General features: G+C 58.3%; 1 protein-coding gene across 1 annotated transcript; it reads right to left on the bottom strand.

Annotated features, from left to right (window-relative positions):
* Window positions 1–26845: 26845 nt before the first annotated feature.
* Window positions 26846–40310, bottom strand: LOC308632096 (obscurin-like; the record flags this gene model as incomplete). The annotated part of the gene is made up of 13 exons (XM_081263769.1): window positions 40257–40310; window positions 39697–39870; window positions 38683–38839; window positions 38180–38296; window positions 37925–38089; window positions 37631–37789; window positions 37266–37443; window positions 36714–36803; window positions 31915–32082; window positions 31549–31651; window positions 31123–31252; window positions 30237–30348; window positions 26846–26925 (listed from the first exon to the last, which is right to left on the bottom strand). The coding sequence occupies exons 3-13, from the start codon at window positions 38791–38793 to the stop codon at window positions 26846–26848; spliced, it is 1413 nt and encodes a 470-aa protein (XP_081119895.1). The 5' UTR covers window positions 38794–38839; window positions 39697–39870; window positions 40257–40310.
* Window positions 40311–69409: the final 29099 nt, after the last annotated feature.

Below are 69409 nucleotides of genomic sequence, written 5' to 3'. Positions count from 1 at the left end.
AAACAGCCCAAGGAGGGCACCAAAGTGCCCTCTGGCTCAGAGGCTGCGCTCTACCTTCTGGAGGAAAAGCGTGTGCTGGAGAAGCTTCGGTCAGACGTGAATCTCGCAGTGAGTTCAAAGAAGGAACCGACGCACACGCGAGGCCAGGTGAATTTAGATAGGAAGACTGAGCAGACGTTGAGCTTTGATTAATGTCATGCCAGGGCTCGCAGGCACCTATTTTTCTGGAGAACGATGGTTCAGGGCTCACCCCTGTGGGGCGTGCATCACCTTATAACATAACTGCTGCAGATCACGGGAATCGACCGTGTGTGTGCTGCACGTTTTTCTCTCAGAGATGGCCTGCCTGTTTTTTGAGGGGTGGTTCTGGGAACCATGGAGGTGGTGCTTCACCACGGAGTCACATCCCCAGCCCTTTTGTATATTTTATTTAGAGACGGGGGTTTCTTTGCTAAATTGCTTAGCTCCTCGCTAAGTTGCTGAGGCTGGCTTTGAACTCGTGATCCTCCTGCCTCAGCCTCCCTAGTCGACGGGATTGCAGGTGTGTGTCACCGCCCCTGGACTGATCATTTTCTTAATGGTGCATTTTGGTGGACAGTAGTTTAGATTTTGATGAAAGCTAACTTACCTTTATTTCATTTATTTATTTTTATGTGGTGCTGAGGATCGAACCCAGGGTCTTGCACATGCAAGGCAAGCGCTCCACCGCTGAGCCACAACCCCAGCCCCTTTAACTTTTATTTTGGGTCCACAATCCCTCTCCCATTCTTCTCCACATGGAGGTGAGGCGGGGGTCAAAGTTCTTTTTGTCCTATGGATAAACCCACATTGAAACGATTTTACCATTTCACCTGAGTGTAGTCCAGTGTGTATCTGCCTTCGTTCCAGCTACCATAAAAAATGTCACAGACTGAGTGGTTTAGACAATAGAAATTTACTTATCACAGTTCTTGAGCCTAGAAGTCCGAGATCAAGGTGTCTGGTGTGAACCCGTTTCCTGGTTTACAGATGGTGCCTCTTGCTGTGTCCTCACTTGGCAAAGGGTAGAGAACTGGTGATATCTCTCTCTCTCTCTCTCTTTCTCTCTCTCTCTCTCTCTCTCTCTCTCTCTCTCTCTCTCTCTCTTAATAAAGGGCATTAATCTCACTAAAAAGGCTCCACCTGTGTGACCTAGTCGCCTCACAATGTGTCCACCTCCTAATACCATAGGGTTTTGACACCTGATCTTCATTGCACTTCATTGCACTAACATGCATAATATAACACTCTGCAGATGCAGCGCCTATTCAAAGCCTTCTGTGACCACTGCCTCCCCTCAGCAGAGACTTGCTCGGGCCTCCGCTATGAACCAACTTCATAGACCACCCAGGCTGAGGGGGAAAGAGTCAGGCTGGACACATCCTTCAAACCACAGGCAGCTGCCCGGCAGTTTTTCTCTGTGTTGGCTCTTCTGACCCTTCCCTGGTTTTGGGAGTAAATTCCATGAGAAGTAAGTGTCAGTCAAAGCATTATTTAACTCACAGCGTCAGCTCTTCGGAGTTTAGAGTTAGGAGGTAGCCCTTTTTCTAGATATTAACACTCTTCTAATACTTACGTTGTTGGAATCATCTTGTGAACACATCCACTGATTGTTGTTTATCTTCTGTTGTTTGCTGGGCCACCAATTCTCCTGCTAATACAGGTGAGGCACCTGTCATCCTAGCTCCTAATCTTGTGGGCTGAGACACACGAAGCAACTCATTATTTCATTATTTAAGTGACCGTGATGCTATCATCCAAAAAGAGCTTTGAAAGGGAGGTCCAGGGAGCCATCAGGTTGTTCTGCAAGGGGACTTGACCTGATCTGAAAGGTAGGGAAATTTCTGTGCCTGTAAATTCTGAATTCCAAAGGAAGGGAGGGATTACCCAGATGAGGTGTACATCCGGTTAGGAGGCACAGAGGGGACTTGAGGTGGAGGGAATGGTATGTGCAAAGTTCCTGAGGTGGAAGGAACTCTGGAAAACTGGGATTGGAGCTATGGAAGGATGAGGGATGGGGGAAGACCTCATGGGTAGGTGAGGCTGGAAGGCAGCTAGGCATGGAGGCTTAGTCACAGTCTTGCTTTGCCTTTAAATGCAGCAGGATCTAACAGAACATTCTGCATTGGGACAAAATTATCTGTCTTTAGTGTTTCTCAAGGTGGCATCAGCCCCACACAGTACGGAGCCCATCATCTGTGGCTCCTGTGATGGAGGAACTCAAGTTTAAATTTCAACAAAGTGAAATGTAAATAGCACCTAGAACTTGTGGCCACCAAACTGAACAATGTAACCGGAGCAATGACAAACCATCGAGAGCTCAGAGCAGGGAGATGGTGCCGTCAGAACCGCACTGGGCTTCGCTATTTGCTGCCCACTCTGGCTCCAGTGTGGACCTTGCAGTGGACACATCTCCAGGGTTAGTTGAGGTATCCATGATGGTGTACTGACCTCAGGTGCACGGTGCAGTGAGAAGTCATGGCTGGTTTAGCAGGTGTTTGGCAGTTAGAGTAGCTGTGGTCTCTGTGGTGCACAGGAGGGGGACAGGCTAGGAGAGTCCCTGTCCCCTTTCAGAGAGGACGCTCAGGTGCCCAGCGGAGTAGACTTCCCAAGTGCACAGCTTCTGGGCTCCAAGGAAAGGACTGAGCTGCTGGAATTTCTAAGAAAGTCAAGAGGAAGCTCAGTTACATGAGGTATCAATAGAAAAATGCACCAGACATTATTTAAAAAGTTTCTAGTGGAACCCTGACTTTCTCTCTCTCCTCTGACTCCTGTTCAGCACTGGCAGTGTGCTCACGTAGCTGGAATAACGTGAATGGTCTTGCTTGATACTCTTAGACATCAGCCAAAAACTCTTGGCTTGCTGATGGACGTGTTTCCGTGTATTGAATGGTGCACAGAAGTGTAACCTCAGGACTTTCCGGTTCCTGGGTGTGACGCTCTCTGTGTGTCTGCCCACCTCTCTGCTGTGGCTGCAGCTTCACATTCTCACGCTCAGCCAGGCCACAGTCCAGAGTCAGCTCGCAGACCTGGGACCTAGAACCATGGAAACCACAGCTTTCCACGGAGGGATGTGGGGCCTGGGAAGTTCAACCAAAGAAATAACTGAAAGAAGAAAAATAGGCGCAGGAAAATACTTATTGTGGCATTATCAGGAACAGGGGAAGCCAGGTCACATGGCTGGCATGTCCCACAATGGGCAAGAGCAGGCAAAGGGGTCATGTTGAAGGCCACACAGTCACACAGCAAAACGCCCTGATATTTCAAATGAATTTCACACTCAGATGAAATACACACATTTTTTCATGCTTATAATCACAGTGTGCAATCTGTGTGTGTGTGTGTGTGTGTGTGTGTGTGTGAGCGTGTACCAAAACATAAAGTGAGTGCATACCACTAATTCCGAGATGGGAATATAAGCAGGATATATTTTCTCTGAAAAACGTCATTTGACTAATATCTGGTTGGCTCTCACCACATACAGAATTCAGGAAAAGGATAGTTAAGAGCATTATGCAAATTGCTTAATTTGGGGGACAGTTAATTGTCTGGGATACATTCGCTTGACTCCAGCTTCCTAATAAAAGTTAGTTTGAGTTGTTTTCTGTTCAGTTTTGCGTATGTGATTGCATTTGTCTTGCAAGTAGGTTAAGTTGTATCAAAATCGTAGCATCACCATTTTTGAAATGGATAGAGTTAAATGAGAAAAAATATTTAGCAAAAAAAAAAAAAAAGAAGAAAGAAAGAAAAGTGGCTATGGCGTTGTGTCATTTCCTATGAGATACGCAGCCGACACAGGCTTTGCTGACTTAAAACCAGGCAGAGTTCTATTCTGGCCACCTCACAGGCGGAGCTCAGGTGCAGAGGGGGATTGTCTGTCCTGATCATCAGGAAGTGGGGAGGGAAGCAGGCGGGCCTCACTGGGGACTGGCACTCAGGGCTGGCACCTGTCCCCCAACCATGTGACTGCTTCCTTGTCTCCTGGCTGCTCAGTTCCCTGCTTATTGCATTGGGGAGGCTTCTCTGGGCTTCTGGAACACTGCCTGCAGCTGCTCTGGACTCCCAGTGACCCCCTTCCAGGGGAGACCTTCCCTTCCCAAGGGAAAGGTCAGGATAGAAGAGCTGTCCTGCACGGGGGCCATCTGGCCAGGTGGTAGGGGACAGGTGTTCACCAGAGGAAGGGGAGATGCTAGCTGCATAGCCTAGCAGCAACCCCTCGGTTGTAGAATAGGTCCTGTCTTTTATTGAGGAGTGGACCACAGAGGGCAGGGGTGGACAAGTGCGTCCCGGGGACCCTCTGAGAGACTGTGGACCTAGCTCCCAGCTGCCATTGGGTGAGGGTGCTCTGGGAACTGCTGTTGGCTGCCCCCGGGGAAGGATCCCCAGGCCAGAGACAGCCCCTGGGAGCCAGGAGCTGCAGGCCAGGCCTGGGCTGTGCACCTGACCCCCAGAGCCTGGACCAGGACAGTCTTTAGAAAGGCAACCTGGCTACCCGGAGTGCACCGCTTTGCTTGGTTGTTCATTCACTCACTTTAATAACCAGGCACTGTTTACTTTTAAAAATCAATATAATAATTAGTAATTAATTATGGTATAATATTAATACAGTCAGTGGCACATCCAGGTTAAATATCCCTTAACGGCAACGCTTAAGACCCGCAGTGTTTGGAAGCTCTGATTTATTTTTATTTTTGGATTTTGGAATATTTGCATGCACATGATGGGAGATCTTGGGGGGTGGATCCAAGTCTAAACATGGAATTCATTCATGTTTCATGCACACCTTATACATATAGTCTGAAGGTAATCCAATACAGTATTTCAAATAATTTTGTGCACAAAGCCAAGTTTCATGGTTTGGAGTTTCCCACTCATAGAGTCAGATCAGTGCTCACAAAAGTTGTGGATTTTGGAGCTGTTATGGTTTGGATCTGGAATATTCCCCCAGCAGCTCGTGTATTGAAAGCCTGACTCCCAAAGCAGGTTCACAGGTGACCTGTTAGGCAGTAATTAAGGCTCTGACCTCATCAGTGGATTAATCCATCAAGTGGATCAATCCATTGATAGCTGGATGACTAGGTGGTAACTGCATGCAGGTAGGGCATGGTCAGAGGAAATAGGTGACTGGGGATGTGGTCTTGTGCTAGATCTGTGTCCGGCTGCTTCCCCTCCCCTCCCCTCTCTTCTTCTCTCCTCCTCCTCTTCTTCTTTCTCTCCCTCTCTGTCTCCTTCCTGGCTGCCATAAGCTGAGTAGGTTTTCCCTGCCACATTCTTTTTCCCTGATGCTTTTGCCTCGAAGCCAGCCAACCAGGGTCTGAACCTCTGAACCCACAAGCCAAAATACATCTTTCCTTCTTCAAGTTGTTCCTTTCAGGTATTTTGGTGACAGCAACGATGAGTTGACTAACACAGGAGCATTCTGAATTTCAGATTTTCAGATTAAGGATGCTCAATCTGTATTTAATGTATTCAGTTTGATGGTTTCTGACAGATGAATAACCACCCGCACAGTTCAGATACAGAACAGTCCCCTGAACTCACAGTCTCCTTGTATCTCTCTAGAGTTCCCCCAGCCCGTCCCTGACGCATGGAATAAGACAGCGCATACTCCTCGGTGCCTGGCTTTTTTGCTTGGTGTCATGTTTCTGGAATCCGCATCCTGTGTGCGGGTGTTGGTCACCTGTCCATTTTTATTGCTGAGTGGCCTTTTCTTGTAGGGATGTATCACAATCTCTTATTCACTTATGGTGCATGGCCATATTGTAAATTGAGCTGCTATAAACATCGACGTGGCTGCATCTCTGTAGTATACTGATTTTAAGTTCTTTGGGTACAAACCAAGGAGTGGGATGGCTGGGTCAAATGGTGGTTCTATTCCAAGTTTTCTGAGGAATCTCCATACTGCTTTGCTTTCCAGAATGGTTACACCAATTTGCAGTTCTACCAGCAATGCATGTGTGTACCTGTCCTCCTACATCCTCCCTAACATTTTTTAAAAATATTTTATTTACATTTTAGTTTTCAGCAGACACAACATCTTTGCTTGTATGTGGTGCTGAGGATTGAACCCGGGCCGCACGCATGCCAGGCGAGCGCGCTACCGCTTGAGCCACATCCCCAGTCCCTCCCTAACATTTATTGCTACTTGTATTCTTTATAATTGCCATTCCACTGGAGTGAGATGGAATCTCAGTATAGTTTTAATTTGCATTTCTCTAATTGCTAGAGAAGTTAAACATTTTTTCATGTATTTGTGGACTGATCATCCTATTTCTTCTGTGAAGTGCCTGTTCAAGTTCCTTTGCCCATTCATTGGTTGGGTTATTTATTTATTTATTTTCTGGTGTTAAGTTTATTAAGTTCTTTATATATCCTGAAGATTAATGCTTCATCTGAGGGGCAGGTGGCGGAGATTTTTCTCCCATTCTGTAGGCTCTCTGTTTATGTTCTTGATTGTTTTCTTTGCTGTGAAGAAGCTTTTTAGTTTGATTCTTGATTTTACTTCTTGTGCTTTAGGAGTCTGGTTCAGGAATTCAGTTCCTAAATTGATATGATGGAGAGTTGGGCCTACATCTTCCTCTAGGGTCTCTGATCTAATGCTAAGAAGGTCCTTGATCCACTTTGAGTTGAGTTTTGTGCAGGATGAGAGATAGAGGTTTGATTTTATTTTGTTGCTTATGGATTTCCAGTTTTCCCAGCTCCATTTGTTAAAGACTCTCTCTTATCTCCAACGTGTATGCTTTTGGCACCTTCATCTAGTATGAGATAACTGTATTTATGTGGGTCTGTCTCTGTGTCTTCTATTCTGTTCCATTGGCCCTCATGTCTGTTTTGGTGCCGATACCATGCTGTTTTTGTAACTATAGCTCTGTAGTATAGTTTAAGGTCTGGTATTGTGATGTCTCCTGTTTTGCCTTCCTCACTCAGGATTGCTTTGTCTATTTTGGGCTTCTTATTTAACCAAATGGATTTCATAACTGCCTTTTCTATTTCAATGAAGACCATCATGAGAATTTCAATAGGAATTGCGTTAAATCTGTAGAGCACTTTTGGTAGCACAGCCATTTTGACAATATTAATTCTGCCTCTCCAGGAACATGGGAGATCTTTCCCTGGAAGTATTTTGAGTGGTCACTTTTTTAACCAACATTTCTCAGTGCTGTTGTTCGTGGAGGCCCCCCTGATCAGGGGACACACAGCTGGATTCAGGAAGCCCATCTCCAATGTGGGGACATGGTTGGCCTGGTTCAGTGTAGTGCCTTCTCCTCCCAGGGTGCCCACCACGCCCTGGGCATAAGGAAGTCCACTCCATTAACCCGCTCCCTGGAGCCTTCTCTGCCTCAGCTCTCGGCCATCTCCCTTCCTGATGGGATTGCGTGTTTCCAAGATCCCGAGGTGGTTCATCTCAAATGCTGATGCCCAGTAATACCTCCAGTCCCTTACCACCTTATGGGGCTCTGGAGAACTAACGGGGCATTTGTGGAGGGCCTCAAGAGTCGGATTGAGGTTTGGAAAAAGACGGGGATGACTTGGGATTCGGAATTCCTGAATTCCTTAAAGCCACCATGAGCAGTTCATAAATTGTCTTCACCACTTCACTAAATTCTGGTTTGTCCCCTGGAAAGGAGGCCAGGCTAAGGACAACCCCACTGTGGTCTGTCTACAATATTTAAATTCCAGATGTTCTTACTCATATTTTCAGGGCCTCTTCTGGGACAATTCTTTTCCTCTGTAGCTGCTTGCTTAGAAGTCGTACACTGAACTTTTAAGAAAACATTAAAATATCGATCACAACACTAAATAGAACAGTCAGGGAACCTGCCACTTTTTCAAGAAATCATGTCCTCTATTACTTACTGTTTTACATTATTCTTTGACCTGATTGCCTTTCTTCTAATATTTGTAATTAGGTTATTTCTCTAAATAGTGAATATTGCTGTTAAATTATTAGAAATATTATGTATTGCTATCTTTTTTTCTGACATTGTACAGTACTGATTTAATGTCAACCACATCTTTTTAAAAAAATCTTTTTAGTCATGGATTGTGAACAATATCTTTATTTTATTTGCTGATTTATTTCTACGTGGTGTTGAGGACGGAACCCAGGGCCTCACACGTGGGAGGCAAGTGCTCTACCACTGAGCCACACCCCCAGCTCCTGTCAATCACATCCTGATGACAGAAAGGGAGACTAGGGACCAGCATTGAGGAGGACAAGATGTGGCAATTGGCGCATCGGTGGGATGGGATGACCGTGTCCCACCCCTTTAACACACCGCAGCTCTCTCTGTTCTCTCTGCCCCTCTCCTTCCGTCTCTTCTCTCCCTCTCTCACGTGCGCACACACACACACACACACACACACACACACACACACACACACACGAGCCCGATGGGCTGCTCTTGGGACACTCCCCGGGCTTTTGCACTGTCAGCAAAGTGTCTTGGCGTCAGGCCCTGCATGCGCCAGGGGCTGGGCTTCCTCACCACCACTGGGGAGGGGGAGGGGTCCCCAGATAACATTAGACAGAAAGAAACTCAAAAGCAGCCGGAATCGAAATGGTCTTCCCTGTGTCCACATGAATACAAAAGTTAATGAAGCCGGTGGTCATCAAGGAAGGGCTGTGGGACACCATCACCTGACAGGGACTGTCACAGAAGTCGCAGCCGGGACCCCAGGCGTGCTCAGAGACAACCTTCTCCCAGGACACCTGCCCAGCAACTGTCCCACTTGGGGCTGACGCCACTCCTGTCATTAGTCACTGTGGCCAAGGATGGTCCTTTCAAAAGATCTGACGTGGCCTCCTCACGTTTCTCTTTGAAAATTTCCCTTGGCCTCAGCCTCTGTCCACGGTTTTATCATGGCACATGACTTGCATGGCAGTCCTCCGCTGTTCCCACACGGATATCAGTGCTCTCTGGGGCACCTCTCCTGATCATTATTATTTTTAATTTAGATGGACTCAAGAAAATTGCCAATATCTGACGTTTCTATTTCCCCTACCGAATGGTCCATTTGGATCATCCTGAAATTTGGGGGACAGGGCATGGAGAAGCGAGTCCTGCGTCCCGAAGGAGAGGACCAGCCCCAGAGGCACAGGGAGAGGTCTTCGGCAAGCAGCCTTAGAGACGGCCGGGGGCACGGCCTTCTGTGTGCTGTGTCCCCACAGGACGCTTGTCCTCAACAGGGACCAGGACACTGCTTCACACAGCACCTGCTGGGGGATCCGCCACGTGGGAATGGGGACACCTGGAAGTGGGGGACAGAGGAAAAGACTTCCCCGGGTCATCTTGGATGCTACGATGACAAGGACAAGCCATCAGTCAGCTGCTGGGGAGTGACACCCGTGAGGGAGGCTGATCCAGGGCAGTGACATCTTTGGGTTGTCATTTTTTGCCCTATCATGTCAGCCCACGGCTACCAGGCTCAGGGCCAGCCGAGCTGGCTTTGTTTGGAGGCCAGGGCAGGGCCATTGGAGCCCAAGAGGGACAACAAGCCCTTCCCTCCTGAGGCCAGAGCCTGGCAACGTGGCACTGAATTCCGCCATCAGCCCTGTGCTCCACGCGCTGGAGAGAGGACGTGCCAGGTTCCTGGGGGCACCCCCCCCCAGAAGTCCCAGGGCTTCCTTCTCCTGCTGGTGGCTGCTGACCCTTTAGAGAGGCCCACATGTCCTATGGCAGGGTGCACCAAGTGATTTTTTTATAATATAATAAATGATTATATTTATTTGATACCAAAATTGCATCCCTATAGTAATATTTAATGTTATATAAATATGATATGATGTGATTGTTATAATGGTATCATTATATTATGTTTATTATAATAGAAGATTATATTATTATAAATGATCTTATTGCAGAAAACAGTAAATAACATGCAAATCCCCTGTAATAAATTTGAAATCATGGACTTCAAGGCATTTGATAAAATTGCTAACTAAACATGTTTATAGCAGCACAATTCATGATAACCATTTTTAAATAGTCATAAAGAATGCAAGTTCTAACACACAGTACTTTAGAGCATTGGACCCTCATCATTATCTTTTTTAGAGTCCAGGGGCTGGGGCACACGCCTGTAATCCCAGTGGGTTGGGAGGCTGAGACAGGAGTTCCAAGCCAGCCTCAATAATGGCGAGGTGCTAGGCAACTCAGTGAGACCCTGTCTCTAAATAAAATACAAAATAGGGCTGGGGAGGTGGCTCAGTGGTCGAGTGCCCCAATCCCCAGTACCAAAAAGAATGTAACATAAAGCTCATATTCAGAAATTTACATTATTCATATTTTCCTTGAACTCATATCTCTATATCAATTTCCTCACAAAATATGTCCCGATTTTTTTAATGTTCAGGGACTGTATTGAGCTGGATTGTGTCCTCACAAAACATATGTCCAAGTCACCACCACGTGACCCAGCTATCCTACTCCTTGGTATTTATCGGAAAGAAGTCAAGTCAGCCTACGATAGCAATCCACGCACACCCAGGTTTATACAGCGCAATGCACAACAGCCAAGCCACGGAATCAGCCTAGGTGTCTCTCATGGCATGCATGAAGAAGATGCGATAATCACACACACACATACACACATATATGATAACATATATGTTTTATTCAGCCATCAATAAAACATGAAACTATGTCATTTGCAGGAAAATGAGTTGAACTTGAGAACATAATGTTCTGTGAAATAACACAAACTCAGAAAATCCAGAGTCATATTTTTTCTCTCCTATATGAAAATGAGGGAGGAAAAAGGAAAATAAATATGGGGGGGGGATCTCTTGAATATCAAAGGGAGCAGGGAAAGGAAAGGAGAAATATTGGGGAATGATGCTGGCCAAATTATTATTATATCATGTGCGTATACAAATATGTAGCATCAAACCTCACCATTGCATGTAATCATAATGCACCAATCACAATTATGAGAAAAAAGAAAGAAAAAAATCATAGTTTATCAATGTAATAAAATATGACACATCTGAAAAAAAGAGATCTGTCCAAGCCCTATTCCCCGGTACCTGTGAAGACATCTTCTTTGTAATAGGGTCTTTGCACATGTAATTCAGGTAAGGGTCTCAGATGAGGTCCTACTGGATTGGGGTGGGCTGGTAGTCCAATTATTAGAGAAAGGCAATAAAAATGTGTTACGAATTTGGATAAATATTTTAAACACAGACGTAAAGTTTTGTTGGAAATTGATTTATTTTGAGGTGGATGACGTTTGCTTGGTCCCATGAATCCAGATGTCTACAGTAGAATAGGACGTACTGCCGGAGGGTGGCACGGTTCTCCATGTTCCTCACCTCATTTCTCTCTTTCTCCATCTCTATCCCTTTCTAGGTCTCTATCTCTATATTTCTTGGAGAAACTTGTTCACATCCATAAGTACATGTGGATAAGAGAGGGCCATTAGAACTCAAGCTTCCCCAGGGTGGTGAGATCAACATCCCTTTACCTTTCCTTGGACAAGAGAAGGAGCCTGTCTCCAGTGCAGGGTCAGAGTACACTCCGATGATGAGAGAGTACGGGATCCCAGGTAGCCAGTCAGATTCTGCCTCAAACTTTTCAGTTTTCAGCCAAGATATGCAAAACTGGAGAGGGTCAGAGCTGAGCTATGCCAAAGAAAGTTCCAAAGAGCTGGTTTAGGTCACCCTTCTTCTGAGGATCCCTAAGTTTTTTTTTTTTTTTTTGTATCAGGGATTGAACCTAGGGGTACTTAACCTCTGAGCCACATCCCAGCCCTTTAAAATATTTATTTAGAAGCAGGGTCTTTCTGAGTTGCTTTAGGGCCTTGATAAGTTGCTGAGGCCAGCTTTGAACTTGTGATCCTCCTGCCTCAGCCTCCCAAGCCGCTGGGGTTACAGGCATGTGCCACCGTGCCCAGAGGGTCCCAAGCTTCTTAATGCCCAGCTGGCCAGCTTTTCCATGACTATGATCTACCAAATAGTCTTTCCATACTTTTTGTCTGTTGGAAGTACACCAGAGTCAGGGTCTCTAGCTTGCAACCAAAGACCCCCGCTGATGCGCTCTTCCTAGACGGTAGCACTTTCTCCTGGAGGAGTAAGGGGGCGGTGATGCGCGAGGTGGGTTTTGGAAGGTGCCGTCATTGGATATTATTACGGTTTGGATCTTTAATGCCTCCCCAAATGCTCATGTGTCAGGCAATGCAGAAAGTTTCAGCCATGAAAATGATTAGATTATGAGAGCAGGGACCTCATTAGTCGGTTAATCCATTTGATGGACCCGTCACTTCCATGACTACTAGATGGTCACTGTAGGCAAGTGGGCGCGGCGGGAGGAGGTGGGTCACTGGGACCGCGCTGGACTGTGTCTGTCCAAGCCTCCTTTCTCTCTCTCTTCTTCCTGACCACCATAAACTGAGCGGATCTCCTCCGTCTGGGCCAAGAGCCATGGAGTTGGCCAACCGTGGAGTGAACCTTGCAAACCATGAACCCACATTAACTTTCCCTCCTTTAAGTGGCTCTTGTTGGGTGCTTTGGTGAAGGCCATGGAAAGCCGACCAGAGCAGACCAGGGTTGTCTGAGTCAGGTTCCTGTGCTGAAGCTGGGTCCCCACTTCACAGTGTTGGAGGTGGTGGAAACTTTAGCAGTGGGGCTGGGGCAGGGTCATGGGGCTCCAGCCTCATGAATGGGTGAACGTTGTCACGTGGGAGTGGGTGACGCGTTGGGTGAGTGCGTCCGTTCTCACCAGAGCAGGTAGTTGGTGCCTTCTGTGCCGGGTCAGCTCCCTTTCACTTCTCTGCCCCTCTCTGGGGCTCTAGCACTGTGCTGGTATAATGTATAAAACAGACACTTATTGGACTTCCTGTTCTGGTGGTTGGCCAGACTTATATAGAAGTAAATCTCTATTTTATATTTCACCCAGTCTCAGGTATTTTGTTATAGCAACATAAAATGGAATAAGACAGGGAATAGTTAGGTACATGGGAGTGGAGCTGAGAATTCTTTTTTTTTTTTTTTGCTTGTAAAGATCTTTAATATTTTTCTTAACACTTTATTATTAAAAGTTTTCTCTTCACCTTAACGTTCAGAGTTAAAGTTGTCATATGTAAATTAAAAAATAGTTTCCTGAGTGAGGTGACATGGATTAGAGATAATCTAGTGGCTCCTTTGAATAAATATTGTTTTTGGTTGGTGGCATGTGCCACTGTAGCTGTATGACCTAAAAAGTGAGAGGGTTAGTTTATCATGTATTAAAAGAACTGAGTTGGACAGAAGTTTTGGGAGGCCATGCCATATATAACCTATCCTATAATCTAAGAAGTATAATCGTGCTTATAAAGTAGAATAAAAGAGGTCTCTAAAGTCAAAGTATAGCTAATAAAATAAACTGTGGGAAGGGTAAATGTCATTTTAAACGTGTTTCAGGCTTTATTTTCTCGTGGGATGTTCAAGACTATATAGGTAGTCTTGTATGGGGCTATTTTTCTAAATTTTTGGAGGTCAGTCAAGTTTCTTCAGGGGTTACTCTTGGGGGTTCGTGGGAAATGCTTGGCTGCCTCCCTCCTTTTTCGTGACTTGCCGAGAGCCAGGATGGGCGGGTGTCCTGTTGACCTTCCCTGAAAGCTCTGAGAACACCTCTCTTTTCAACGACTCCCTCCAAGAGAATGTGCACTGCGACTTCTAGTCTCCTGAGTGTTTATAACACCCCTGGTTTGGAGACTTTACGTCTTTCCAGAGTTGTACAGGCTTTCATTCCATAAGTTAAAATGTTAAAATTCATAATTCAAGGCTGGGGATGTGGCTCAAGCAGTAGCGCACTCGCCTGGCATGCGCCGGGCGCTGGGTTCGATCCTCAGCACCACATAAAATAGAATAAAGATGTTGTGTCCACCGAAAACCAAAAAATAAATATTAAAAAATTCTCTCTCTCTCTCTCTCTCTCTTTAAAAAAAATTATAATTCAAGATGTGAAAATCTGGGGCTATTTTTCTATCTCTATGTCCTTCTTATAACTCTTTTAATTTCACCATAAATACAAACAGAACAAAAAATTATAATGATCTGATTTATGCAAATTATATTTCCCATTAAGTTTGATTAAAATGTGTAAAAGTATTCAGAGATGCTAGAGTATTATTTACTCAATAGTATGTTTCACTGTTACATAGAACATTTAGTCAAGTGGAACACTGTGATGTCTGACATTTAATGACAAGATTCAATACATGAGTGTTAACATATAAGCAAATATTCAGTTATAAGGACATATTGCATACATAAGGTAAATATAGGTAAAAAAAAATGCACTGTAAACTGGGCATGATGGTCCATGCTTGTAATCCAAGCAAATTGGGAAGTTGAGAAGTTTCAGAAGTTTAAATTCAGCCTCAGCAACTTAATGTGGTTTCAAGCAACGTAGCAAGACCAGTCTCAAAATTTGAAAAAGGGGGAAGAGGGCTTAGGAATGTGGCTCAGTGTTTAAAAATCCCTAAATTTAACTTCAGTACCAAAAAAAAAAAAGTTTAAAACATTACAATTCAGTGTAAAATATCAAAAAAATCGATTTCTTATAATTTCACTTTTGAAAGTGAAAATAGTAATCTTTGATTTAAAAAAATTATATGCTTTCAAAGATGATGTTTCTGCACCATGCATATATGATATTTATGATTGATATTTCTACCAAATAACTGGATAATGTTTAATGAATTTAAGCAAAAGTTAAAGACAACTACTCATTTTCTATATGTAAATGAGTTCTGTCTTTTACTGATCCTCATATTCATCAAGGTGTAATGTATAGGCAATGACTTTACACTCACATTTGTCAAGGTGTTTATTGTAAATGTGTTGTTGTTATATAAGGCAAACATTTTGGACAAAATCTGTTCAATGTTCACTATTGGTATGAATTTTCAGATGTTCAATGAATTTAAAATTTGAATAAGTTTTGGAAATATTATTTTTTTAGGGTCTCTGGGCACAATGAATTCTCTAGAAATCAGTAATGTTTAAGAAACATTTTTTTTTATTTGTCTTCTCTCTAACCAGTATGTATCCTCTGGTGCTGAGTAGTGGTGAATACATTTTGGAGGCATTGTCACATTGTAGCTTTCACATTTCAAACATTTCTCTCGGCTGTGATGATTGTGGTGAGGATTAAATGTTGACCCATCCTTAAAGGGATGGTACCAAGGTCTCATTTGTCAGCTTCTCTCCAGCGTGTTTTCTCGGATGTCCAGTCATGTATGATAGATAATTAAAAATGTTTCTACATTCTCTACATTCGTAGGTCTTCTTTCCAGAATAAACAGCCTAGGGGTGAAAAGGTGATTTCTTATTAAAAGCTTTGCTACATTTTTTCCATTTGTAGGGGTTCTTTTCTGTATAAAATTTGGTTGCTAATAAGCTTTGATTTTTCTTTAAAAGTATTATTATCACTTTCTTCACATTTTGAGGGTTTCTCACCAGGGTGACTTCTGCTGTGGTGAGTAAAATTTTATTTTTGATTAAAAGCTTTACCACTGGGCTGGGGATGTGGCTCAGGCGGTAGCGCGCTCGCCTGGCATGCGTGCGGCCCGGGTTCGATCCTCAGCACCACATACCAACAAAGATGTTGTGTCCGCCGAGAACTAAAAAATAAATATTAAAAATTCTCTCTCTCTTTAAAAAAATAAAATAAAAATAAAAGCTTTGCCACATTATTCACACTTGTAGGACTTCTCTCCAGTGGAAATTCTGCTTTGCTTAATAAAGATTGATTTTCCTTTAAAAACTTTATCACATTCTGCCCATTGGTAGAGCATCTCTCCAGTGTGGATTCTTCTGTGGTAAATAAGACCTTTCGTTTTTTTTTTGACTAAATTCTTTGCCACGTTGTTTATATTTGTGGCTTCTCTTCAGTATAAATTCTCTGGTGGTGAACAGGGACTGATTTTTGATATGATTTCTGGTGTTCTCTCTCACTTGTAGTTTTCCATATTTTCTTTTGTTGTAAACAGTCAAGATCACAACTTCTATATTCCCCACTTATCACTTGGTGAAATCTATGTTTTATGCCCTTTTCTGGTGAATGTTCTTGGGTATGATGAGGAGTCCTGGCCCGGAAGGCCAAGTTCCTGTAGTTCTCTAGCATCACATCTCTGTACAAGTTTTTCTGAGCAGGCTGAAGGCCTTCCCTTCCTCTTCAGGGAAATCAATGGCCACACCCTGAGTGTTAACAGGTCCATGGCCTGGTGCTCAGGAGTCTGTCCTGCTTGGGATCTTCAGCTCCTGCCCAGCAGAGCAACCTGCGACTCTGAAGCATGAGAACTAATGTCCAGCCAAATGGAGTTGGGAATTCTGGACAGCAAGAAAAGCAGCTGTATCAACCAGAACTGATGGTGCACACCTGTCATGTCAGCGGCTTGGGAGGCTGAGGCAGGAGGATGGCAAGTTCAAGGCCAGCCTCAACAATTCAGCAAGGTGCTAAGCAATTCAGTGAGACCCTGTCTCTAAATAAAATACAAAATAGGATTGGGGCTGTGGCTCGGTGGCTGAGTGCTCCTGAGTTCCATCCCCAGGGCTCCCCCTGTCCCCCTCAAAGAGCACAGGTATCTTCAGGGGATGTCAAATATTCTACAAAGCTCTCATGAAACTAGGAGAGTGGTTGGTATAGGCCAAGGTCAGCCAGGGGTGTAAAACCCTAGGACAGTTGTGGGGCAGTGGACATGGCAGGCCGACGGCTAGATGTGGGGGAGCAGATGAGTACAGGTAGGAGGGCAGAGAATTCCAGAGTGGAGTCAAGGAGGAGGAGCTGGGGGGACCCACAAATCTGCTGCCTCTGTTGGGCTCCTGATGGGAATTTGCCCCCAAGTGTCTGATGGCAGCAGAGGACAGTGAAGGGCAGCTGGAAGCTTCTGGAATCCCTTCATCTGTGTGTCAGTTTATCTGATCACCAAGACCTTCAGGGGTCTCACCCTTCTCCTGGAGAAAGCAGGAGAAGGGAGCGGTGGGGGGCAGGAAGGTGGGGTCCTCGAGGTGATGAGGCCTGGGGGCTCCGCCCTGGGAGTGGATGGAAGTCATTATGGTGGGGACAGGATCCAGGCAGGAGGGCCAGTGTGGGCCCTCCTCCCGCCCCTCTTGTGTGTCTCCCTGGGGGCTGCCTTCTGACGGGTTAGGAGGCAGAAGGAAGGCCCCGGCTGGCCGTGGCGCCTTGATCTGGCACTTCCAGCCTCCAGAACTGTGAGCCACATACCTGTCGGTCCATTGTAAGTCACCCTGGGTCTGTGCCCCTCTTACAGCAGCACAAATAGAACGAGACAGCTGGGGAATGTCACTTCTAGACCCACCTGGTTGACAGGACAACCAGGCACTCACCTTGTCCAGACAAATGTGCAGGTTTTCAGGATGACTCAGGCCACAGAATGAACACGGCGGTGAGCAGTTGGGCACAGAGCATCAGGGGACTCTCCCTCGTCTGAGTGACGCAGGAGGGACAGCTGGGAGCAGGAGTCAGAAATCTGTACCGGGCTAGGACAGCCACCAAGTCGGGTAGGTGAGGAAGACAGAGCCCGTGGAAGGATTCCCAACTCTCAGGCGTGGGACGAAGGCTTCCGAGAAGGCAGCCTCTCTGTGCTCTGAGGACGGGAGCTGGCTTGGAGGGGCCTTGGAACTACCTGCGAATTCCCAATGGGGAAGCTGGCTCAGGCTGTGGTGGAGGGGAAGGGAAGAGGCCCTTGAAGGGGCACCCAGAGGTTCAGTGGGAATTGGCAGCACCGTGAGGAGTGGCCAAGGAGCGCTGGGGAGGGCAGGTGGCACACCAGGGCTGTAGAGTGCGTTAGCTGGCCAGACCCCAGCGCAAGAGGGCTGTTCACAGGTCTGCCAACCCATGGCAATGCAAGTGGGTGGGTGGAGCACCCTGCACGCTCAAGATTAAAACTGACTTTTATTTTCTCAATAGACTCAACTCTCTATTAAAAATCGCATTTGGGCCGGGGAGGTAGCTCAGGAGTAGAGCGCTTGCCTAGCATGTGTGAGATCCTGGATTCTACCCCCAGCACCCAAAAACAAAACAAAATAAAGTTGTCTGTCAAAGGGTGAAATCAGTCGCACAGACACGGAGCCAAACATTCTAAGAAGATTCGAGTCATCTGCTGAAGATTTGATTTTACCGATACCATCCTTGGTCTGGTCCAGGTCCTCAATGGGGCCCATTTCTGACTCTTGACTGGACGTAGGAGGCTGCACAAAATACCTCTTGACCTCCATCTTAGCTGGTGGACCTCCCCCTTAACTGAGGGCCCTCTCACAGAGACCCGACCTCCACTGCTTTCCTCCTGGAAGGAACCTGGCTCAGCCTGTGCTGAACCAACCTGGTGAATTCACCCAGCTGTGGCTCCCGACGACACGGTTCCCAGATGGCCAAGATCACTGAACATGGCTTATGGAATGAATGAAGGGTTTGCTCGGTGGTCTTCATCCGATGCCTTCTTGCTCACCTTCCACCCACAGATGGCCATGCGGTCAACTTTTATGATTCAGCAGTTGGAAAGAACGTTGAGTTCCCTGTGTGTTTGCCAGTCTCCTGACCACACAGCACGTGTGTTTTTGCAAAGCACATTCAGACCACCCAACGGGTTTTCTCCTGGACTAGATATTTGATTTTGCTTGCTTCATTTGCAGTCTCACATCTTTCAGGACTTGATAGATTCTGCTATATGTCTATGCATATATTTATTCTGATTTATATGTTTAATTGCGTTTACTGTTCCTCAGCTTAATCTGTTAGCTCTAATAATGGAGACTTTCTTTAAGTCAAGCTAAGTCTCTAAAATAGCTTTCATTTGCCAATGTTTATCTTCTCCCACGTCACAATCTTCCCTAGGGTGAATCTGCATGGTCCCATAATGCCTTGCAGCATAACCCTGTGAGTCAAATAGTTCTCCAGTTTTCATTATTTTAATTCCATTTCTCAACATGAATTATTTGATCCTCTTTACTTGATAGGTGGTTGAAAAAATAAAGCATATTGTGATGAGGTATAAAGGGAGTTAGCTGACTTATAGTTTTTACTGCATTTTTCAGAGATAAATAAATCCAGCTTTGTGGCTAGTAGTAAATTAAACCAACCTAATTTTTTCCCCTACCATCTAGCTGGACTGAAATGTTACATTGTGCCATCAAGACAACACCAAATAAGATACCATGTGAATCAGGTTTCTGTTGCTGTAACAAATTCCTGAGATAAATCAACTTATAAGGAAGGGAGGTATATTTTGGCTCATGGTGTCAGAGGTTTCAGCCCATGGCTGCTTGGCCCTGTTGCTTTGGACCTGTGGTCAAGCAGAGCATCATGGCAGTGGCACGTGGCAGAGGAGACGGCTTACCTCATGGTACCTGGGAAAGTGGAGGAAGAGAGGAAGGGCCAGAGCCCTAACGTTTCCTTTAAGAGCACCCTCTTTATGACCTAACCTCCTCCCACTAGGCCCCGCCCCCTAAAGCTTCTACCACCCCCGGTAGCATCACAAGCTGGCCCCAAAGCCTTCAACCAGGGGCCTTAGGGGACACTCGAGGGCCAAACTACAGCAGGTGTGTGTTTAACTATTTCTCACTGGAACCATGTTTTATGAGCACTGACAGTAAAGTGAGATACATAGTTTTTTAAAAAATTTATTTGAGATATACATAGTTTTAACATCACAAACCCAGGAAGTTATCTTTAAAATATTAGATTTTACAATTTAAGTAAATCATAAAAATTTTTTTAGCCAAAGATTGGAATCTTCCCAAGTTAGGATTGAAAATTTACTGTCTTAATGTAGTAGCTTCCCCATTGTTTCCTTATTTCAGTCAAATATATATTTTGTAACAAACTTTGCAAAAATTGAGACTGCAATGATACTGCCCACAATTCAAACTTATTGTTTTTAAAATTTGAATAAGTGTGTGATGCCTGAAATGGCCAAGTTATTTTTTAATGACGCCATAAAGCTTTTAAGTTGTGATGATGCCTTCCAAATGTTAATTTGTTACTATTATTTGATAAGCTTATTTCCAAATGATTTCTCTCATGCTACACGTTTCTCATTGATGATTATGGGTTTTCTGTATTTGGACCATCAACTTTGGCACTGCCTCTTCTGATAAAATAAGTGTTTACCACTTTCAATCCTTAATGATCCAACTTTTAATTTATTTTGTGCTGGGGATTGAACTCAGGGTTGCTTTACCACTCAGCTACACCCCCCTATCTTCTTATTTTGATTTTGAGATAGAATCTCTCTAAGTTGCTTAGGGCTTTGCTAAATTGGCGAGGCTGGCCTCAAACTTGTGATCCTCCTGCCTCAGCCTCCTCAACTGCTGGGAGTACAGGCATGTGTCATTGTCCCCAGGATGGCTCAATTTTCAAGTAACAATTGCCTCCAATATTCGACTACGAACACAAGTAAGCCCACCACTTTTCTTTGAAATTAATAATATATATATCTGTTCATTTTAGGAAAGACAAATGGTCTCAATGCAAGGTATCATGAGCTATCCAAATTATGAAAACAAAGGACTGGACTAACTTTGACTTTGATTTTCTTCCCAAAGTTACTGAAGATGGAGAAGGCCTGAAAGGAAGGCACAGATCCACAAGGGCAGAGAGAAAGGCAGAGGTCACTGCATCTTGGGTGCTGGAGATGAGAGGAATAAAGGATTCAGTGTCACAGAGAGAGCAGGACCACCAGCACCTGGTATCCTGGAAGTCAGGGATGTAGTTGCTGCTGCACACGGGACTGTTAGGGAGCTCCTATGGGAAGCCTGCAAACCCGAGTCCCAGGGCCTTGCAGCACACTGTGCTGCCCTTGGCCTGCACACGCCTGCCTGTCCACTCCCTGCTGAGGGCAGCTGAGTCATGGAGCAGCAGGGTCCTGGGGAAGGGATCCTCCTAGGAGCTGACCTGCGCTGCCCCTCTTCCCCAGGAACATTGGCATCCATGCACCCACCTCCAGGTCAGGGACCCAGTGACCCCAGAGAAACTCCAGCCCAAGACGAAAGAAAGTCCTGGGTGAAATGGCCCAGGTGACTCGTAGCCACTTTCTGGAACCCCCAGCCACCTGCCTGTCCCCCTGCCCACCCCGGGTGTTCCTGTCAGCTCTTCAGTACATTCTTTTAAGAACATGCCACCAACCATCAGAGACTTGAAGAAAGAGAGCTCCTGACAGGAGGAGAAGAGATCAAGTTCAAGTGCAAAACAGAGGGGGGACTAAAAGGGAGAAAAGAGGAAAAGTATCTAAAGATGAAAATTAGGGGCTGGGGATGTGGCTCAAGTGGTAGCGCGCTCGCCTGGCATGCGTGCGGCCCAGGTTCGATCCTCAGCACCACATACCAACAAAGATGTTGTGTCCGCCGAGAACTAAAAAATATTAAAAATTCTCTCTCTCTCTCTCTCTCTCTCTCTCTCTCTCTCTCTCTCCCCTCTCTCACTCTCTCTTAAAAAAAAAAAGATGAAAATTAAAATTCCCCAAACCTGCTTTAATCCTCAAAAAATAAAGGGAAATATTACCCCTAAGAAATTTAAAAAAAAAGGAAAAACAAAAAGAGATATTCTTGCAATGAAAACAGGTCTTAAATCCTAAAAAATATGAACATAGAAATAAAAATCTTAGTGGAGATGATGGAAGAAGAATAGAGACCATCTCCCAGATAACAAACAGAAAATGAAGGGAAGTGGGGTAGAAAAGCAAACAGCATGAGAGGATTACCCCGGGGGGTCGGCACCTGAACAGAGGAATCCATCCCGTGGGGATCAGGGAAACCAAGAAGCACATTGCCAAACCTGAGTTTCCAGGTGGAGGGAACTTGCTGAGTTCCCTGCAGAGTGAAAAAAGACCCTCCCCAAAGCACAGATCCTAAAATGTCAAAATGCACAGATGGAGGAAGAGCCCAATGTCTTACAGTGAGGAAAAAGGAACTTAAGCTAAGAGCCACGAACCTCAGACATTCCACAAGAAATCAGAGGTGATTTGGGTCCCGAGACTGGGAATCCATGTCTCACTTAGACCCTGGCTAGTCCCAGGAGGCTGAGCTCTCAAGGGAAGGGTGAACAGATTGTGCTTTTAGTCATGCAAGTTCCTGAGGAGCTCACTTAGCAAATACCTTTTCTCAGAAAGCTACTGTGGAATGTACTCCAGCAAAACAAAGGAATATATCAAGAGGATACTAGATCAAGGTCAAAAGGATGTCCCTAAAGACATGGTATCTTGAGACTACAGGGGACAGTAGCCTTGGGAACAGAAAAGGGAATAACTGGCAAAAGGTTCCAGAAGGCTATATTTCAAGGGGAAAAAATGAAACTGAAAGAATATTTGGTGCTTTTTAAAAGTATTAACGAAAGGTTTATATTTCTGGTGAAGGGTTTGGGAATGAATTTGTAAAATGTACCCCCCCAAAAAATCTAAAAATTGCAATAACTTACAATGAAGCAGATAATGTCTATTTCTAGAATGAAATAACTTTCTGTTTTCAGAAAAAAATTAGTGTATTTTTGTTGTTAATTATGTAAATGTTGAATGCAAATCTTACTTCAAAGTCATTAAAAGGTGAAAGTACTGAACATTTTTTATCAGAATGGGCAACTATATCCTGGTAAATTCATAATTCGAATATAAAAAATTGTAATCATCGATGGGAAAACATAAGACAGAATTATGAATCAGTTACATATGATAAAAAATTTGACATTTACTCTTGGGGAAAAACTTATTAAAAAGGATTTTTTTTGAAGATGAAAGTGTATGTCTTTATTTATTTCTACAATCTATAAGAAAGCAACTATAGTAAATCTCAGAAAGTTATTGACACTCTGGAAGATAGCTTAACTAGAAGAAGGAATTAGTTTTTGTTTTTGTCTTTTTCCCTCAAAGAAGGGAAAACATTCTCTATAAAGTTGTGGTGACTTTTGTCAAAACTAGATGATACTATATTAATTACTTTTAAATATAAAACTTGTAATCTTATATAGCCAATGATAGCACCCACAGTAAAGTCATAATAAAGATTATCCAAGTAATATAAGAGATTTAAATTAGAATTTTACAATGTTTTGTAATTATTATTTTTTTAATGCACAAGTAGAGGATATTTGTAATACCAACAGACAAAAGTAGAAAGTACCATTAGTTCTGCAACATTTCTTACTGTAAAACTATAAAAAGTTGAATGTATCAAGGCCTGGAATATTAACATAATTTAAAAAATAATATTAATGCAGGAATGTCACTCCAATTCAGATTGATGAACTCAACTTTCTGTGAAATAAATGTCAATTGAAATAAAAAAACTATTTTGGGAAAAATTTATGAACTAAGGCAACAAATTTTTTGCCATTACCAACAAAATATATAGTTTCCTAGTTGAGGTGTATTGTATTAGTCTGCTCACGCTGCCATAACAAAATATCATCCAGATGTGGCGGTGCACGTCTGTAATCCCAGAAGCTTGGGAGGTTGAGGCAGGAGGATCATGAGTTCAAAGCCAGCCTCAGTAAAACAGAGGCGCTAAGAGACTTAGTGAGACCCTGTCTCTAAATCAAATACAAAATTGGGTTGCAGATGTGGCTCAGGGTCGAGTGCCTCTGAGTTCAATCCCTGGTAGCCCCCTCAATGAAAACCAAAATATTATAGTCTGGGTGGCTCAAATAACTGAAATTAATATTCTCAGTTCTGGAGGCTAGAAGTCTGAGATCAAGACGCCAGCAGGGTTGGTTCCTGGCCAGGGCCCTCTTCTTGGATTTCAGATGGCCATTGTCTCACCATGTGTGTGTGTGGGGGGGGGGGGAAGAGGGGAGGGGAACTGTCTTGGTATTTTTACATCTTCATCTCCTTATAAGGCCACTCATACCATTATTGGGGCCCCACCATTGTGACCTCATCTAACCCTATAACATCTCAAAGGCCTTAGCTGTAAAGACCATCCCATTGGAGATGAGAGCTTCAACATATTGATTTGGTGGCAGTAGGTCACAATTCAGTCCGTAGCATTAATCAGCTTTCAACAGGAGGTAATTTCATGGCTATTGGTTGAGTGGATGGGGCGTCGCTGCCTAGCTGCTCCTGGTGTGTGAGGCAGAATGTGTGCACATGCCCCTGACCTAGCAAACCTGCTGTCAGCTGTATGCACCTATGCACTAGGACAGACGAGAGGAGTGTTTGATGGAATCATAAAACAGAAAACATCTCAATGCACAGGAGAACAAGTAAACCAGGTAGGTGCCTGCAACGGATGGAGTAGCACCTACTATCACAGGAACACATTTCCAAAGGGTGATTCTGTCCGCAAGCAGGCAATTTGCAAAATATGCATTCAACAGAATGCCCCAAAATACGGAGTGCAAAAGAAAAGACAAGACATTTCCACACCATGAGTGCTATTATGGGTGCCCACACATACCACTGCACTGTCTCCCCGTCCCCCTCTTCAGCAGGCTTTCTGCTCTGTACCTCAGGCAGGGTGCCCAGCCTGCTACCAGGAAGTGCCCGCATGTCGTGAAGTCCTTGGCAAGTGACAGGCTGCTGGCCTGTGGCCTGGGCTCCTGGCCTCTGGATCTAAGGCCAGTGAGGCCCCATCAGGCCAAGGGGAAGACTGGCTGAACACTGAGCTCCACATGGCCATGTCCCCCGCCTGGCTGGCATCTCCCAAGATGGGAGGGGCAGAGCTCAAGGCCAACAGCTCAGGAGTGCATGCTGGGAGGGCCAGCGACTCTGCAGCCCTGGCCTGTCTCAGCAAGGGCCCTCAGTGGTTCTGATCCCCTTTACAGGCATGGACAGGGGGAAAGGCTCAAAAATGCCCAGATCCAAGGGTCAGCAATGCACTGGTTAGCCCAGGTCCTCCTCTGCTGCCAGTGATCCTGGCTCTAGCAGGAGCTGAGGTAAAGTGGGCCATGAGCAGGGAGCAGGCTCCAGCTGAGGGAGGCAAGTCCACGGGGCTCAGCTGAGGATCTACCCATGGTCAGGACTTGGTGCTTTGACCAAGGCACTGCCTATCTCTCTTTCTCTCTCAGCACTTATTTTTATTTCTTGCTCTAACTTCGGGGCTCCAGGAAGAGTTGCTCCCAGGGACGGGTCCAGAGACACATGGGCACCCTCAAGGTGCACAGCAGTGATGAACCCTACATTCCCTATCTCTTGTCCAGGAGGAAGGGAATCTCCTACTCCACTGACTGGTGGGGAGGTTGAGGCTCCTGGTGGCCTATTGAGGGCCAAAGCTGAGGGGGCACAGCCTTCTCTGCAGGATGAAGGTGGGTACTTCCCAGAATGTTTCTGATCCCCAGTCCCCCTCAGGTCGCCTCTGAAGCTTCCCAAATGGGATCTGGCTCCATCTCTACAATGCTCCTCCTGTGGAGGGAAGGGAGCAATAACCTGTCTGAGGCCCTAGAACACCTGCTTGTACCCAGGATGGCACTCTACCACCCAACTGTTCCCATCTGTTGGGTGGCACAGTAGGAGAAGCCTACTTCTGGGGAGAAGGGAGGTCAGGGAAGAGTTAACCCAGGGCCTCATCAATTCTGATGACAGAATTCTTCTGTAGCACAGCTACCTTCAGGCCCTTCTGGCGGCTGCTCAGCCCCTGGGGAATGGAGGTTTCTATCCTGGAGCATCCCAGCCTGTAACCTATAGAATCCTCAGCCAGTCCTGCCTACAGATCCCCACACCTCCACCTGCATACCTCCTCTGCAAGTCTCCAGGACTGTCCAGGTCATAAGCAAGCCTATGTTCTGTGAGTTCACCCAGCTCTGATCCCCCAAGTCAGCTCACCAACATGCCCAGATTTTCTACAGCATGAAGGTACTGAAGGACAAAGAGCCCACGGGCATGGCTCTGGGGAAATGGGCTCTCAGCTGACTTCTGGGAGCCACCCTAAGCCTCCTCACTTCCCTGAACCTTGGTTAGGCTTGGGTTTGGAGACTGCTAAAATGCCTTCATTAAAAAAAAAAATTAGTTGTAAATGGATCTTTTTATTTTATTTATATATTTATGTGCAGTGCTGTGGATCAAACCCAGGGCCTCACACATGCCAGGCAAGTGCTCTACCACTGAGCCACAATTCTAGCCCCTAAAATTCATTTCTTAAGCTGCACTAGACACTTCAAGTACTCAACAGACACATGTGGCTAGTGGCTGCCACACTGGGCAGTGTAGAGAGAATACTCTCACCACTGCAGCAAGTTCTGTTGGATGATACCGTCCCAGACCTGGGGTACCAAGGGATAAGAGTCTGTCTCTAGTCTTCTGAGGGAAGTGGCTCAGTTCTAGCCCCACCCTAGTGGTGCGACTCTGGTGAGCCATTGTGTTGTGTGCAGAGCAAGAGAGCCATGATGTGTGGAGGGACCTGAGGCCACGGCTGTGTGAGAAATCTGCAAGGCACTGGTGGCCAGAAGTGAGCCAGGCTGTTAGTGCAGCCACTGCAAGTGGCCAGGACACACAGCAAGGTCCAGGAAGGTTAGTGGCATGCAGGGCACTGCAGTCCGAGGACGGGTTAGGAACACGCCTGCACTTACATGATGACGGTTTTCTTGGGGACTTTAGTCGCCTGCGCAGTGACTACAAAGAAAACAGTCAGAATAGCAAGGGTTACAGAGAAGCCAGTGCCTGGGGCTGACTCCCTGATGGCACTGCAGTGCAGCCATCTGCTGGGCTTAGGAGCACTGGCCATGTGTCCCTGGGCAGCCTGTCTCAGCTAGGAGGTCCAGTTTCCTCAGCTACAGACGGGTGAAAGCGTCTGCCCTGAGGGGCTGGGGTGTGACAGCAGGCACCCCAAGGATAGCCCACTCTCCCTCCTGAGCGCCACAGGAGCTGTGGGGAGGAGAACGAGCTGGCATCTGTTGCCTACTCAAAAGGGCCCAGGCTTTTCCTCATGCTGACATAAGCCTGTGAATTCCTCAAACATGTAGCCCAACATAGCCCTGAGGCCTAGGGAAAGGGAAGAGTAGCCTGTGGCCGTGCAGTGGGCCACCAGCCACAATGGGGCCAGGATGGTTGATGCCTTTGCCACAAAATGAGTTCAAGTCCAAAAGGTGTCTCCAGGGGAGAGGGATACAAGAGTCCTGAATGTGGACATCTGAACCCCATGCATGTGGTGAGTGTCTCCAGGGGAGGGGGCACCAGAGTGCTGCACGTGGCACATCTGAGCCCCATGCATGTGGTGGGTGCCTGAGGTCTGAGTGTGAAGGGCAGCTGTCCCAACTGTGTGGCCTTTCCTGGTTTTCCCAGCTGTTGCCCTTACCAAAGCCAGCCCATGGGGCCTATGTTTCCATCTTGCTGCTGGGGACTGGAGTTCCAGAGAGGATGAAACTCATCTGGAACCAGGCAGCACCTACTCCCAACCACCTTGAGGCCTCTTCCCTTGACCTCTGGGCAGGCCTGGGCTTGACTACTGCAGGCCATCTCCAGGCTCAGCAGCCCTCTCACTGCTCAATGGGAAGGTGGAGGAGGTGGCCAGCAAAGCCAAGCGGCCTGTACTGGGACATGGTCCCACATCTTCTGGACCAGGGGACTTTCTGCTTCACTGCACTGCAACACTGAGACAGGCTTTCCCTAGGCAACTTATGGCATTTCAAGCTTGTCGCAGATGATGAGCACAAGAGTTAGACACTGTCTGTGTGTGTGTGCATTGGAGGTCACACTGGCTACATTTGTGTGCCTGCACATGGATGTACCTTGCATACAAATGTGCACACAGGTGTACTTGTCTGCACACATATGCATGCTCAGACACGCTGCACACACATTCACACACACAAGTGTGTATACATGTATGTGCACATCAGCACATGTACATGTGTTTGCTCAGGCATGTGTGTTTATATGTGTGCATTGCTTGCACAAGCTGTGCCCAGGCATGTGTGTGTTTATAAGTGTGCATTGCTTGCACAGGCTGTGTTCAGGAGTGTGTGTGCGTTTATATGTGTGCATTGTTTGCACAGGCTGTGCTCAGGCTTGTGTGTGTTTATATGTGTGCATTGTTTGCACAGGCTGTGCTCAGGCGTGTGTGCATACTTATGCGTGCATTGCTTGCACAGGCTGTGCTCAGGCAGTGTGTGCTTATATGTGTGCATTGCTTGCACAGGCTGTGCTCAGGCAGTGTGTGTGTGTGCTTATATGTGTGCACTGCTTGCACAGGCTGTGCTCAGGCAGTATGTGTGTGTTTATATGTGTACATTGCTTGCATAAGCTGTGCTCAGGAGTGTGTGTTTATATGTGTGCATTATTTACACATGCTGTGCTCAGGCATGTGTGTGTTTATATGTGTGCATTGCTTGCACAGGCTGTGCTCACGTGTGGGTATGCATTTATAAGTGTGCATTGCTTGCACAGGCTGTGCTGAGGCATGTGTGCGTTTATATGTGTGCATTGCTTGCACAGGCTGTGTTCAGGTGTGTGTGTGCATTTATATGTGTGCATTGCTTGCACAGGCTGTGCTCAGGCTTGTGTGTGCTTATATGTGTGCATTGCTTGCACAGGCTGTGCTCAGGCTTGTGTGTGTTTATCTGTGTGCATTGCTTGCACAGGCTGTGCTCAGGCTTGTGTGTGTTTATATGTGTGCATTGCTTGCACAGGCTGTGCTCAGGCAGTGTGTGCTTATATATGTGCATTGCTTGCACAGGCTGTGCTCAGGCTTGTGTGTGTTTATCTGTGTGCATTGCTTGCACAGGCTATGCTCAGGCAAGTGTGTTTATACCCAGACGCCCTTCCTCAGACATCCTACTGTCCTGTCCTCTGCCCTCAGTGTAGACGCCCTTCCCCAGACGTCCTACTGTCCTGCCCTTTGCCCTCAGTGTATATGCCCCTTCCCCAGATGTCCTACTGTCCTGCCCTCTACCCTCAGTGGAGATGCCCCTTCCCCAGACATCCTACTGTCCTGCCTCTGCCCTCAGTGGAGACACCCTTCCCCAGACGTCCTACTGTCCTGCCTCTGCCCTCAGTGTAGATGCCCTTCCCCAGACGTCCTACTGTCCTGCCCTCTGCCCTCAGTGTAGACGCCCTTCCCCAGATGTCCTACTGTCCTGCCCTCTACCCTCAGTGGAGATGCCCCTTCCCCAGACGTCCTACTGTCCTGCCCTCTGCCCTCAGTGTAGATGCCCTTCCCCAGACGTCCTACTGTCCTGCCTCTGCCCTCAGTGGAGACACCCTTCCCCAGACGTCCTACTGTCCTGCCTCTGCCCTCAGTGTAGATGCCCTTCCCCAGACGTCCTACTGTCCTGCCTCTGCCCTCAGTGTAGATGCCCTTCCCCAGACGTCCTACTGTCCTGCCTCTGCCCTCAGTGTAGATGCCCTTCCCCAGACGTCCTACTGTCCTGCCTCTGCCCTCAGTGTAGATGCCCTTCCCCAGACGTCCTACTGTCCTGCCTCTGCCCTCAGTGTAGATGCCCTTCCCCAGACGTCCTACTGTCCTGCCTCTGCCCTCAGTGTAGATGCCCTTCCCCAGACGTCCTACTGTCCTGCCTCTGCCCTCAGTGGAGACACCCTTCCCCAGATGTCCTACTGTCCTGCCTCTGCCCTCAGTGTAGATGCCCTTCCCCAGACGTCCTACTGTCCTGCCCTCTGCCCTCAGTGTAGACGCCCTTCCCCAGATGTCCTACTGTCCTGCCTCTGCCCTCAGTGTAGACGCCCTTCCCCAGACGTCCTACTGTCCTGCCTCTGCCCTCAGTGGAGACACCCTTCCCCAGACGTCCTACTGTCCTGCCTCTGCCCTCAGTGTAGATGCCCTTCCCCAGACGTCCTACTGTCCTGCCCTCTGCCCTCAGTGTAGACGCCCTTCCCCAGATGTCCTACTGTCCTGCCTCTGCCCTCAGGGGGAAACCCCCTTCTCTAGAAGTGCAGCCCATCCCAGCTGCTGCCTGCAGGAGGCCTGTGTGACCACTGCCAGGAAGGCTGCCCTGGGTCAGAGGGGGGTTATCCTGCAGGCCAGGGGCAGGGCTCACACTTCCCCACCACAAAGCAGCCTCTCCAGCGCTCATTCCGGGTTCCTGGCCACCTCCGCCTGCCCCACAGGTTCTGAGACCACGTGGCCTGCAGCCTCTGGTCTCCTCCCCGCAGCCTCCTCTTCTAGCCAGGTCATCTGCCCAAAATGCCTGCCCAGCCACCCCTGCAGGAAGTGCACCCGCTCTGAGACATGGTGGGTCTGCTGCCCCCCAGTCCTGGCTGGCTGTGCAGCTGTGACACAAGGCTCAAGCCTGAGGACCCACCTAGGCAGCATGGGCAACAGGCTCGGTGGCACCTACCTTCTATGGCAGCCACAGTCTGCTCCCTGTGGCGCTGCTCCCAGGCCGGCAGCACAGGGCTCTGCATGTACAGCTCCCCACCACCACGAGTGGAGCCAAGCCGGTTCACCAGCTGCAGGATGGACAGAAACCACTCAGGACCCCTATCCTCAAGGGACCTAGCTGTCTCTTGTCCACTCTGGTGGTCTTTAGTTTGAGGTCCCCACTGAGACTGTGTCCCCCAAAGGGGACAGGGCTCCCAGCCAGGGCCTCGCCCAGGCATCTTGCGCTGTGCAGATGGCTGCTGGCCGTGTGTGGCTCTGAGCCCCTGAAGTGCAGAGCTGGCTGGGTCTCCCTGCCTCCTGGAACTTGCATGTGGGGCCCACATGCAGGAGGCTGGCCTCTAGACAAGAGCCAGAGACTGGAGCCTGGGGGTCTTGGGGGCCCTGTAGCGGGCACACACCTGCTCAATGTCACTGTGTGCCAGGACAGGCCCTGAAGACCAGAGGCTCAGACTGGGCCTTGCCTTCAGGAGCCCCAGCCTTGGGCCTCCGGACAATGAACAGGGACAGGGCAGCTCTTCCCTCTGTAGGGTCCCACCTATGTGACACCAGGAAAAGGTGGAAACTAACACTACTTTTTACATAAATGGATGAAAGTTGAGGTCAGCACTGGGTTCCCTAGAAAGGCAAAAACCAAAGGGCTTCTTTGAGAGGGTGGGAACAATGGCAGGTGGCAGGGCTCAGCCTCGTGTGGAAGAGGAGCAAGGCCAGACATGGTGTGGTGGGTTGGGGATGATGGGTGACAGTGGCCTGGTGTCTCTGGGCCTGTGCCAAGGGCCCAGGCCCTTCCCTTGTCAAGCCCTAGTGGACAGCTGGCCATGAGGCCCCTTGCCCACCCGTCTTACCTCGCATTCATAGTGTCCCAGGTCATCCTTGCCAGCTGCTCTGACCACAAGCACCAGCAGGCCGCTGCGGGGCTCACTCAGCATCTGGTACTTGTTGCCCGCAGTCAGCAGGGCCCCATCTTTGTACCACCTAGAACCCGTCCCAAGAGTCCATGAGGCAGGGTGTGACATTCCCTGTGCTGCAGACCCGCTGCCCTGGCCCAGATTCTACAGTCCTTGGTGAACCCACCCTGTGGATGTCCACATCCAGCTTGGCCATGCTATCTTGTGGCAGAGGCCCCATGCCCAGTGGGTCTCAGCCCCACAATGCCCTCTCTTCAGTGATCAGACAGTCACTGTGCCCAGCCCCGTACAGCTGCACAACCCTTGTGTTGCAGACAAGAGCCTGAAGCCCCTCCCCTGCTGCCCCACCATGTGCTGGCCCACCTGGTCTGAGGGTGTGGGGCGCCTTCAATGGTGCAGGTGAGCTGGGCATCCTCTCCCTCCACAAAGGGCGAGGCCCGGACCTTGTTCACAAACCGTGGGGGGACTGCAGGGTGGAGAGAGACAGGGAGCCACTCTGATGGAGCTGGGGGTGTCTGAGCCCCCACATTCCTTCCTGAGCCCTAAGTGAGCCCATGACCACATAGGGCTTCCACCCCCACATGCCTGCCTGCCTGCCCTTCCCTCCCACCCACACCCAGTCCCTCATCACAGCAAGCAGAGGGATGGAGGGCCCTTCCACCCATCCACCAGAGCCACGTGGTGGGCTTGGTCAGGGTGTCTCCCTGCCCCACGGGCCTCCAGGCTCACCTTGCACCAGGATCTTTCCCAGGGTGCTGGCACTGCCAGCGGCACTGGCCGCAAAGCACATGTACTGGCCAGAGTCGACCCCAGTCAGGTTGTCCAAGATGAGGGTGCAGGAGCCATCTGGGTCTTCGATGAGGATGTGGTGAGGGTCCACTTCCACTGGCTTCCCATCTAGAAGGGAGGAGTGAGGGCTGTCGTCGAGCAGGGACCTTGTAAGCCTGCCCCGGTGGATGAGAGGCTGGGGCTGGCCTGCACCTCTCTGGGTCTGTCTCTGTTTCTCTCTCTTTCTCTCTGGTGTGGCCCAGACCTCTGTCTCTGTGTCTCTATGTCCACCTTGGACATTAGCTAGAGGCAGGGCCAGGTGGAAAGACCTGAACCTGACAGAAGACATCCACATGGACAGCTAAGTCCGTGGTAGCCCCACCACCCCAGTGTGACTCCCTGCGGACCTCCCATGTGCTGATCATGCCCAGCTCCCTGGCTATGGGCCCATTCTCACTCAATCCCACCAAGCCTACAGCTACATAATCCACTGCCTAACACCCCTTCCCTCCCACCCACACCTGGTCCCTCATCACAGCATGCAGAGGGATGGAGGGCCCTTCTACCCATCCAATCTGCAGGGGGCTTCGAGAAGGAACTCAGATTTCCATGGCTCTGCTGGACACAGGCACCAGGACACCCAGTTGTGGACAGGGACCTCTGGGTGCCATGGCGATAATGTCTGCATCTGAACTCTGGCCTGAAACTGCGTGTGACTCTGAGTTCACACATGGTGGACCCTTAGCACCAGCCTTCTGCTCAGGGGGAGCCAGGCATCCTGCTGGTCTTCCTGAGGCCACTAGTGCAATGTGCCCTTGTTGACCCAGGGGCTGCTGCAAGTGGCATGGCCATTTGGTTTGACAGTTAACCAGCTAAGCTGGGACAGCTCCACGCAAAGACCTGGCAGTAGAGCGTGGACGCCACACCCCAACTTCCCAGCCTTTGCGTGGCTGGCAGAGGAAGTGCCAGGCCTTGCTATAACACAGAGGCGGCCAAGGTAATGAGAAGATGAATCGCAACTTGATGGCCTTGTATGGCCAGCAGAAATGGCCAAAGGGAGCTGGCCGCTAGAGTGATCACCACCAGCTCTATCCACTTGCTGCCCCCGTGGCCCCAGGTGGTAGGCACATACATAGGTCATGCAAGCCCAGCAGCTCTGGATGGAGTGGCTCTGAATGGGGTGCCCTGGGAGCGCTGCCCTCCTGAGAGGTGGGGTCCGGCAGAACTGAAATCAGTCACTGAGGGCACTGACTTGGGAAGGGATGGGTGCTGGTCTCCAGAGGTCAGCAAGCTGCTATAAAAGCCAGCCTGGTCCTGAGCCCCTCTCTTCCTGTCACTGCAACTGCTCCTTTCCCCTGGCAAGACTCCCACGAAGTCATGAGGCCACCAAGGGGAACCCCACCAGATGGCACCATGCCCTTTGGACTTTCAATCTGCAAACAATCTCTTCACTTTATAAGTAACCCAGACTCAGGTGTCTTGTTGGCACATCAGGAAACAGACCAAGACACGTCGCACGTTCCTGAGACAGACCGTTTCTCGGCTAGAGCCCTTGATGAGTGAAGCGTCCCCTGGGTCTGGGACTTATCCCCTGCCAGACATGGCTGTCAGATACCACTTTTGAAAATCGGCTCTCAGCATGCAGTGGGGCTTTGGAGGAAACCAGATGCCCAACCCAGTGAGGCCTTGTGATCTTCCACTCAGGGATAGGCCAATAGGACTCCCTGAGGAACAAGAGATAAGGGCTGCCCAGCCGCATTCATCAAAAGGAAGAGAGCTTCCTGAATGAGTGGATGTCCCCCAAGGGCAGGGTGGGCTCCGCTCTCCACTCCACTCCCTGATGCAAGGCAACTGACTCCATGAGAATCTGGATCCAAGGGTCTCCACTCATGGGCTTGGGTTCGCATGGTCTAGCTAAACTGAAGCCCACTGACATGGCAGCTTGCTAGCCTCATCACCCAGGAAAGGGAAGCTGGACTCATTCATTGTTTTGGGGGCTGGCCAGAGCTCTGGGCACTCCTGGGCCCTCTCTGCCTGGCCGCCCTTCCTCGCTAGCTTCCTGGGGTCCCTCCCATCTCTCTGGCTTGCCGCCCCTTCACTTATGTTCCTCACCTCTCTGACTCTGTGAATCCCAGATCCCAAGCCTTGAAGCCTGAACCTCATCTCTTCACACTCATTCCACATTCAAACTGACCTCAGTCTCTCTCTCTCTCTCTCTCTCTCTCTCTCATCAGGGATTGAACCCAAGGGCCTGAATCACATCCCCAGCCCTTTCTACATTTTATTTAGAGACAGGGTCTTACTAAGTTGCTTAGGGCCTTGCTAGGTTTCTGAGGCTGCTTTAAACTTGCATCCTCCTGTCTCAGTCTCCTGAGCTGCTGGAATTGTTTTGAGGGCTGTGCACTAGACCTGACCCATAGTTTCAGACACACTGTATGCCAAGGACCTGCCTGCCATCTCTCACCTCCAGCCAGACATCTCTCCTAAGCTCTAGATTTATTCTCAAGCTATCCCCTCCATAACCACCTGGAGCCCAATGGGCACCTGGATTCTTCAAAACCTCACAAATCTGGGTTTCTTTCCTCCCTGCCCAGCTCAGGATGTACCAGCCTGCCTCCCTGTGGGTCTGCCCCACCTCTGTGAATAGGACCAGTGGCCTCTGCTGTCCACAACCCCTGTGCTGCTCCCTGGATGCCATCTCTCTTCCACACACCCCATGCAACCCATCAGCAAATCTGGCTGGCTCTGCCTTCAAAATGCATCCAGGATGCAACCATGGCCACCACCAACATGATGCCATGTCCCTAAGCAGGCCCTTGGCACTACAGCCAAGGTGACAGATGACAGATCTGAACCATGCCCCCTGCTGCTCACAAGACCATGAGGTTTCCATGTAGTCAATGCTCCGTGCTGCCCAAAGGAATCATGTTGATCCCTGGCACCAGCAAGGTGCCTCGGGACCCGAGAACAGTCTGCCAGGGAAGAGCCTCGGATTTTCTGGAACCTTGGGCCACAACAGATGGGCTAGCCTAGGGGTTTGTGGCTCAGGGCCAGACTGGACACTCTATTTTACAATGGCATTCATGGAAGAGGCTCTGGCCCATGCTAGCCTCTACACCAACTAGGAGATTCCTGGTGGGTGACCCGTGCCATACTGGCATCTATGCCAATGAGGAGACTCTTAGTAGGTGACCTGGGCCACACCAGCATCTATGCCAACAATGAGATTCCTGGGGGGATTCTCAGGCCATTCTGTGTCTATGCCATTGAGGAGATCCCTAGTAGGTGACCCAGGCCATGCCAGTGTCTATGCCAACGACGAGATTCCTAGTAGGTAACCCAGGCCATGCCAGTGTCTATGCCAATGATGAGATTCCTAGTAGGTGACCCAGGCCATGCTGTGTCTACACCAATGAACAGATTCCTGGAGGATGCTCCAGGCCACGAAGGCTTCTATGCCAATGATGAGATTCCTGGTGGGTGACCAGGGCAATGCTGGCATCTCTACCAATAATGAGATTCCTGATGGATGCTCTAGGCCAAGCCAGCATCTACGCCAACAAGATTCCTAGTAGGTGACCCAGGCCATGCTGGCATCTATGCCAATGACAAAATTCCTGTGGGTGACCTGGGCCATGCTGGTGTCTACACCTTTGACGAGATTCCCAGTGGATGACTAGGGCCACGCTGGTGTCTATGGCAATAACGAGATTCCTGGGCCACACTGGCATCTACACCAATGAGGAGATTCCTGATGGATGACCCAGGCCACACTGGCGTCTACACTAACAATGAGCTTCCTAGTGGAGCTCCATGTTGTCTTCTATGCTAATGTGAGATTCATAGTGGGCTTCAGGCCATTAATCTTGACTTCAGGAGGACTAGAGCCTGAGGTCAGCCACATGAGCGGTCAGCCATGCAGGTCTGACAGAGTTCCAGTGACAAATGCTGACGTCAAGTCTCATTAAGCCTCCTGGTTGGCATAGGTCTGTTTGGGTTCTCAGGTGTCACTGGGAGGAGAAGGTGCTCTTCCTCACTGCACTGGGAGCGGGAGGCTGGCAGCTCATAAGTGGTGACATTGGACCCTCCCGAAGTGCTCTTCTTTTTTCTCAGGGGCTGCAGTCTTGTCTTTATGCTAACCCTGAGCATAATAGCTCTGAACTCCAAGACCTTCTGGTGAATCACTGAACCTGAAGGCAACCTTGGGGACCAGTGAACTGGACGTCAGAAGTGAGAGTGGTCTCAGGACCCCAAGCCTATGGTGGTGCAGGAAGTGAGGATGGTCTCAGGACCCCAATCCTGTGGCAGTGTCAATTGAGACAGGCCTGGGAGACACCTGACCTCCCTTGACCTTGGCAGCTCCCATCCCTGAGCCATGTAAGGCCTGTGCTCCGTGACCCTGAAGGTGCAGTGTGATCAGCACCCTTCCTGGCCCATTAAGCTCACAGGCCTCTCCTGCACCCAGGTGCCTGCCTGTGGCCCCCTCTGTGGTCCTGGTGCTCTCTCGGCTGCCCTCAGGCATGTCTGTCTCGGCCCTGTGCTGACTCCTCACCCTGCTCATTCCCCAGGGTGGCCATGGCACCACCTGTTCACTGTCCATCCCCAGGATGTTTGCCCTTGAACAGGCCTGGACTGTCTCTTGTTCCCCATGCCCAGCCCACTGACCAGACCCCATGCTGTCCTCAGCCCCCGTGCGGCCCACCCCTGGTGGGGGTTCCTGTGAAGGATCAGTCTGTAGGCCCTGGCAGGTACCTTTGTACCAGCTGACAATAGGCTTGGGTGTGCCAGCTTTACAGTTTCCCCCAGCTCAGCCGTGTAGTCAGCCAGTTCCTCTTCAAATTCCGGAGGACCTGAGGACACATGTGGGGGTCTGAGGACTCTGAGGGTGGGATGTCAGGCCTATGTCCCCTGGGTGCACCCTGGCAAATTGCCCCCAACAACAGCAGTGGCCCCACATCCAAGGGCCTGGTTACTGACTAAGCTGGGTGTGGCTGCACGAGGCAGGGACAGACCAAGGTGCAAGACCATCACACCCAAACATGACCTGGTCAGATACCCCAAGTCTGGAGCTATGCCGTGTCCCCACTACATCCCTTTGTGTCCCCCATTTGAGTTAGGATCAGCTCAACACCTGCTCTGGGGCTCCCTGGGAGGCCAAAGCCACCAGTCCCTCAGCTAGATCTGAACAAGGGGAGAACCAAGCCACCAGTGCAAAAAACAACCCATGCCCACGTGCCCGGCCTGGGTGCAGCCCTCTGGGCATCTAAGTGATGTTCAGGTCCCCACCCCAGCACAGCACCAGGGACACTCACGCCACACAGGCAGGGCCAGGCGCTGCTGGATGCCGCTGATCTCCTTCACCCAGGAGTGCTTGATGATGACTGTGCGCGCCTGCAGCAGGTACTTGCGCACAGAGTCCTCCCGCTCATGCCACACCTCGAAGGCACGGTCGTCTCCTTCCACCTGGTCGTTCAAGTCGATGCTGCTTAACTGTTGAGGGGTGCAACATTAGTGGGAGGACAGAGCTAAGCATCCCCAGACAGACAGGGTCCAGTAGGGCCATGCCCAGGTCACCCCAGAACAATGGCAAGTTCTGCTCCAGTGGCCACCCTGGAGCCCAGGAACAGGGAAACCTCCACTGGCCTGCATGACACCCCCAGCCCCTGGCACCACAGACCTTCATCATATTCCGGAACACATAGCTGAAGGTGTCGGTGCGCGAGTCTCGTCGGGGCTTGCAGATCACCAGGTGGTTCCGAAACAGGAAGACATGGCGATTGTGGCCCTTCCAAGGCATGCGGGCCCCTGGTGCGCCCTCCCACACAATGAAGTGGCCCTGGGGTATGAGTAGATGTGGTTGGACTGTGGTTGCCTGGCCCCATCCCTGGGCGCAGACCCCAGGGTCATCTATGAGCCCAGCACCCACAAAAGCCACACCCCACCACATGGCAGCAGACGCAAGTCCCCCCACCTGGCGGATGGGCTCCCCCAGGGCCTCCAGGGTGCCGGGGTAGTTCTCCATGAGGGACACATGCAGCTTGTTCTCAGCACGCTGGGGCAGCGCTGACACGACTGCGTAGGCCTGCTCCAGAAGGGCGCAGTTCTGCCGGTTCCGGGCCTTGTTGCGGATCAGCTCCTGAGGCGGACCAAGGGTCAGGACCCAGACGGCTTCAGCCCCAAGGCCTGGCCTGGATATTCAAGGCTGGGGCAGGACAGGGCTTCCCACCTTGAGCAGAGCCTGGTACTTCTGCACCCACTCCACCGGCTGCTCCAGGTAGTGCTGCAGTGGGGGTGGGGGTGGCTGCGAGGGGTCCCCAGCGGACAGCATTTCCTCAGCGCATTTCTGTAGGCACCACAGGGCGGGTTTCGGGCAAGAAAGCACAGCCCCAGTTAGGGCATCCTGACAGTAGAGGACATCTCAGGGGCACTCTCACACCTGGCCCTGAACCTGGACAATGGCTGTGTTACCATCTAGCCGGAGGCATGCACAGAACTTGGGCAGTGAAGTGGCCAGCCCAGGAGCACAGAGCTACAAGGCTCAAGGGGCCCTGGGGACTGTGGGGGAAGAAATTAGGGAATATGAACTAAGGCCATGAGCACAGACAAGGGCTAAGCCTCAGGGGACTTTCAGGTCAGTGAGTTTTCTGGTGGGAGTCAAGGCCAGCACTAGGCCTGGGAGCAGCCAGGGAGGAGCCCGGTGGCCAACTCCATGGAGCCAGGCACAGGCACCTTGTAGAACTCCTGGACGGGCGTGCTGACAACCACAGACTCTGCCTGCACACGGCCCACCAGGAACTCCAGGTACTTCTCAAAGGCTTCCTGGTTCTTGATGAAGCACATGGCCACATCGTCATCTGTGTCACAGCGCTGCAGGTCCTGCAAGAAGCTGCCACAGAGAGGGACAGGGTCAGGGACAGGGTCAGGCACAGCTCATAGCCCAGTCCTGGGCCCTCTCCTTGAGAGGCTATGGTTCTTGCCCAGGAGTGGGTTCTGGGCCTGTGAGATTGAGTATACTAAGCTGGGTGTGCAGACACGTGGGCACGTACAGAAGTGCATGGGTATGTACACTTGCCCACGAGTGTGCAGATGTGTAGTATGTGAGCATGTATATGTGGGTACATGCATGTACATGTGCACGTGTGTGGGTGCATGTGTGCATGCATGTGACTGTGCATGTATACACAAGTGTGCAGATGTGACCATGCATGTGTGGCATGTGTGTATAATATGTGTGCATGTGTTTGCCTGAATGTGTCTGTGGATGTGCACATGGCACACACATGCACTCAAATGCTTGTGTGAGTGTGCAAGAGTGCACGTGCATGGAGATCAGCATGCATGTGAGTGCACATATCTATGTGTATCCAGCATGTATGCACATTTTTGTACAGGATTCACATATGTATGTGTGCACACATGTACACTATGTGCACACACATATCAAGCACATGTGCACGCACATTTGAGGCTGGGTGCGTGAGCATATGTGGTGTGCACATGGGACTTCCCATGTGCCCGTGTACATTCATGTGCATGCACATGGGCCTGTGTGAGTGCTCATGGGTGGCAGGTATTCTGCAGCCTTCAACCCATATGGCGAGCGTCTGTCACTGGGGCATCACACAAGTGGGATGTGCCCATGGGTAAATCGAGTTCCTACCCCAGCTGCTGAGTGTCACCCTCCACGAGGCCTGACCCACAGCTGTGCGTGCACCTCACATGCATGTGTGTGGCCTTGCCTACCTGCTGTGGAAGCGACTGATGTCCTGCACATTGCGAAAAATGACTGCCTTCTGGCTGGCCACGGCTGCTGGTGCTCGGGGAGCACGGTCCAGTTGCTGTATGTAGTGGCTTTGGAGGAACTGAAGCTCACCCACGAAGGTCTGCTCTGAGCTCAGCAGCTCCTGGATGACAGAGCTGGCGGAAGAGTGGCATCAGGGGGTGCCCAGCAGCTGCCCTGCTCCCACTGTCCCTAGTCTCCACATGGGGACTAGGGACACATGGAGAGCTTGCTCCCTTGCACTGCAGTTAAACGGGGTTCCTGTGATCAGGAGCCTGTCACCAAGCTTCAGAAAGTGGGTAGGTGGTGGAGCAAGGGCACCACTTCTTCCCCAGGAAGCCCTCCCGCACGAGGCTCTGGGAGGGCACAGCTGCAGACACCAGGGGCAGGACCGTGACCTAAGGAGGCTCACACAGCTTCAGCAAGCACAGGTCCCCCATGAAGAAGCAGGGCAGAACGCCAGCTGGCCCTTGAGGCCCAGCAGCCAGCTGTGGCTCCACCCTCAACCCTCCCCAACACATACCTCAGCCTGGTCTTGTACTCATCCTCGGACACGGCCTCGGGGAATTCGGGGGCCTCACTGTGTGCTGTGTGAGTTCCCTGGCACTGGGGGTGGGTGCTGGGGGAGTTCCCTGGCACTGGGGGGGTGGGTGCTGGGGGAGTTCCCTGGCACTGGGGGGGGGTTGCTGGGGGAGTTCCCTGGCACTGGGGGGGGTGCTGGGGGAGTTCCCTGGCACTGGGGGGGTTGCTGGGGGAGTTCCCTGGCACTGGGGGGGGGGTGCTGGGGGAGTTCCCTGGCACTGGGGGGGTTGCTGGGGGAGTTCCCTGGCACTGGGGGGGTGCTGGGGGAGTTCCCTGGCACTGGGGGGGTTGCTGGGGGAGTTCCCTGGCACTGGGGGGGGGTGCTGGGGGAGTTCCCTGGCACTCGGGGGGGGGGTGCTGGTGGAGTTTCCTGGCACTGGGGGGGGGTGCTGGGGGAGTTTCTGGCACTGGGGGGGTGGGTGCTGGGGAGTTCCCTGGCACTGGGGGGTGGGTGCTGGTGGAGTTCCCTGGCACTGGGAGGGGGTGCTGGTGGAGTTCCCTGGCACTGGGGGGGTGGGTGCTGGGGGAGTTCCCTGGCACTGGGGGGTGGGTGCTGGTAAAGTTCCCTGGCACTGGGGGGGGGGTGCTGGTGGAGTTCCCTGGCACTGGGGGTGGTGCTGGGGGAGTTCCCTGGCACTGGGGTGGGGTGCTGGGTGAGTTCCCTGGCACTGGGGGGTGGTGCTGGTGGAGTTCCCTGGCACTGGGGGCGTTGCTGGGGGAGTTCCCTGGCACTGGGGGAAGGGGTACTGGGGGAGTTCCCTGGCACTGGGGGGGGTGCTGGGGGAGTTTCCTGGCACTGGGGGTGGGTGCTGGGGGAGTTCCCTGGCACTGGGGGGGGTGCTGGGTGAGTTCCCTGGCACTGGGGGCGGGGGTACTGGGTGAGTTCCCTGGCACTGGGGGGGGTGCTGGGGGAGTTCCCTGGCACTGGGGGGGTGCTGGGTGAGTTCCCTGGCACTGGGGGGGGGTGTGCTGGGTGAGTTCCCTGGCACTGGGGGTGGGTGCTGGGGGAGTTCCCTGACACTGGGGGGGGGTGCTGGGTGAGTTCCCTGGTACTGGGGGGGGGGGTGCTGGGTGAGTTCCCTGGCACTGGGGGGGGTGCTGGGTGAGTTCCCTGGCACTGGGGGTGGTGCTGGGTGAGTTCCCTGGCACTGGGGGGGTGCTGTGTGAGTTCCCTGGCACTGGGGGGGGTGCTGGGTGAGTTCCCTGCACTGGGGGGGGGTGCTGGGTGAGTTCCCTGGCACTGGGGGGGGGTGTGCTGGGTGAGTTCCCTGGCACTGGGGGTGGGTGCTGGGGGAGTTCCCTGACACTGGGGGGGGTGCTGGGTGAGTTCCCTGGTACTGGGGGGGGGTGCTGGGTGAGTTCCCTGGCACTGGGGGGGGTGCTGGGTGAGTTCCCTGGCACTGGGGGTGGTGCTGGGTGAGTTCCCTGGCACTGGGGGGGTGCTGTGTGAGTTCCCTGGCACTGGGGGGGGTGCTGGGTGAGTTCCCTGGCACTGGGGGGGGGTGCTGGGGGAGTTTCCTGGCACTGGGGGTGGGTGCTGGGGGAGTTTCCTGGCACTGCGGGGGGGTGCTGGGGGAGTTCCCTGGCACTGGGGGGGTGCTGGTGGAGTTTCCTGGCACTGGGGGGGTTGCTGGGGGAGTTCCCTGGCACTGGGGGGGGGTACTGGGGGAGTTCCCTGGCACTGGGGGGGGGGTGCTGGGTGAGTTCCCTGGCACAGGGGGGGGTGCTGGGGGAGTTCCCTGGCACTGGGGGGAGCTGGGGAGTTTCCTGGCACTGGGGGCGGTGCTGGGGGAGTTCCCTGGCACTGGGGGTGGGTGCTGGTGGAGTTCCCTGGCACTGGAGGGGGGGTGCTGGTGGAGTTCCCTGGCACTGGGGTGGGTGCTGGGGGAGTTCCCTGGCACTGGGGGGGTGCTGGGGGATTTTCCCGGCACTGGGGGGGGGCTGGGGGAGTTCCCTGGCACTGGGGGGGGGTTGCTGGGGGAGTTCCCTGGCACTGGGGGGTGGTGCTGGGGGAGTTCCCTGGCACTGGGGTGGGTGCTGGGGGAGTTCCCTGGCACTGGGGTGTGGTGCTGGTGGAGTTCCCTGGCACTGGGGGGGGTGCTGGGTGAGTTCCCTGGTACTGGGGGGGGTGCTGTGTGAGTTCCCTGGCACGGGGGGGGGGTGCTGGGTGAGTTCCCTGGCACTGGGAGGGGGTGCTGTTGGAGTTCCCTGGCACTGGGGCGGTGGGTGCTGGGGGAGTTTCCTGGCACTGGGGGGTGGGTGCTGGTGGAGTTCCCTGGCACTGGGGGGGGGTGCTGGTGGAGTTCCCTGGCACTGGGGGTGGTGCTGGGGGAGTTCCCTGGCACTGGGGGGGGGTGCTGGGTGAGTTCCCTGGCACTGGGGGGTGGTGCTGGTGGAGTTCCCTGGCACTGGGGGCGTTGCTGGGGGAGTTCCCTGGCACTGGGGGGGGGGTACTGGGGGAGTTCCCTGGCACTGGGGGGGTGCTCGGTGAGTTCCCTGGCACAGGGGGGGGGGTGCTGGGGGAGTTCCCTGGCACTGGGGGTGGTGCTGGGGGAGTTCCCTGGCACTGGGGGGGGGGTGCTGGGTGAGTTCCCTGGCACTGGGTGGTGGTGCTGGTGGAGTTCCCTGGCACTGGGGGGGGGTGCTGGGGGAGTTCCCTGGCACTGGGGGGGGGTACTGGGGGAGTTCCCTGGCACTGGGGGGGTGCTTGGTGAGTTCCCTGGCACAGGGGGGGGGTGCTGGGGGAGTTCCCTGGCACAGGGGGGGGGTCCTGGGGGAGTTCCCTGGCACTGGGGGTGGGTGCTGGTGGAGTTCCCTGGCACTGGGGGGGGTTGCTGGGGGAGTTCCCTGGCACTGGGGGGGGTGCTGGGGGAGTTCCCTGGCACTCAAGGGGGGGGTACTGGTGGAGTTTCCTGGCACTGGTGGGGGGTGCTGGGGGAGTTTCTGGCACTGGGGGGGTGGCTGCTGGGGGAGTTCCCTGGCACTGGGGGGTGGGTGCTGGGGGAGTTCCCTGGCACTGGGGGGGTTCCTGGGGGAGTTCCCTGGCACTGGGGGGGGTGCTGGGGGAGTTCCCTGGCACTGGGGGGGTTGCTGGGGGAGTTCCCTGGCACTGGGGGGGTTGCTGGGGGAGTTCCCTGGCACTGGGGGGGGGGTGCTGGTGGAGTTCCCTGGCAATGGGGGGGGTGCTGGGGGAGTTCCCTGGCACTCGGGGGGGGGTGCTGGTGGAGTTTCCTGGCACTGGGGGGGGGGTGCTGGGGGAGTTTCTGGCACTGGGCGGGTGGGTGCTGGGGGAGTTCCCTGGCACTGGGGGGTGGGTGCTGGTGGAGTTCCCTGGCACTGGGGGGGTGGGTGCTGGGGGAGTTCTCTGGCACTTGGGGGGGGGTGCTGGTGGAGTTCCCTGGCACTGGGGGTGGTGCTGGGGGAGTTCCCTGGCACTGGGGGGGGGTGCTGGGTGAGTTCCCTGGCACTGGGGGGTGGTCCTGGTGGAGTTCCCTGGCACTGGGGGCGTTGCTGGGGGAGTTCCCTGGCACTGGGGGGGGTGCTGGGGGAGTTTCCTGGCACTGGGGGTGTGTGCTGGGGGAGTTCCCTGGCACTGGGGGGGGTGCTGGGTGAGTTCCCTGGCACTGGGGGCGGGGGTACTGGGTGAGTTCCCTGGCACTGGGGGGGGTGCTGGGGGAGTTCCCTGGCACTGGGGGGGGGTGCTGGGTGAGTTCCCTGGCACTGGGGGGGGTGTGCTGGGTGAGTTCCCTGGCACTAGGGGTGGGTGCTGGGCGAGTTCCCTGACACTGGGGGGGGGTGCTGGGTGAGTTCCCTGGTACTGGGGGGGGGTGCTGGGTGAGTTCCCTGGCACTGGGGGGGGTGCTGGGTGAGTTCCCTGGCACTGGGGGTGGTGCTGGGTGAGTTCCCTGGCACTGGGGCGGTGCTGTGTGAGTTCCCTGGCACTGGGGGGGGTGCTGGGTGAGTTCCCTGGCACTGCGGGGGGGTGCTGGGGGAGTTCCCTGGCACTGGGGTGTGGTGCTGGTGGAGTTCCCTGGCACTGGGGGGGGGGTGCTGGGTGAGTTCCCTGGTACTGGGGGGGGTCCTGGGTGAGTTCCCTGGCACGGGGGGGGTCCTGGGTGAGTTCCCTGGCACGGGGGGGGGGTGCTGGTGGAGTTCCCTGGCAGTGGGGGGGGTGCTGGGTGAGTTCCCTGGCACTGGGGGGTGGTGCTGGTGGAGTTCCCTGGCACTGGGGGCGTTGCTGGGGGAGTTCCCTGGCACTGGGGGAAGGGGTACTGGGGGAGTTCCCTGGCACTGGGGGGGGTGCTGGGGGAGTTTCCTGGCACTGGGGGTGGGTGCTGGGGGAGTTCCCTGGCACTGGGGGGGGTGCTGGGTGAGTTCTCTGGCACTGGGGGCGGGGGTACTGGGTGAGTTCCCTGGCACTGGGGGGGCGTGCTGGGGGAGTTCCCTGGCACTGGGGGGGGTGCTGGGGGAGTTCCCTGGCACTGGGGGTGGGTGCTGGGGGAGTTCCCTGACACTGGGGGCGGTGCTGGGGGAGTTCCCTGGCACTGGGGGGGTGCTGTGTGAGTTCCCTGGCACTGGGGGGGGGGTGCTGGGTGAGTTCCCTGGCACTGGGGGGGGTGCTGGGGGAGTTTCCTGGCACTGGGGGTGGGTGCTGGGGGAGTTTCCTGGCACTGCGGGGGGGTGCTGGGGGAGTTCCCTGGCACTCGGGGGGGGGTACTGGTGGAGTTTCCTGGCACTGGGGGGGGGTGCTGGGGGAGTTTCTGGCATTGGGGGGGTGGGTGCTGGGGGAGTTCCCTGGCACTGGGGGGTGGGTGCTGGTGGAGTTCCCTGGCACTGGAGGGGGTGCTGGGGGAGTTCCCTGGCACTGGGGGGGTGCTGGGGGAGTTCCCTGGCACTGGGGGGGTTGCTGGGGGAGTTCCCTGGCACTGGGGGGGGGTGTTGGGGGAGTTCCCTGGCACTGGGGGGGTTGCTGGGGGAGTTCCCTGGCACTGGGGGGTGGGTGCTGGTGGAGTTCCCTGGCACTGGGAGGGGGTGCTTGTGGAGTTCCCTGGCACTGGGGGGGTGGGTGCTGGGGGAGTTCCCTGGCACTGGGGGGTGGGTGCTGGTAATGTTCCCTGGCACTGGGGGGGGGTGCTGGTGGAGTTCCCTGGCACTGGGGGTGGTGCTGGGGGAGTTCCCTGGCACTGGGGGGGGGTGCTGGGTGAGTTCCCTGGCACTGGGGGGTGGTGCTGGTGGAGTTCCCTGGCACTGGGGGCGTTGCTGGGGGAGTTCCCTGGCACTGGGGGAAGGGGTACTGGGGAAGTTCCCTGGCACTGGGGGGGGTGCTGGGGGAGTTTCCTGGCACTGGGGGTGGGTGCTGGGGGAGTTCCCTGGCACTGGGGGGGGTGCTGGGTGAGTTCCCTGGCACTGGGGGCGGGGGTACTGGGTGAGTTCCCTGGCACTGGGGGGTGGTGCTGGTGGAGTTCCCTGGCACTGGGGGCGTTGCTGGGGGAGTTCCCTGGCACTGGGGGAAGGGGTACTGGGGAAGTTCCCTGGCACTGGGGGGGGTGCTGGGGGAGTTTCCTGGCACTGGGGGTGGGTGCTGGGGGAGTTCCCTGGCACTGGGGGGGGTGCTGGGTGAGTTCCCTGGCACTGGGGGCGGGGGTACTGGGTGAGTTCCCTGGCACTGGGGGCGGGGGTACTGGGTGAGTTCCCTGGCACTGGGGGGGGGGTGCTGGGGGAGTTCCCTGGCACTGGGGGGGGTGCTGGGTGAGTTCCCTGGCACTGGGGGTGGGTGCTGGGGGAGTTCCCTGACACTGGGGGTGGGTGCTGGGGGAGTTCCCTGACACTGGGGGGGGGTGCTGGGGTAGTTCCCTGGCACTGGGGGGGTGCTGTGTGAGTTCCCTGGCACTGGGGGGGGTGCTGGGTGAGTTCCCTGGCCCTGGGGGGGGTGCTGGGGGAGTTTCCTGGCACTGGGGGTGGGTGCTGGGGGAGTTTCCTGGCACTGCGGGGGGGTGCTGGGGGAGTTCCCTGGCACTCGGGGGGGGTACTGGTGGAGTTTCCTGGCACTGGGGGGGGGTGCTGGGGGAGTTTCTGGCACTGGGGGGGTGGGTGCTGGGGGAGTTCCCTGGCACTGGGGGGTGGGTGCTGGTGGAGTTCCCTGGCACTGGGGGGGGTGCTGGGGGAGTTCCCTGGCACTGGGGGGGTTGCTGGGGGAGTTCCCTGGCACTGGGGGGGGGTACTGGGGGAGTTCCCTGGCACTGGGGGGGGGTGCTGGGTGAGTTCCCTGGCACGGGGGGGGTGCTGGGGGAGTTCCCTGGCACTGGGGGGAGCTGGGGAGTTTCCTGGCACTGGGGGCGGTGCTGGGGGAGTTCCCTGGCACTGGGGGTGGGTGCTGGTGGAGTTCCCTGGCACTGGAGGGGGGGTGCTGGTGGAGTTCCCTGGCACTGGGGTGGGTGCTGGGGGAGTTCCCTGGCACTGGGGGGGTGCTGGGGGATTTTCCCGGCACTGGGGGGGGGCTGGGGGAGTTCCCTGGCACTGGGGGGGGGTTGCTGGGGGAGTTCCCTGGCACTGGGGGGTGGTGCTGGGGGAGTTCCCTGGCACTGGGGTGGGTGCTGGGGGAGTTCCCTGGCACTTGGGTGTGGTGCTGGTGGAGTTCCCTGGCACTGGGGGGGGGGTGCTGGGTGAGTTCCCTGGTACTGGGGGGGGTGCTGTGTGAGTTCCCTGGCACGGGGGGGGGTGCTGGGTGAGTTCCCTGGCACTGGGAGGGGGTGCTGTTGGAGTTCCCTGGCACTGGGGCGGTGGGTGCTGGGGGAGTTTCCTGGCACTGGGGGGTGGGTGCTGGTGGAATCCCTGGCACTGGGGGGGTTGCTGGTGGAGTTCCCTGGCACTGGGGGTGGTGCTGGGGGAGTTCCCTGGCACTGGGGGGGGGGTGCTGGGTGAGTTCCCTGGCACTGGGGGGTGGTGCTGGTGGAGTTCCCTGGCACTGGGGGCGTTGCTGGGGGAGTTCCCTGGCACTGGGGGGGGGTACTGGGGGAGTTCCCTGGCACTGGGGGGGTGCTCGGTGAGTTCCCTGGCACAGGGGGGGGGTGCTGGGGGAGTTCCCTGGCACAGGGGGGGGGTCCTGGGGGAGTTCCCTGGCACTGGGGGTGGGTGCTGGTGGAGTTCCCTGGCACTGGGGGGGGTTGCTGGGGGAGTTCCCTGGCACTGGGGGGGGTGCTGGGGGAGTTCCCTGGCACTCGGGGGGGGTACTGGTGGAGTTTCCTGGCACTGGTGGGGGGTGCTGGGGGAGTTTCTGGCACTGGGGGGGTGGGTGCTGGGGGAGTTCCCTGGCACTGGGGGGTGGGTGCTGGGGGAGTTCCCTGGCACTGGGGGGGTTGCTGGGGGAGTTCCCTGGCACTGGGGGGGGTGCTGGGGGAGTTCCCTGGCACTGGGGGGGTTGCTGGGGGAGTTCCCTGGCACTGGGGGGGTTGCTGGGGGAGTTCCCTGGCACTGGGGGGGGGTGCTGGTGGAGTTCCCTGGCAATGGGGGGGGTGCTGGGGGAGTTCCCTGGCACTCGGGGGGGGTGCTGGTGGAGTTTCCTGGCACTGGGGGGGGGGGGTGCTGGGGGAGTTTCTGGCACTGGGCGGGTGGGTGCTGGGGGAGTTCCCTGGCACTGGGGGGTGGGTGCTGGTGGAGTTCCCTGGCACTGGGGGGGTGGGTGCTGGGGGAGTTCTCTGGCACTTGGGGGGGGGTGCTGGTGGAGTTCCCTGGCACTGCGGGTGGTGCTGGGGGAGTTCCCTGGCACTGGGGGGGGTGCTGGGTGAGTTCCCTGGCACTGGGGGGTGGTGCTGGTGGAGTTCCCTGGCACTGGGGGCGTTGCTGGGGGAGTTCCCTGGCACTGGGGGGGGTGCTGGGGGAGTTTCCTGGCACTGGGGGTGTGTGCTGGGGGAGTTCCCTGGCACTGGGGGGGGTGCTGGGTGAGTTCCCTGGCACTGGGGGCGGGGGTACTGGGTGAGTTCCCTGGCACTGGGGGGGGTGCTGGGGGAGTTCCCTGGCACTGGGGGGGGGTGCTGGGTGAGTTCCCTGGCACTGGGGGGGGGTGTGCTGGGTGAGTTCCCTGGCACTAGGGGTGGGTGCTGGGCGAGTTCCCTGACACTGGGGGGGGGTGCTGGGTGAGTTCCCTGGTACTGGGGGGGGGTGCTGGGTGAGTTCCCTGGCACTGGGGGGGGTGCTGGGTGAGTTCCCTGGCACTGGGGGTGGTGCTGGGTGAGTTCCCTGGCACTGGGGCGGTGCTGTGTGAGTTCCCTGGCACTGGGGGGGGGGTGCTGGGTGAGTTCCCTGGCACTGGGGGGGGGTGCTGGGGGAGTTTCCTGGCACTGGGGGTGGGTGCTGGGGGAGTTTCCTGGCACTGCGGGGGGGTGCTGGGGGAGTTCCCTGGCACTGGGGGGGGGTGCTGGTGGAGTTTCCTGGCACTGCGGGGGTTGCTGGGGGAGTTCCCTGGCACTGGGGGGGGTACTGGGGGAGTTCCCTGGCACTGGGGGGGGGTGCTGGGTGAGTTCGCTGGCACAGGGGGGGGGGTGCTGGGGGAGTTCCCAGGCACTGGGGGGTGCTGGGGAGTTTCCTGGCACTGGGGGGGGGGGTGCTGGGGGAGTTCCCTGGCACTGGGGGTGGGTGCTGGTGGAGTTCCCTGGCACTGGAGGGGGGGTGCTGGTGGAGTTCCCTGGCACTGGGGTGGGTGCTGGGGGAGTTTCCTGGCACTGGGTGGGTGCTGGGGGAGTTCCCCGGCACTGGGGGGGGCTGGGGGAGTTCCCTGGCACTGGGGGGGGGTGCTGGGGGAGTTCCCTGGCACTGGGGGGGGTGCTGGGGGAGTTTCTGGCACTGGGGGGGTGGGTGCTGGGGGAGTTCCCTGGCACTGGGGGTGGGTGCTGGTGGAGTTCCCTGGCACTGGGAGGGGGTGCTGGTGGAGTTCCCTGGCACTGGGGGGGTGGGTGCTGGGGGAGTTCCATGGCACTGGGGGGTGGGTGCTGGTGGAGTTCCCTGGCACTGGGGGGGGGGTGCTGGTGGAGTTCCCTGCACTAGGGGTGGTGCTGGGGGAGTTCCCTGGCACTGGGGGGGGGTGCTGGGTGAGTTCCCTGGCACTGGGGGGTGGTGCTGGTGGAGTTCCCTGGCACTGGGGGCGTTGTTGGGGGAGTTCCCTGGCACTGGGGGAAGGGGTACTGGGGGAGTTCCCTGGCACTGGGGGGGGTGCTGGGGGAGTTTCCTGGCACTGGGGGTGGGTGCTGGGGGAGTTCCCTGGCACTGGGGGGGGGTGCTGGGTGAGTTCCCTGGCACTGGAGGGGGGGTGCTGGGGGAGTTCCCTGGCACTGGGGGGGGTGCTGGGTGAGTTCCCTGGCACTGGGGGGTGGTGCTGGTGGAGTTCCCTGGCACTGGGGGCGTTGTTGGGGGAGTTCCCTGGCACTGGGGGAAGGGGTACTGGGGGAGTTCCCTGGCACTGGGGGGGGTGCTGGGGGAGTTTCCTGGCACTGGGGGTGGGTGCTGGGGGAGTTCCCTGGCACTGGGGGGGGTGCTGGGTGAGTTCCCTGGCACTGGGGGCGGGGGTACTGGGTGAGTTCCCTGGCACTGGGGGGGGGTGCTGGGGGAGTTCCCTGGCACTGGGGGGGGGTGCTGGGTGAGTTCCCTGGCACTGGGGGTGGGTGCTGGGGGAGTTCCCTGACACTGGGGGTGGGTGCTGGGGGAGTTCCCTGACACTGGGGGGGGGTGCTGGGGGAGTTCCCTGGCACTGGGGGGGTGCTGTGTGAGTTCCCTGGCACTGGGGGGGGTGCTGGGTGAGTTCCCTGGCCCTGGGGGGGGGTGCTGGGGGAGTTTCCTGGCACTGGGGGTGGGTGCTGGGGGAGTTTCCTGGCACTGCGGGGGGGTGCTGGGGGAGTTCCCTGGCACTCGGGGGGGGGTACTGGTGGAGTTTCCTGGCACTGGGGGGGGTGCTGGGGGAGTTTCTGGCACTGGGGGGGTGGGTGCTGGGGGAGTTCCCTGGCACTGGGGGGTGGGTGCTGGTGGAGTTCCCTGGCACTGGGGGGGGTGCTGGGGGAGTTCCCTGGCACTGGGGGGGTTGCTGGGGGAGTTCCCTGGCACTGGGGGGGGGTACTGGGGGAGTTCCCTGGCACTGGGGGGGGTGCTGGGTGAGTTCCCTGGCACAGGGGGGGGTGCTGGGGGAGTTCCCTGGCACTGGGGGGAGCTGGGGAGTTTCCTGGCACTGGGGGCGGTGCTGGGGGAGTTCCCTGGCACTGGGGGTGGGTGCTGGTGGAGTTCCCTGGCACTGGAGGGGGGGTGCTGGTGGAGTTCCCTGGCACTGGGGTGGGTGCTGGGGGAGTTCCCTGGCACTGGGGGGGTGCTGGGGGATTTTCCCGGCACTGGGGGGGGGGCTGGGGGAGTTCCCTGGCACTGGGGGGGGGTTGCTGGGGGAGTTCCCTGGCACTGGGGGGTGGTGCTGGGGGAGTTCCCTGGCACTGGGGTGGGTGCTGGGGGAGTTCCCTGGCACTGGGGTGTGGTGCTGGTGGAGTTCCCTGGCACTGGGGGGGGGTGCTGGGTGAGTTCCCTGGTACTGGGGGGGGGTGCTGTGTGAGTTCCCTGGCACGGGGGGGGGTGCTGGGTGAGTTCCCTGGCACTGGAGGGGGTGCTGTTGGAGTTCCCTGGCACTGGGGCGGTGGGTGCTGGGGGAGTTTCCTGGCACTGGGGGGTGGGTGCTGGTGGAGTTCCCTGGCACTGGGGGGGGGGTGCTGGTGGAGTTCCCTGGCACTGGGGGTGGTGCTGGGGGAGTTCCCTGGCACTGGGGGGGGGGTGCTGGGTGAGTTCCCTGGCACTGGGGGGTGGTGCTGGTGGAGTTCCCTGGCACTGGGGGCGTTGCTGGGGGAGTTCCCTGGCACTGGGGGGGGGTACTGGGGGAGTTCCCTGGCACTGGGGGGGGTGCTCGGTGAGTTCCCTGGCACAGGGGGGGGGTGCTGGGGGAGTTCCCTGGCACAGGGGGGGGGTCCTGGGGGAGTTCCCTGGCACTGGGGGTGGGTGCTGGTGGAGTTCCCTGGCACTGGGGGGGGTTGCTGGGGGAGTTCCCTGGCACTGGGGGGGGTGCTGGGGGAGTTCCCTGGCACTCGGGGGGGGGTACTGGTGGAGTTTCCTGGCACTGGTGGGGGGTGCTGGGGGAGTTTCTGGCACTGGTGGGGGGTGCTGGGGGAGTTTCTGGCACTGGGGGGGTGGGTGCTGGGGGAGTTCCCTGGCACTGGGGGGTGGGTGCTGGGGGAGTTCCCTGGCACTGGGGGGGGTGCTGGGGGAGTTCCCTGGCACTGGGGGGGTTGCTGGGGGAGTTCCCTGGCACTGGGGGGGGTTGCTGGGGGAGTTCCCTGGCACTGGGGGGGGGGTGCTGGTGGAGTTCCCTGGCAATGGGGGGGGTGCTGGGGGAGTTCCCTGGCACTCGGGGGGGTGCTGGTGGAGTTTCCTGGCACTGGGGGGGGGGTGCTGGGGGAGTTTCTGGCACTGGGCGGGTGGGTGCTGGGGGAGTTCCCTGGCACTGGGGGGTGGGTGCTGGTGGAGTTCCCTGGCACTGGGGGGGTGGGTGCTGGGGGAGTTCTCTGGCACTTGGGGGGGGGTGCTGGTGGAGTTCCCTGGCACTGGGGGTGGTGCTGGGGGAGTTCCCTGGCACTGGGGGGGGGTTGCTGGGTGAGTTCCCTGGCACTGGGGGGTGGTGCTGGTGGAGTTCCCTGGCACTGGGGGCGTTGCTGGGGGAGTTCCCTGGCACTGGGGGGGGTGCTGGGGGAGTTTCCTGGCACTGGGGGTGTGTGCTGGGGGAGTTCCCTGGCACTGGGGGGGGTGCTGGGTGAGTTCCCTGGCACTGGGGGCGGGGGTACTGGGTGAGTTCCCTGGAACTGGGGGCGGGGGTACTGGGTGAGTTCCCTGGCACTGGGGGGGGTGCTGGGGGAGTTCCCTGGCACTGGGGGGGTGTGCTGGGTGAGTTCCCTGGCACTAGGGGTGGGTGCTGGGCGAGTTCCCTGACACTGGGGGGGGGGTGCTGGGTGAGTTCCCTGGTACTGGGGGGGGGTGTTGGGTGAGTTCCCTGGCACTGGGGGGGGTGCTGGGTGAGTTCACTGGCACTGGGGGTGGTGCTGGGTGAGTTCCCTGGCACTGGGGCGGTGCTGTGTGAGTTCCCTGGCACTGGGGGGGGGTGCTGGGTGAGTTCCCTGGCACTGGGGGGGGGTGCTGGGGGAGTTTCCTGGCACTGGGGGTGGGTGCTGGGGGAGTTTCCTGGCACTGCGGGGGGGTGCTGGGGGAGTTCCCTGGCACTGGGGGGGGGGTGCTGGTGGAGTTTCCTGGCACTGGGGGGGTTGCTGGGGGAGTTCCCTGGCACTGGGGGGGGTACTGGGGGAGTTCCCTGGCACTGGGGGGGGGTGCTGGGTGAGTTCCCTGGCACTGGGGGGGGGGTGCTGGGGGAGTTCCCTGGCACTGGGGGGTGCTGGGGAGTTTCCTGGCACTGGGAGGGGGGTGCTGGGGGAGTTCCCTGGCACTGGGGGTGGGTGCTGGTGGAGTTCCCTGGCACTGGAGGGGGGGTGCTGGTGGAGTTCCCTGGCACTGGGGTGGGTGCTGGGGGAGTTCCCTGGCACTGGGGGGGTGCTGGGGGAGTTCCCCGGCACTGGGGGGGGGCTGGGAGAGTTCCCTGGCACTGGGGGGGGGTTGCTGGGGTGTTCCCTGGCACTGGGGGGTGGTGCTGGGGGAGTTCCCTGGCACTGGGGTGGGTGCTGGGGGAGTTCCCTGGCACTGGGGTGTGGTGCTGGTGGAGTTCCCTGGCACTGGGGGGGGGTGCTGGGTGAGTTCCCTGGTACTGGGGGGGGTCCTGGGTCAGTTCCCTGGCACGGGGGGGTTCCTGGGTGAGTTCCCTGGCACGGGGGGGGGTGCTGGTGGAGTTCCCTGGCACTGGGGGGGGTGCTGGGTGAGTTCCCTGGCACTGGGGGGTGGTGCTGGTGGAGTTCCCTGGCACTGGGGGCGTTGCTGGGGGAGTTCCCTGGCACTGGGGGAAGGGGTACTGGGAGAGTTCCCTGGCACTGGGGGGGGTGCTGGGGGAGATTCCTGGCACTGGGGGTGGGTGCTGGGGGAGTTCCCTGGCACTGGGGGGGGGTGCTGGGTGAGTTCTCTGGCACTGGGGGCGGGGGTACTGGGTGAGTTCCCTGGCACTGGGGGGGCGTGCTGGGGGAGTTCCCTGGCACTGGGGGGGGGTGCTGGGGGAGTTCCCTGGCACTGGGGGTGGGTGCTGGGGGAGTTCCCTGACACTGGGGGCGGTGCTGGGGGAGTTCCCTGGCACTGGGGGGGTGCTGTGTGAGTTCCCTGGCACTGGGGGGGGGGTGCTGGGAGAGTTCCCTGGCACTGGGGGGGGTGCTGGGGGAGTTTCCTGGCACTGGGGGTGGGTGCTGGGGGAGTTTCCTGGCACTGCGGGGGGGTGCTGGGGGAGTTCCCTGGCACTCGGGGGGGGTACTGGTGGAGTTCCCTGGCACTGGGGGGGGTGCTGGGGGAGTTTCTGGCATTGGGGGGGTGGGTGCTGGGGGAGTTCCCTGGCACTGGGGGGTGGGTGCTGGTGGAGTTCCCTGGCACTGGAGGGGGTGCTGGGGGAGTTCCCTGGCACTGGGGGGGTGCTGGGGGAGTTCCCTGGCACTGGGGGGGTTGCTGGGGGAGTTCCCTGGCACTGGGGGGGGGTGTTGGGGGAGTTCCCTGGCACTGGGGGGGTTGCTGGGGGAGTTCCCTGGCACTGGGGGGGTTGCTGGGGGAGTTCCCTGGCACTGGGGGGGGTGCTGGTGGAGTTCCCTGGCACTGGGGGGGGTGCTGGGGGAGTTCCCTGGCACTCGGGGGGGGGTGCTGGTGGAGTTTCCTGGCACTGGGGGGGGTGCTGGGGGAGTTTCTGGCACTGGGGGGGTGGGTGCTGGGGGAGTTCCCTGGCACTGGGGGGTGGGTGCTGGTGGAGTTCCCTGGCACTGGGAGGGGGTGCTGGTGGAGTTCCCTGGCACTGGGGGGGTGGGTGCTGGGGGAGTTCCCTGGCACTGGGGGGTGGGTGCTGGTAATGTTCCCTGGCACTGGGGGGGGTGCTGGTGGAGTTCCCTGGCACTGGGGGTGGTGCTGGGGGAGTTCCCTGGCACTGGGGGGGGGGTGCTGGGTGAGTTCCCTGGCACTGGGGGGTGGTGCTGGTGGAGTTCCCTGGCACTGGGGGCGTTGCTGGGGGAGTTCCCTGGCACTGGGGGAAGGGGTACTGGGGAAGTTCCCTGGCACTGGGGGGTGGTGCTGGTGGAGTTCCCTGGCACTGGGGGCGTTGCTGGGGGAGTTCCCTGGCACTGGGGGAAGGGGTACTGGGGAAGTTCCCTGGCACTGGGGGGGGTGCTGGGGGAGTTTCCTGGCACTGGGGGTGGGTGCTGGGGGAGTTCCCTGGCACTGGGGGGGGTGCTGGGTGAGTTCCCTGGCACTGGGGGCGGGGGTACTGGGTGAGTTCCCTGGCACTGGGGGGGGGTGCTGGGGGAGTTCCCTGACACTGGGGGGTGGGGTGCTGTGTGAGTTCCCTGGTACTGAGGGGGGTGGTGCTGGGTGAGTTCCCTGGCACTGGGGGGGTGCTGGGTGAGTTCCCTGGCACTGGGGGTGGTGCTGGGTGAGTTCCCTGGCACTGGGGGGCTGCTGTGTGAGTTCCCTGGCACTGGGGGGGGGTGCTGGGTGAGTTCCCTGGCACTGGGGGGGGGTGCTGGGTGAGTTCCCTGGCACTGGGGGGGGTGTGCTGGGTGAGTTCCCAGGCACTGGGGGTGGGTGCTGGGGGAGTTCCCTGACACTGGGGGGGGTGCTGGGTGAGTTACCTGGTACTGGGGGGGGGTGCTGGGTGAGTTCCCTGGCACTGGGGGGGGGGGTGCTGGGTGAGTTCCCTGGCACTGGGGGTGGGGTGCTGGGTGAGTTCCCTGGCACTGGGGGGGTGCTGTGTGAGTTCCCTGGCACTGGGGGGGGTGCTGGGTGAGTTCCCTGGCACTGGGGGGGGTTGCTGGGGGAGTTTCCTGGCACTGGGGGTGGGTGCTGGGGGAGTTTCCTGGCACTGCGGGGGGGTGCTGGGGGAGTTCCCTGGCACTGGGGGGGGGTGCTGGGGGAGTTTCCTGGCACTGGGGGGGTTGCTGGGGGAGTTCCCTGGCACTGGGGGGGGTACTGGGGGAGTTCCCTGGCACTGGGGGGGGTGCTGGGTGAGTTCCCTGGCACAGGGGGGGGTGCTGGGGGAGTTCCCTGGCACTGGGGGGTGCTGGGGAGTTTCCTGGCACTGGGGGGGGGTGCTGGGGGAGTTCCCTGGCACTGGGGGTGGGTGCTGGTGGAGTTCCCTGGCACTGGAGGGGGGGTGCTGGTGGAGTTCCCTGGCACTGGGGTGGGTGCTGGGGGAGTTTCCTGGCACTGGGTGGGTGCTGGGGGAGTTCCCCGGCACTGGGGGGGGGCTGGGGGAGTTCCCTGGCACTGGGGGGGTTGCTGGTGGAGTTCCCTGCACTAGGGGTGGTGCTGGGGGAGTTCCCTGGCACTGGGGGGGGTGCTTGGTGAGTTCCCTGGCACTGGGGGGTGGTGCTGGTGGAGTTCCCTGGCACTGGGGGCGTTGCTGGGGGAGTTCCCTGGCACTGGGGGAAGGGGTACTGGGGGAGTTCCCTGGCACTGGGGGGGGGTGCTGGGGGAGTTTCCTGGCACTGGGGGTGGGTGCTGGGGGAGTTCCCTGGCACTGGGGGGGGTGCTGGGTGAGTTCCCTGGCACTGGGGGCGGGGGTACTGGGTGAGTTCCCTGGCACTGGGGGGGGTGCTGGGGGAGTTCCCTGGCACTGGGGGGGGGGTGCTGGGTGAGTTCCCTGGCACTGGGGGTGGGTGCTGGGGGAGTTCCCTGACACTGGGGGTGGGGTGCTGGGGGAGTTCCCTGGCACTGGGGGGGTGCTGTGTGAGTTCCCTGGCACTGGGGGGGGTGCTGGGTGAGTTCCCTGGCCCTGGGGGTGGGTGCTGGGGGAGTTTCCTGGCACTGGGGGTGGGTGCTGGGGGAGTTTCCTGGCACTGCGGGGGGGTGCTGGGGGAGTTCCCTGGCACTCGGGGGGGGGGGTACTGGTGGAGTTTCCTGGCACTGGGGGGGGGTGCTGGGGGAGTTTCTGGCACTGGGGGGGTGGGTGCTGGGGGAGTTCCCTGGCACTGGGGGGTGGGTGCTGGTGGAGTTCCCTGGCACTGGGGGGGGTGCTGGGGGAGTTCCCTGGCACTGGGGGGGTTGCTGGGGGAGTTCCCTGGCACTGGGGGGGGTGCTGGGGGAGTTCCCTGGCACTGGGGGGGTTGCTGGGGGAGTTCCCTGGCACTGGGGGGGTTGCTGGGGGAGTTCCCTGGCACTGGGGGGGGGTGCTGGGGGAGTTCCCTGGCACTGGGGGGGGTGTTGGGGGAGTTCCCTGGAACTGGGGGGGGTGCTGGTGGAGTTCCCTGGCACTGGGGGGGGTGCTGGGGGAGTTCCCTGGCACTCGGGGGGGGGTGCTGGTGGAGTTTCCTGGCACTGGGGGGGGGGTGCTGGGGGAGTTTCTGGCACTGGGGGGGTGGGTGCTGGGGGAGTTCCCTGGCACTGGGGGGTGGGTGCTGGTGGAGTTCCCTGGCACTGGGAGGGGGTGCTGGTGGAGTTCCCTGGCACTGGGGGGGTGGGTGCTGGGGGAGTTCCCTGGCACTGGGGGGTGGGTGCTGGTAAAGTTCCCTGGCACTGGGGGGGGTGCTGGTGGAGTTCCCTGGCACTGGGGGTGGTGCTGGGGGAGTTCCCTGGCACTGGGGGGGGGGTGCTGGGTGAGTTCCCTGGCACTGGGGGGGTGGTGCTGTTGGAGTTCCCTGGCACTGGGGGCGTTGCTGGGGGAGTTCCCTGGCACTGGGGGAAGAGGTACTGGGGGAGTTCCCTGGCACTGGGGGGGGTGCTGGGGGAGTTTCCTGGCACTGGGGGTGGGTGCTGGGGGAGTTCCCTGGCACTGGGGGGGGTGCTGGGTGAGTTCCCTGGCACTGGGGGCGGGGGTACTGGGTGAGTTCCCTGGCACTGGGGGGGGGGGTGCTGGGGGAGTTCCCTGGCACTGGCGGGGGGTGCTGGGTGAGTTCCCTGGCACTGGGGGGGGTGTGCTGTGTGAGTTCCCTGGCACTGGGGGTGGGTGCTGGGGGAGTTCCCTGACACTGGGGGGGGGGGGTGCTGGGTGAGTTCCCTGGTACTGGGGGGGGGTGCTGGGTGAGTTCCCTGGCACTGGGGGGGGTGCTGGGTGAGTTCCCTGGCACTGGGGGGTGGTGCTGGTGGAGTTCCCTGGCACTGGGGGCGTTGCTGGGGGAGTTCCCTGGCACTGGGGGGGGTACTGGGGGAGTTCCCTGGCACTGGGGGGGGTGCTCGGTGAGTTCCCTGGCACAGGGGGGGGTTGCTGGAGGAGTTCCCTGGCACAGGGGGGGGGTGCTGGGGGAGTTCCCTGGCACTCGGGGGGGTGCTTGTGGAGTTTCCTGGCACTTGGGGGGTTGCTGGGGGAGTTCCCTGGCACTGAGGGGGGTACTGGGGGAGTTCCCTGGCACTGGGGCGGGTGCTCGGTGAGTTCCCTGGCACAGGGCGGGGGGTGCTGGGGGAGTTCCCTGGCACAGGGGGGGGTGCTGGGGGAGTTCCCTGGCACTGGGGGTGGGTGCTGGTGGAGTTCCCTGGCACTGGGGGGGTTGCTGGGGGAGTTCCCTGGCACAGGGGGGGGTGCTGGGGGAGTTCCCTGGCACTGCGGGGGGTGCTGGGGGAGTTCCCTGGCACTCGGGGGGGGGGTACTGGTGGAGTTTCCTGGCACTGGGGGGGGGTGCTGGGGGAGTTTCTGGCACTGGGGGGGTGGGTGCTGGGGGAGTTCCCTGGCACTGGGGGGTGGGTGCTGGTGGAGATCCCTGGCACTGGGGGGGGTGCTGGGGGAGTTCCCTGGCACTGGGGGGGTTGCTGGGGGAGTACCCTGGCACTGGGGGGGTTGCTGGGGGAGTTCCCTGGCACTGGGGTGGTTGCTGGGGGAGTTCCCTGGCACTGGGGGGGGTGCTGGGGGAGTTCCCTGGCACTGGGGGGGTTGCTCGGGGAGTTCCCTTGCACTGGGGGGGTTGCTGCGGGAGTTCCCTGGCACTGGGGGGGGTGCTGGTGGAGTTCCCTGGCACTGGGGGGGGTGCTGGGGGAGTTCCCTGGCACTGGGGGGGGGTGCTGGGGGAGTTCCCTGGCACTCGGGGGGGGGGGTGCTGGTGGAGTTTCCTGGCACTGGGGGGGGGGTTCTGGGGGAGTTTCTGGCACTGGGGGGGGGTGCTGGGGGAGTTCCCTGGCACTGGGGGGCGGGGTTGCTGGTAGAGTTCCCTGGCACTGGGGGTGGTGCTGGGGGAGTTCCCTGGCACTGGGGAATGGTGCTGGGGGAGTTCCCTGGCACTGGGGGGGGGTGCTGGGGGAGTTCCCTGGCACTGCGGGGTGGGTGCTGGGGGAGTTTCCTGGCACTGGGGGGGGGTTGCTGGGGGAGTTCCCTGGCACTGGGGGGGGGGGTGCTGGGGGAGTTCCCTGGCACTGGGGGGGTGGGTGCTGGGGGAGTTCCCTGGCACTGGGGGGGTTGCTGGGGGAGTTTCCTGGCACTGCGGGGGGGTGCTGGGGGAATTCCCTGGCACTCGGGGGGGGGGTACTGGTGGAGTTTCCTGGCACTGGGGGGGGGGGGTGCTGGGGGAGTTTCTGGCACTGGGGGGGTGGGTGCTGGGGGAGTTCCCTGGCACTGGGGGGTGGGTGCTGGTGGAGTTCCCTGGCACAGGGGGGGGTGCTGGGGGAGTTCCCTGGCACTGGGGGGGTTGCTGGGGGAGTTTCCTGGCACTGGGGGGGTTGCTGGGGGAGTTCCCTGGCACTGGGGGGGGGTGCTGGGGGAGTTCCCTGGCACTGGGGGGGGTGTTGGGGGAGTTCCCTGGCACTGGGGGGGGTTACTGGGGGAGTTCCCTGGCACTGGGGGGGGGGTGCTGGGGGAGTTTCTGGCACTGGGGGGGTGGGTGCTGGGGGAGTTCCCTGGCACTGGGGGTGGGTGCTGGTGGAGTTCCCTGGCACTGGGAGGGGGTGCTGGTGGAGTTCCCTGGCACTGGGGGCGTGGGTGCTGGGGGAGTTCCCTGGCACTGGGGGGTGGGTGCTGGTGGAGTTCCCTGGCTCTGGGGGGGGTGCTGGTGGAGTTCCCTGGCACTAGGGGTGGTGCTGGGGGAGTTCCCTGGCACTGGGGGGGGTGATGGGTGAGTTCCCTGGCACTGGGGGGGGTGCTGGGTGAGTTCCCTGGCACTGGGGGGTGGTGCTGGTGGAGTTCCCTGGCACTGGGGGCGTTGATGGGGGAGTTCCCTGGCACTGGGGGAAGGGGTACTGGGGGAGTTCCCTGGCACTGGGGGGGGGTGCTGGGGGAGTTTCCTGGCACTGGGGGTGGGTGCTGGTGGAGTTCCCTGGCACTGGGGGGGTTGCTGGGGGAGTTCCCTGGCACAGGGGGGGGTGCTGGGGGAGTTCCCTGGCACTGCGGGGGGTGCTGGGGGAGTTCCCTGGCACTCGGGGGGGGGGTACTGGTGGAGTTTCCTGGCACTGGGGTGGGGTGCTGGGGGAGTTTCTGGCACTGGGGGGGTGGGTGCTGGGGGAGTTCCCTGGCACTGGGGGGTGGGTGCTGGTGGAGATCCCTGGCCCTGGGGGGGGTGCTGGGGGAGTTCCCTGGCACTGGGGGGGTTGCTGGGGGAGTTCCCTGGCACTGGGGGGGTTGCTGGGGGAGTTCCCTGGCACTGGGGGGGGTGCTGGGGGAGTTCCCTGGCACTGGGGGGGTTGCTGGGGGAGTTCCCTGGCACTGGGGGGGGTGCTGGGGGAGTTCCCTGGCACTGGGGGGGTTGCTCGGGGAGTTCCCTTGCACTGGGGGGGTTGCTGCGGGAGTTCCCTGGCACTGGGGGGGGGTGCTGGTGGAGTTCCCTGGCACTGGGGGGGGTGCTGGGGGAGTTCCCTGGCACTGGGGGGGGGTGCTGGGGGAGTTCCCTGGCACTCGGGGGGGGGGTGCTGGTGGAGTTTCCCTGCACTGGGGGGGGTTCTGGGGGAGTTTCTGGCACTGGGGGGGGGGTGCTGGGGGAGTTCCCTGGCACTGGGGGGCGGGGTTGCTGGTAGAGTTCCCTGGCACTGGGGGTGGTGCTGGGGGAGTTCCCTGGCACTGGGGAATGGTGCTGGGGGAGTTCCCTGGCACTGGGGGCGGTGCTGGGGGAGTTCCCTGGCACTGCGGGGTGGGTGCTGGGGGAGTTTCCTGGCACTGGGGGGGGGTTGCTGGGGGAGTTCCCTGGCACTGGGGGGGGGGTGCTGGGGGAGTTCCCTGGCACTGGGGGGGGTGGGTGCTGGGGGAGTTCCCTGGCACTGGGGGGGTTGCTGGGGGAGTTCCCTGGCACTGGGGGGGGGTGCTGGGGGAGTTTCTGGCACTGGGGAGGTGGGTGCTGGGGGAGTTCCCTGGCACTGGGGGTGGGTGCTGGTGGAGTTCCCTGGCAATGGGAGGGGGTGCTGGTGGAGTTCCCTGGCACTGGGGGGGTGGGTGCTGGGGGAGTTCCCTGGCACTGGGGGGTGGGTGCTGGTGGAGTTCCCTGGCACTGGGGGGGTGCTGGTGGAGTTCCCTGGCACTAGGGGTGGTGCTGGGGGAGTTCCCTGGCACTGGGGGGGTGCTGGGTGAGTTCCCTGGCACTGGGGGGTGGTGCTGGTGGAGTTCCCTGGCACTGGGGGCGTTGCTGGGGGAGTTCCCTGGCACTGGGGGAAGGGGTACTGGGGGAGTTCCCTGGCACTGGGGGGGGTGCTGGGGGAGTTTCCTGGCACTGGGGGTGGGTGCTGGGGGAGTTCCCTGGCACTGGGGGGGGTGCTGGGTGAGTTCCCTGGCACTGGTGGCGGGGGTACTGGGTGAGTTCCCTGGCACTGGGGGGGGGTGCTGGGGGAGTTCCCTGGCACTGGGGGGGGGGTGCTGGGTGAGTTCCCTGGCACTGGGGGTGGGTGCTGGGGGAGTTCCCTGACACTGGGGGGGGTGCTGGGGGAGTTCCCTGGCACTGGGGGGGTGCTGTGTGAGTTCCCTGGCACTGGGGGGGGGTGCTGGGTGAGTTCCCTGGCACTGGGGGGTGGTGCTGGTGGAGTTCCCTGGCACTGGGGGCGTTGCTGGGGGAGTTCCCTGGCACTGGGGGAAGGGGTACTGGGGGAGTTCCCTGGCACTGGGGGGGGTGCTGGGGGAGTTTCCTGGCACTGGGGGTGGGTGCTGGGGGAGTTTCCTGGCACTGCGGGGGGGTGCTGGGGGAGTTCCCTGGCACTCGGGGGGGGGTACTGGTGGAGTTTCCTGGCACTGGGGGGGGGGTGCTGGGGGAGTTTCTGGCACTGGGGGGGTGGGTGCTGGGGGAGTTCCCTGGCACTGGGGGGTGGGTGCTGGTGGAGTTCCCTGGCACTGGGGGGGGTGCTGGGGGAGTTCCCTGGCACTGGGGGGGTTGCTGGGGGAGTTTCCTGGCACTGGGGGGGTTGCTGGGGGAGTTCCCTGGCACTGGGTGGGGGGTGCTGGGGGAGTTCCGTGGAACTGGGGGGGGTGTTGGGGGAGTTCCCTGGCATTGGGGGGGGTTACTGGGGGAGTTCCCTGGCACTGGGGGGGGGGGTGCTGGGGGAGTTTCTGGCACTGGGGGGGTGGGTGCTGGGGGAGTTCCCTGGCACTGGGGGTGGGTGCTGGTGGAGTTCCCTGGCACTGGGAGGGGGTGCTGGTGGAGTTCCCTGGCACTGGGGGCGTGGGTGCTGGGGGAGTTCCCTGGCACTGGGGGGTGGGTGCTGGTGGAGTTCCCTGGCTCTGGGGGGGGGTGCTGGTGGAGTTCCCTGGCACTAGGGGTGGTGCTGGGGGAGTTCCCTGGCACTGGGGGGGGGTGCTGGGTGAGTTCCCTGGCACTGGGGGGGGTGCTGGGTGAGTTCCCTGGCACTGGGGGGTGGTGCTGGTGGAGTTCCCTGGCACTGGGGGCGTTGCTGGGGGAGTTCCCTGGCACTGGGGGAAGGGGTACTGGGGGAGTTCCCTGGCACTGGGGGGGTGCTGGGGGAGTTTCCTGGCACTGGGGGTGGGTGCTGGGGGAGTTCCCTGGCACTGGGGGGGGTGCTTGGTGAGTTCCCTGGCACTGGGGGCGGGGGTACTGGGTGAGTTCCCTGGCACTGGGGGGGGGGTGCTGGGGGAGTTTCCTGGCACTGGGGGTGGGTGCTGGGGGAGTTTCCTGGCACTGCGGGGGGGTGCTGGGGGAGTTCCCTGGCACTCGGGGGGGGGTACTGGTGGAGTTTCCTGGCACTGGGGGGGGTGCTGGGGGAGTTTCCGGCACTGGGGGGGTGGGTGCTGGGGGAGTTCCCTGGCACTGGGGGGTGGGTGCTGGTGGAGTTCCCTGGCACTGGGGGGGGTGCTGGGGGAGTTCCCTGGCACTGGGGTGGGTGCTGGGGGAGTTCCCTGGCACTGGGGGGTGGGTGCTGGTGGAGTTCCCTGGCACTGGGGGGGGTGCTGGGGGAGTTCCCTGGCACTGGGGGGGGGTGTTGGGGGAGTTCCCTGGCACTGGGGGGGTTGCTGGGGGAGTTCCCTGGCACTGGGGGGGGGTGCTGGGGGAGTTTCTGGCACTGGGGAGGTGGGTGCTGGGGGAGTTCCCTGGCACTGGGGGTGGGTGCTGGTGGAGTTCCCTGGCAATGGGAGGGGGTGCTGGTGGAGTTCCCTGGCACTGGGGGGGTGGGTGCTGGGGGAGTTCCCTGGCACTGGGGGGTGGGTGCTGGTGGAGTTCCCTGGCACTGGGGGGGTGCTGGTGGAGTTCCCTGGCACTAGGGGTGGTGCTGGGGGAGTTCCCTGGCACTGGGGGGGTGCTGGGTGAGTTCCCTGGCACTGGGGGGTGGTGCTGGTGGAGTTCCCTGGCACTGGGGGCGTTGCTGGGGGAGTTCCCTGCCACTGGGGGAAGGGGTACTGGGGGAGTTCCCTGGCACTGGGGGGGGTGCTGGGGGAGTTTCCTGGCACTGGGGGGGGGGTGCTGGGTGAGTTCCCTGGCACTGGGGGTGGGTGCTGGGGGAGTTCCCTGACACTGGGGGGGGTGCTGGGGGAGTTCCCTGGCACTGGGGGGGTGCTGTGTGAGTTCCCTGGCACTGGGGGCGGGTGCTGGGTGAGTTCCCTGGCACTGGGGGGTGGTGCTGGTGGAGTTCCCTGGCACTGGGGGCGTTGCTGGGGGAGTTCCCTGGCACTGGGGGAAGGGGTACTGGGGGAGTTCCCTGGCACTGGGGGGGGTGCTGGGGGAGTTTCCTGGCACTGGGGGTGGGTGCTGGGGGAGTTTCCTGGCACTGCGGGGGGGTGCTGGGGGAGTTCCCTGGCACTCGGGGGGGGTACTGGTGGAGTTTCCTGGCACTGGGGGGGGGGTGCTGGGGGAGTTTCTGGCACTGGGGGGGTGGGTGCTGGGGGAGTTCCCTGGCTCTGGGGGGTGGGTGCTGGTGGAGTTCCCTGGCACTGGGGGGGGTGCTGGGGGAGTTCCCTGGCACTGGGGGGGTTGCTGGGGGAGTTTCCTGGCACTGGGGGGGTTGCTGGGGGAGTTCCCTGGCACTGGGGGGGGGTGCTGGGGGAGTTCCGTGGAACTGGGGGGGGTGTTGGGGGAGTTCCCTGGCACTGGGGGGGGTTACTGGGGGAGTTCCCTGGCACTGGGGGGGGGTGCTGGGGGAGTTTCTGGCACTGGGGGGGTGGGTGCTGGGGGAGTTCCCTGGCACTGGGGGTGGGTGCTGGTGGAGTTCCCTGGCACTGGGAGGGGGTGCTGGTGGAGTTCCCTGGCACTGGGGGCGGGGGTACTGGGTGAGTTCCCTGGCACTGGGGGGGGGTGCTGGGGGAGTTTCCTGGCACTGGGGGTGGGTGCTGGGGGAGTTTCCTGGCACTGCGGGGGGGTGCTGGGGGAGTTCCCTGGCACTCGGGGGGGGGTACTGGTGGAGTTTCCTGGCACTGGGGGGGGGTGCTGGGGGAGTTTCCGGCACTGGGGGGGTGGGTGCTGGGGGAGTTCCCTGGCACTGGGGGGTGGGTGCTGGTGGAGTTCCCTGGCACTGGGGGGGGTGCTGGGGGAGTTCCCTGGCACTGGGGTGGGTGCTGGGGGAGTTCCCTGGCACTGGGGGGTGGGTGCTGGTGGAGTTCCCTGGCACTGGGGGGGGGTGCTGGGGGAGTTCCCTGGCACTGGGGGGGGTGTTGGGGGAGTTCCCTGGCACTGGGGGGGTTGCTGGGGGAGTTCCCTGGCACTGGGGGGGTTGCTGGTGGAGTTCCCTGGCACTGGGGGGGGTGCTGGTGGAGTTCCCTGGCACTGGGGGGGGTGCTGGGGGAGTTGCCTGGCACTCGGGGGGGGTGCTGGTGGAGTTTCCTGGCACTGGGGGGGGTGCTGGGGGAGTTTCTGGCACTGGGGGGGTGGGTGCTGGGGGAGTTCCCTGGCACTGGGGGGTGGGTGCTGGTGGAGTTCCCTGGCACTGGGGGGGTGGGTGCTGGGGGAGTTCCCTGGCACTGGGGGGGTGCTGTGTGAGTTCCCTGGCACTGGGGGGGGGGTGCTGGGTGAGTTCCCTGGCACTGGGGGGGGGTGCTGGGGGAGTTTCCTGGCACTGGGGGTGGGTGCTGGGGGAGTTTCTTGGCACTGCGGGGGCGTGCTGGGGGAGTTCCCTGGCACTCGGGGGGGTACTGGTGGAGTTTCCTGGCACTGGGGGGGGGTGCTGGGGGAGTTTCTGGCACTGGGGGGGTGGGTGCTGGGGGAGTTCCCTGGCACTGGGGGGTGGGTGCTGGTGGAGTCCCTGGCACTGGGGGGGGTGCTGGGGGAGTTCCCTGGCACTGGGGGGGTTACTGGGGGAGTTCCCTGGCACTGGGGGGGGTGCTGGAGGAGTTCCCTGGCACTGGGGGGGTTGCTGGGGGAGTTCCCTGGCACTGGGGGGGTTGCTGGGGGAGTTCCCTGGCACTGGGGGGGGGGTGCTGGGGGAGTTCGGTGGCACTGGGGGGGGTGTTGGGCGAGTTCCCTGGCACTGGGGGTGGTTGCTGGGGGAGTTCCCTGGCACTGGGGGGGTTGCTGGGGGAGTTCCCTGGCACTGGGGGGGGTGCTGGTGGAGTTCCCTGGCACTGGGGGGGGGTGCTGGGGGAGTTCCCTGGCACTCGGGGGGGGGGTGCTGGTGGAGTTTCCTGGCACTGGGGGGGGGTGCTGGGGGAGTTTCTGGCACTGGGGGGGTGGGTGCTGGGGGAGTTCCCTGGCACTGGGAGGGGGTGCTGGTGGAGTTCCCTGGCACTGGGGGGTGGGTGCTGGGTGAGTTCCCTGGCACTGGGGGGTGGTGCTGGTGGAGTTCCCTGGCACTGGGGGCGTTGCTGGGGGAGTTCCCTGGCACTTGGGGAAGAGGTACTGGGGGAGTTCCCTGGCACTGGGGGGGGTGCTGGGGGAGTTTCCTGGCACTGGGGGTGGGTGCTGGGGGAGTTCCCTGGCACTGGGGGGGGGGGTGCTGGGTGAGTTCCCTGGCACTGGGGGCGGGGGTACTGGGTGAGTTCCCTGGCACTGGGGGGGGGTGCTGGGGGAGTTGCCTGGCACTGGCGGGGGGTGCTGGGTGAGTTCCCTGGCACTGGTGGGGGGGTGTGCTGTGTGAGTTCCCTGGAACTGGGTGTGGGTGCTGGGGGAGTTCCCTGACACTGGGGGGGGGTGCTGGGTGAGTTCCCTGGTACTGGGGGGGGGGTGCTGGGTGAGTTCCCTGGCACTGGGGGGGGGGTGCTGGGTGAGTTCCCTGGCACTGAGGGGTGGTGCTGGTGGAGTTCCCTGGCACTGGGGGCGTTGCTGGGGGAGTTCCCTGGCACTGGGGGGGGTACTGGGGGAGTTCCCTGGCACTGGGGGGGGGTGCTCGGTGAGTTCCCTGGCACAGGGGGGGGGTGCTGGGGGAGTTCCCTGGCACAGGGGGGGGGGTGCTGGGGGAGTTTCCTGGCACTGGGGGGGGTGCTGGTGGAGTTTCCTGGCACTGGGGGGGTTGCTGGGGGAGTTCCCTGGCACTGAGGGTGGTACTGGGGGAGTTCCCTGGCACTGGGGCGGGTGCTCGGTGAGTTCCCTGGCACAGGGCAAGGGGTGCTGGGGGAGTTCCCTGGCACAGGGGGGGGGTGCTGGGGGAGTTCCCTGGCACTGGGGGTGGGTGCTGGTGGAGTTCCCTGGCACTGGGGGGGTTGCTGGGGGAGTTCCCTGGCACAGGGGGGGGTGCTGGGGGAGTTCCCTGGCACTACGGGGGGTGCTGGGGGAGTTCCCTGGCACTCGGGGGGGGGTACTGGTGGAGTTTCCTGGCACTGGGGGGGGGTGCTGGGGGAGTATCTGGCACTGGGGGGGTGGGTGCTGGGGGAGTTCCCTGGCACTGGGGGGTGGGTGCTGGTGGAGATCCCTGGCACTGGGGGGGGGTGCTGGGGGAGTTCCCTGGCACTGGGGGGGTTGCTGGGGGAGTTCCCTGGCACTGGGGGGGTTGCTGGGGGAGTTCCCTGGCACTGGGGCGGGTGCTGGGGGAGTTCCCTGGCACTGGGGGGGTTGCTGGGGGTGTTCCCTGGCACTGGGGGGGGTGCTGGGGGACTTCCCTGGCACTGGGGGCGTTGCTCGGGGAGTTCCCTTGCACTGGGGGGGTTGCTGGGGGAGTTCCCTGGCACTGGGGGGGTGCTGGTGGAGTTCCCTGGCACTGGGGGGGTGCTGTGGGAGTTCCCTGGCACTGGGGGGGGGTGCTGGGGGAGTTCCCTGGCACTCGGGGGGGGTGCTGGTGGAGTTTCCTGGCACTGGGGGGGGGTGCTGGGGGAGTTTCTGGCACTGGGGGGGGTGCTGGGGGAGTTCCCTGGCACTGGGGGGCGGGATTGCTGGTAGAGTTCCCTGGCACTGGGGGTGGTGCTGGGGGAGTTCCCTGGCACTGGGGGGGTGCTGGGGGAGTTCCCTGGCACTGGGGGTGGGTGCTGGTGGAGTTCCCTGGCACTGGGGGGTGGAGCTGGTGGAGTTCCCTGGCACTGGGGGGTTTTGCTGGGGGAGTTCCCTGGCACTGGGGGGTGGGTGCTGGGGGAGTTCCCTGGCACTGGGGGGGGGGTGCTGGGGGAGTTCCCTGGCACTGGGGGGGGGGTGCTGGGGGAGTTCCCTGGCACTGGGGGGGTGGGTGCTGGGGGAGTTCCCTGGCACTGGGGGGGGTTGCTGGGGGAGTTCCCTGGCACTGGGGGGGTGGGGTGCTGGGGGAGTTTCTGGCACTGGGGGGGTGGGTGCTGGGGGAGTTCCCTGGCACTGGGGGTGGGTGCTGGTGGAGTTCCCTGGCACTGGGAGGGGGTGCTGGTGGAGTTCCCTGGCACTGGGGGGGGTGCTGGAGGAGTTCCCTGGCACTAGGGGTGGTGCTGGGGGAGTTCCCTGGCACTGGGGGGGTTGCTGGGGGAGTTCCCTGGCACTGGGGGGGGGGGTGCTGGGGGAGTTCCCTGGCACTGGGGGGGGTGCTGGGGGAGTTCCCTGGCAATGGGGGGGTTGCTGGGGGAGTTCCCTGGCACTGGGGGGGGTGCTGGGGGAGTTTCCTGGCACTGGGGGGGTTGCTGGGGGAGTTCCCTGGCACTGGGGGGGGGTGCTGGTGGAGTTCCCTGGCACTAGGGGGGTTGGTGCTGGGGGAGTTCCCTGGCACTGGGGGGGGGGTTGCTGGTAGAGTTCCCTGGCACTGGGGGTGGTGCTGGGGGAGTTCCCTGGCACTGGGGAATGGTGCTGGTGGAGTTCCCTGGCACTGGGGGGGGTGCTGGTGGAGTTCCCTGGCACTGGGGGTGGGTGCTGGTGGAGTTCCCTGGCACTGGGGGGTGGAGCTGGTGGAGTTCCCTGGCACTGGGGGGTGGTGCTGGGGGAGTTCCCTGGCACTGGGGGGTGGGTGCTGGGGGAGTTTCCTGGCACTGGGGGGGGGTTGCTGGGGGAGTTCCCTGGCACTGGGGGGGGGTGCTGGGGGAGTTCCCTGGCACTGGGGGGGTGGGTGCTGGGGGAGTTCCCTGGCACTGGGGGGGTTGCTGGGGGAGTTCCCTGGCACTGGGGGGGGGTGCTGGGGGAGTTTCTGGCACTGGGGAGGTGGGTGCTGGGGGAGTTCCCTGGCACTGGGGGTGGGTGCTGGTGGAGTTCCCTGGCACTGGGAGGGGGTGCTGGTGGAGTTCCCTGGCACTGGGGGGGTGGGTGCTGGGGGAGTTCCCTGGCACTGGGGGGTGGGTGCTGGTGGAGTTCCCTGGCACTGGGGGGGTGCTGGTGGAGTTCCCTGGCACTAGGGGTGGTGCTGGGGCAGTTCCCTGGCACTGGGGGGGTGCTGGGTGAGTTCCCTGGCACTGGGGGGTGGTGCTGGTGGAGTTCCCTGGCACTGGGGGCGTTGCTGGGGGAGTTCCCTGGCACTGGGGGAAGGGGTACTGGGGGAGTTCCCTGGCACTGGGGGGGGTGCTGGGGGAGTTTCCTGGCACTGGGGGTGGGTGCTGGGGGAGTTCCCTGGCACTGGGGGGGTGCTGGGTGAGTTCCCTGGCACTGGGGGCGGGGGTACTGGGTGAGGTCCCTGGCACTGGGGGGGGGGGTGCTGGGGGAGTTCCCTGGCACTGGGGGGGGGGTGCTGGGTGAGTTCCCTGGCACTGGGGGTGGGTGCTGGGGGAGTTCCCTGACACTGGGGGGGGTGCTGGGGGAGTTCCCTGGCACTGGGGGGGTGCTGTGTGAGTTCCCTGGCACTGGGGGGGGGTGCTGGGTGAGTTCGCTGGCACTGGGGGGGGTGCTGGGGGAGTTTCCTGGCACTGGGGGTGGGTGCTGGTGGAGTTCCCTGGCACTGGGGGGGGGTGCTGGGGGAGTTCCCTGGCACTGGGGGGGGTGTTGGGGGAGTTCCCTGGCACTGGGGGGGTTGCTGGGGGAGTTCCCTGGCACTGGGGGGGTTGCTGGGGGAGTTCCCTGGCACTGGGGGGGTGCTGGTGGAGTTCCCTGGCACTGGGGGGGGGGTGCTGGGGGAGTTCCCTGGCACTCGGGGGGGGTGCTGGTGGAATTTCCTGGCACTGGGGGGGGGTGCTGGGGGAGTTTCTGGCACTGGGGGGGTGGGTGCTGGGGGAGTTCCCTGGCACTGGGGGGTGGGTGCTGGTGGAGTTCCCTGGCACTG

The sequence above is a fragment of the Spermophilus citellus genome, assembly GCF_964194105.1.
Source record: "Spermophilus citellus genome assembly, chromosome: 12".
NCBI lineage: Eukaryota > Metazoa > Chordata > Mammalia > Rodentia > Sciuridae > Spermophilus > Spermophilus citellus.
This window is presented reverse-complemented; position numbering and strand designations above follow the sequence as displayed.